Here is a 72,089-nt window from a genome sequence, read left to right as displayed (position 1 = left end):
TTCCACCAGGACTTCACAAAGCAGGTTTTGTCCGAGGCTGGTGGTCAGGGACTCTGACACAGAACACAGCCCTGGTGACCAGGGGCAATTTATGGGCGGGAATGAACACAAATCCCCATTCATGGAGCCGGCCCGGAGGAAGTGACTGAGGAGGTACATTCGCGCCCGGCCCTCCCTGTGTCCCTCCCGCGGTCTGAGGCTGTGGAGGGCCCGGTGCTGTGAGTCTTGGCCGAACTTCAAACCCCGAATGCGGCCCTACCTTCCCCGCATGGCTTTTTCCCCCAGGCGTGAGCACAGATCGCCTCCCTGCCGTGCAATGCGCAGAGAGGGGACAGAAACGGCGGTCCCTGGTCCCTCCGTGCCCAGCTGGGCTCCTGCCCCTCGGGTGGACTCAGGACTGTCTGCTGGCATTTGGGGCTGAGGATGAAAGGCTGGAGCGTGGGGGCGGGGTGGGGCGGGGGAGTGGGTCTGGAATACATTGTCAGCCGGGACAGCTTGTAAACTTTGTTGGGATGCATCTGGTAGAAAGGCGTTGTATAAATATTAGATCGTTATCGGAGTATTGTGTTTCCCGCCCCGGCAGAGGAGGGGCTGGAGGGCCCCAGATGCCTTTCGTCAAGGAGATGAGGATGGCTTCCAGGAGGCCTTGGAAGCTTGCCGCTGGCCCATGGGCAGTCCCCCGGGTCAGGGCTCAGAACCTGGAAAGGGCAGAGGTGACTGCCAGCTCAGCCTGCCCGGGGTTCCCCTCCACGAGGATTCTGTGACCAGGCGGAAGGGAGAACAGGAGCCTGGCTGGGTGGGTAGAACAGAGAGGGTCAGCTGGTGCAGGTGGGCGGGGGCCTCTTTGTCTCTCTGTGGGTCCTTTCTCCATCTGAATGGCCATCTCTATCTGATTGGTTGACACTTAATGAATAACCTGCTCAGCGCCACCTTGTGCTAGGCACAGAGGACACAGAGGTGGACACAGCCCTGTGGGGGAGAACTCAGCAACCTCAGGACCTCTCCAGGCTGGAATTCAAGGACAGGGGCCTTCTTGATTGTAAAGCTCCATCCCGCTTACCTAGGTCATTAAGTGGCATCGCTTCCCAGTTGCCTGTACATCCTGATCTGCGGGATTATTTGCAAACCAATTGCAAGCAGCACTCTGGGGGCAGGGGCTGAACAGTGCCACCTGAGATATCAAATCACTGTCACACCACCACCACCACCATCATCATCATCATCCAAACCTGCCCCTCCTGTCCTCAGGCCACAACTCTCCACGGCCACCTGGGTGAGGAGATGGTCCCCAGACCTTGATGGAACTCTGCTCTAAGATCCAATCACCCCAATCTGTCTAGGGGTCCCCCCATTGTCCCTCCCACCTCAGGGCTCTGGCATATGCTATGCTCTTGGCCTGGGGGGGGGGGCCCTTCTCCTACTTGCCACCTGGCCAAAGTCATCTCAACCTTCAAATCTTAGCTCAAATGTCTCTGGGAAGCCTTGACTCCTGCTGGCAGCCAGGACCCCACTGCAACTTGCTCCATATTCAGTTGGAATTGTGGGTTTGCAGGTTGGTGGCCTGGGTTCTGAGCTCCCCGGAGTCAGGGGCTGTGTGAGCCCTGCTTGTCTCTAGTGCCCAGCTAGAGCTCAGAGAAGGGGTGTATCCGGGGTTTTGAATGAATGAATGAATGAATGAATGAATGAATGTCATCATCATTATCATCACATGGCTACCATTTATTTTGGATATTCTTACTATTCAGCCAAACGCTTTCTTTTCACAGCATATCCATGAGGTTGATTCTGTCAGTGCCCATTTCACAGTTCAGAAAACTAAGGCCCAAGGTCATATAGCTAGTAAAATATTCAAACCCAGGTTTGTTTGTCTCCCCTACAAACTTAAGAAGCTTTTCCATCAGCCACCATCACAAAGTACAAGGGAGCCTGGGAGAAGAGGCCGGTTCTGCTCATGGCTCAGGGAGGAGGCCCCTTTGAACTAAGACTTGCAGGATGAGCAGGAATTTGACAAGGAGCCCTGCTGAAGACAGACATCACTCCCTCCCCATTCCAGAGGCTTTGGTGACTTCTCTCCACTCCCCACCCTGAGCATTTCTAGCCCGCCCGCCCTGTGCTGCCACCCACAGTCTCATGCCTTAAAGTCTGGACTCCTCCCATGTGACCATGTCCAATCCCCCCGGCAACTCCATAAAGTGACATTATAATGTCCCAATAGGAAAACTAAGGCACAGAAGCTGGGGCTGCAGAATGGGCATAGCCCAAGGCTGTGTGCCCCAAGCCACACAGCCAGTAAGTGGCAAACTCAAACTCAGGTCCATAGTGTGATGTCACCACTCCCCCAACCCCACCCCCGGTACTTGAGCATGTTCTGAGAATAGAACTGGACTCTGGGAAACCTGAATGCAGAACTGGCTCTAATCACTGTCTCATTGATAGCCTTGAACTGGTCTCCTTTCCCTAGACCTCAGCCTATCCTCCTAGAGTAGGAGAATCATTGAAAGGAAACTGGACTTGGTGGTTTCCAAGGAGCCTGTGACTTGATGTCATCTTATCCCTGCGCAGCTCTGCAAAGCAGGAGTGCCAGGCATTAGGATCTCAATTTTTAAGATGGGGAAACTTCGGCCCTAGGGATTACATGACCAGAACATTGGAGCATGCCCAGAAGAGCATGGTAGAAAGAAGAGGAGGTCTGGGTGAGGCAAGGACTGGACCCTGAGCACTGGATGGGCAGTCAGGTGCTGCGGCTGTTCAATCTACAGTGCAGAGGTGTGTGTGGGGGGGAGAATGCCTGCCTCAGATCTGGATAAGGCACCCCCATAGCAGAGGCAGCAGGTGGAGTGTAGCCCCTACAGACTGATGGCCAGCCTCTGAAGGTCAGAGGAAATTCAGCAACATCTAGTCTAAGCCATAGGTGATTTTCCTGCCAGGGAAGTTCCCTGGCTCAGTCTTGAATACCTCCAGTAACAAAAGGCTCCCTCCCTATGAATGCAGGTCATTCCATGGTAGGACTGTTCTGATTTTAACTCATTCAAAGGAAGCATTTTCTACTAAGAAGCAACAGGGACCTCTAGGATAAGAGGCTGGGAGGCATGGGGAGGCATTGGAAGCTGTGAACGTCATCAGAGAAAGCTTAGGCTTGTCCCAAACACCCAGAGACTATCCTGAAATGCGCCCTCCAAGGGTGCCCTCCCTTTCGCAGTGACAAAAGACACGTATGCAGCACGTGACAATTCACATTCACCCAAATGCCTCCTCCGAACCATCTTGCCAGATGGCCAGGGCAGGAGTTATCAGACAGCCGGGCAGAAGGAGCAGTAGGGGTCCAGAGGAGGTGGCCTGCTCTGCCCAGGTCACTCAGCCCGGGAGAGGCTGCAACAGGACCACACCCAGGTCCTCCCTGCCCTGGTGCTGCTCCCACACAGTGCCCGCCAGTCACTGAGAGCCACCCATGTGGGATGCTGGCTACAAAGAACACTCCAGGCCACTCCAAATTTGGAATGGGTCACCCTCGAGCCCCTCGGAATGCCAGGCTGTGCTATTTTTAGGCCGATCAACTGTTCCACCCCTGCTCCCTTACCCCAGGCCCCCCAAGCAGATTCCCAAGCAATCAAATCCATGTGTCGCCAGTCCCAGCCTGGTGCTTTGCAAGGTGAGCACTGGATGCACCAGCACCACCAAAGGATGAGTTGCCATCCAGACTGGAACAGTTATGCCTTTCCTGTGGCCCAGACCCAAGAATTGCCTGCCTAATTCCACCTGGGACCAGACTTAGATACCCCAAAGCCCTTCACACCTCCCAGGAACCCCCAGAAATGAGCCTATTAGATAGAGAAGCTGACTGAGGACCCGAGAGAGGGCCGAGCGTGCCCTGATGTCCTGACCCAAGTTCTCCCATGCCCCACAAAGCCCACCTAATTGCTTCCTATCAGCTGGGCTGGGCTGGGCTGGGCTGGGCTGGGCTGGTGGTGGCTTCTGCTTCTCCAGGATGTGGCCTAGCAGTGAGAGCAGCACAGTCCCACACAGCCCTGGGATCAAATCCCAGCCCTGCCACTTGTAGCCAGAGACCTTGAGCCAGACCCCCACCCCACTGAGTCCATTCCCTCATTTCGAAATGTGCACAGTGTGGTTGTGAGGCCTCTATGACAACATGCGTGTAAGAGGCTTCACACAGCCCTAGCTGGTTTGGCTCAGTGGCTAGAGCATCGGCCTGCGGACTAAAGGGTCCCAGGTTCAATTCCAGACAAGGGCACATGCCTGGGTTGCGGGCTCAATCCCCCCCAGTAGGGGGCGTGCAGGAGGCAGTCAATCAATGATTCTCATCATTGATGTTTCTATCTCTCTATTCCCTGCCCTTCCTCTCTGAAATCAATTTTTAAAAATCAATCTAAAAAAGAAAGAAAGGAAAAAAATTTACTTTTTTTTTTTTTTTTAAAGAGGCTTCACACAGGACACAGCAAGGAGCTGATGCCCTGGACATTTTTAGCTATTATTACTTCTTAGTGAGAGGAATGGAGGCCTGATTGAAATATCACAAAAGAGGAGGGAGGCAGCAAGCTTGTACCTGGACTTTTGCAAGGGGAGGGGGGCATCTACATGATCCCTGTCCCCCTCAGCACTGTCCCTGAGAGTCTTGTCTGGAGCCCTCCTCCCTGGCAGTGCAGCCTTGGACTCCAGCTGTGCCCATTCCTGCAGCCCCAGCTGCCCAGACCACTCCCGTCAACTCAGTGGCTCTTGATGCCCCACGAGGAAATGGAAACCAGCAGAGTGAAAGGCACCTCCAAGGTTATGCAGAGAATTCTTAGCCCAGGACCCACCAGATCCCAGGCCGGACCCTTTCCACACACAAGGAGCAGAATCTATAACAAATGCAAAAAAGAAAAATACTGGAGGCTTCGCCTTGGTCCAGAAAGACTACAAGGCCATCAGGGAGGAAGGCTTCCCGGGCAGGCCCTGCCCACCAAGTCCCCCAGGATAGATCCGAGTCAGGGCCGTCTTCCCCCGGCCAGTGCACACACGCAGTGCCAATGTGTTAGGACTTATGCACGGTCCCCGCCATGGGAACCAGCCACCTCCCTCTGCCAGCGGCCCTTAATTCTTCCAATGTGGCTGAGACTGAGCGAGACTCTGAGGGAGGGAGTGGGGAGGACCAGGAAGAGTGAGACCACCTCTGCTGACAGCTCGTTTACAGCCCGCCCATTAGTGCTCGTTCCCTGCAGGGACTGGCCCGTGGGAGCCGAGAAGCTGGGGGGCCAGCTCACAACTACCAATGACACATTGCAGGCACCAGAGGGACGCCTGACCCCTGTCACTCAGAGTGGCCCTGGGGACCACCACAGCTAGCCAAAACCAGGAAAGAATGGGCTAGCCCAGTCAGCCAGCAGAGGTCTGGCGACACTGGTAGTCCTGAGACAGAAAGTAAACTCCCCACCCTCCAATTCCCACCCAGCCCCAGTGTCTGGCCAGGACAGCCCACGGGCTCTGGTACATCAGGGCTAGCTGGCCTGGCTGGGCAGGTTGTAGAGGGAAAAGAGACAGATGCAGAGCTCACTGGCTATACTACAGGTCTCTGTGTGCAGAGTGTCTGGACTGCTTACTAATTCACAGTCTCTGCCGCAGTGTAACCTGGGGTTGGACTCAATCTCTCCAAATTGCTGAAGAGGGAGTGAGAAGGCCTTTCTCTAAGAAGAAAAAGATTCAGATTACAAAGAAAAGAGGCTCTCAGAGGCCACTGTTTGCCATGCAGACACCCAGGCTTCTTACTCTGGTTCAAACTATCCCAGAAAGCTGAGGATGAATTAAGATTTGGGTTGGGATGAGCTTAGCAGCTGTGAACTCAGAGAACATTCATTGGTGCTGAAGTCTGGACAATGCTGAGGACACTGACCTGGATGAGCTATAGGCCATGCCCTTCGGACCTCCCAGTCTGATTAAGAATTCCTTGTCACAAAAGGCAAACTGGTGAGTGTGATGCTGGAGGGACAGACGTTGTCCAGGAAGAATCAGGGATGGGCAGTCTGTCCCCACAAGGGAAGCTGGAAACTCACCTGGAAGAGATGACAGTTGTGCTAGGCATTAAATGGTATGGTCCTTCTCTTATTGGGAATGGCACAGAGCAGAGACACTGGGGAAGGATGGATGGAGAATGGATGGATCATCGGATGGACTGATAAATGGATGGAAGAATGGATGGATGGGGAAATGAGGGTTAGATGGTCATATGGGCAGGCAAACATTGGAACAAAGAAATGTTTTATTGAATAGATTTTTACAACAATTCTTCTAACTAAAAGGATGGAAGTGACCACTCCCTTCCCCAGGTTATTAATATGAACTAAAAGCCAAATATATTTATATTTCATATTATATACTAGAGGCCCATTGCACGAAGAGATTCGTGCAATAGGCCTTCCTTCCCTTGGCTTCCAGCACCGGTTTTCCTCTGGCACCTGGGACCCAGGCCTTCGCTCCGGCCAGAGTCTGCCTTCTTCGTCTTCGCTGTGGCACTCAGCTCCTGTAGATCCCTTCGCCCCCTGCCCTCCCTCTCATAGCAGGCGTCCTGGCCTGCCTGGCCACTCCGCACCTGGAGCAGCTGGGCGGCCACCATCTTTGGCCTTCTAATTTGCATACTCACTCTGATTGGCTGTGGGTGTAGCAGAGGTACTGTCAATTTACATGTTTGTCTATTATTAGGTAAGATAACCAAAAGTATTATCATAACCTGAGGTTGAGGGAGAGAAAATATCTTGTTTAAGGTGCAGAGTAAATTAATGACAAATCCAGGACCAAGGCTTCTGACTCCCGTTCAATACTTTTTCCACTCCATCGTGCCCACCTTTTCTATCGGCTCTCCTATTCCCCTCCTCCTCCACATACATATTTGTGGAGAGAAGGAAAAAGAAACAAGAGGGAGGGAAAAAGAAATGAAGTGAGGAAGGGAATTATCATGATTTTGTTCTAAGAGCCCTGAATTCTGGTTCCTGATCTTGAACAAGTCATTTCACTTGTCTTTGTCTTTTTCTTTATCAAGAGAATGGGCTGTGAAAACTCCTTAGAGCACAGACAGGAAAAATGCTTTCAAGGCAGGAAAAGCCCTACAAATGTGGGGTGTAGACGGGGATTATTTTTTCCATGACTCCAGGGGCCACGTCAGAAAATCAAGTCTACTAGCTCAGCATCCAGGCTCCACAGTTTGGGGCAGGGGGATGGTACAGGGAGACGGGACGCTGGCCGGGAATGAGAATGAACAGCCCTGTTGCTGGGCTCTGTGTTCCTGGGCCAGGGGAGAGGGCAGAGTTGAGCAGATACCACCAGCTCTCAGCTGACGTGTCAGCTGGTAGGACAGAAGCAGGAAAGCTCCACCTCCCATTTCTGGGTGACTTCTACACTCATTCCCTCCTATCCTGAGGGAAGGAAAGGGAGTGTCCAGGTACTGAGCTCATGCCGTGGGCAGGCCTGGCGTTAGATGTTTAATTGAGGTTTTCCCACCCAATCCTCACCACATGGCAGCGCACAAGGACCAGCAGCGCCAGGTACCTCCATTGCTATGCGGATGCTCTGGCCTCCATGTCCAGAGTCACAGCTTCGAGTGGCCATTTCTGAGGCTGCCTGGTCCTTTACCCTTTAGGTGGGTCTTAGCTCCTTCCCCTGTGACATACGCAGAAGAATGCCTCCTCTACCTGCCTCCAACAACCAGCAGTTGTCCCTGTCCCCGGGGCCAGTGCACGCCCAGCCATCGCTGCCCAGACAGGCCTCGTTACCGACACAGAGCAGGAGGTGCCCTGGGAGGTAAGGGGGCACACAGAGATGGCCTTCCCAACCCTAGGGTGGGGGAGTCGGAGTCACCATTCCTGCACATGTGGGCCCAGAAGGCACTGCCCTGTTCACTGGAAGATGAAGGGACCAGGCCATTCACCCTTTTATTACATACAATGAGGTTTGTGTGAGTGGGCCATGCTCTCCACTTCTATTCTTGTCCCTAGGTGGTTAGAGTGTGGACGCTAGAGCCGAGTGCCTGGGTTAGAATCCAGGCTTCACCCCTTCTTAGCTGCGTGACCCTCAGCAAGTCACCTAATCTCTCTGTACCTCCTAATGCGTAAAATGGGGATAACGACGGCAACTGCCTCACAGAGCTGTTGCAAGGATTAACCCACTTACCATGTGCAAAGGGCTCGGAGCAGCACCACCCACGCAGTGAGCACAAAGCACATGTTAGCTGTCAATCATAACATCAACTGAGGCTCCTCCTCAGTGTCAAGTCCTCGGGAAGCTTTCCTGACCCCGTAGGCTGCCGCCACTGCCTCTCCTAGCCCCACAGGTCACTGTGCCTCCCTCTGACAAAGCCTTTAGCTTCCTATAGTTGAGCTTCTTCTTGAGTCCGTTTTACAGAATAGGAAACTGAGGCCCATAGAGGTTAAGTCTCCTTGCCCTGACCTTCCATCTTCAATAACAGGAAACTCCCTGCCACCCAGCCTGGGTGGGGAGGGGAGTGCTACCATCTGAGCTGAACTTTGCAGGGTGAGTTCACCAGGAGGAAGTTGGAGGTAGGGGAAAAAGGCGCTCCAGGCCGAGGCCCAGCACAATGGCAATGCTGGAGCACAGTGAGGCAGGGGCTGGCAGGGGGTGAGGATGCAGAGGTGCCCTCTACCACATCACAAGGGTCTTGAATCCAGGATGCTACGATTCAAAGCAAATGTGATGCTACGGCAACAATCAGAGCACTTCCAGCAGACATGGAAATGGCCAGATTTCCATTTGGGGCCCTCCGTGAGCTATAAACACTGTGCAAAGCTAACTATTATGGCTAATCATGGCTTATCACCCTGCACCATAATTGCCCTTTACACATCCATCTCCCACCAGATCATGAAGCCCACTGGGACAGATCCGGTGTCTTGTTCATCCCTGTGTCCCTATGCTTGGCACAGAGCAGACACTCGGAAGCTGTTGTGTCAACAAATTAATGAATTAAAATGAAGTGCATGATGCCAACTGCTGTGAATTGTTTGGCAGAAGAGAAACTTTGGAATTAGGCAGTCCTCAACCCAAACCCTGATGCCAGCTCTTCCTGCAGAACAGCCTTGGCAAGATGTGTTACATCTCTGAGTGTCAGCATCCTCCTCCTCAAAATGAGTTTAATGACTCCTTCCTCCCGGTCATGGGGGAGCTCCCAGCACAGCTCCTGACACACGCAGAGGCCTCTATAAATGGCAGCTAAAAGAGCAACACAAAGGTCATTGGGCAAAAGCTGCAAAACTGCTGCCTGGCACAGATGTCAGCAAACAGGATGGAGACATTTATTTATTATATTTTTATTGATTTCAGAGAGGAAGGGAGAGAGAGAGAGATAGATAGATAGAAACATAAATGATGAGAGAGAATCATTGATCAGCTGCCTGGTTGCCTTGTGAATGATCTGGGATTGAGCTCACAACCCGGGCATATGCCCCAACTGGGAATCCAACCGTGACCTCCTGGTTTATAGGTCGATGCTCAACCACTGAGTCACCACGGCAGGCAGGAGGAAAACTTTTATCTATGTTTTTTTAAAATTAAATGTCCAGTTTTTCATTTTGTTTTATATCCTATATAATCCTACCTAATAATAGACAAATATGCAAAATGACCGTACCTTCGCTATGCCCACGATTGGCCAGGAGGCACGGGGGGGTGGGACTCGGGGTGGCCGGGGTGGCCGATTGGGCCGGCGGGATGCTGAGTTCACATCACCAGCGGCGGCGCAAGCTCAGCGTCTGCACCATGGCTGTGCTGCGGCACAGAAGGGGCCTCTGGGGCAGCGAGCTCACGTCCCGCCGCAGACCATCAAAAGCGGGGGAGCTGGGTGCCTGTCCGCTCCGGCACCAGTGGACAAACACCCAGCTCCCCCGCGATCGAAAGCGAAAGCGTGGGAGCTGGGTGCCTGTCTACTCAGGCACCAGGCCTTTCAGAAGCCTCCACTGCGCCGGAGGCTTCTGAAAGGCCTGGTGCACCAGCGGACAGGCACCCAGCTCCCCCGTGATTGAAAGCGAAAGCATGTAGGGGACCCTACACATGCATGATTTAATCATGCACTGGGCCTCTAGTAAAGATATAATATGCAAATGGTCATTAAGCCATGAAGTGTAACGACCAACCACGTAATGACCGGATCACAGATCAGCAGGAGGGTGGGACAGTGAGCTACAAGCAGGCAGAGAGCTACAGGAGGGGGCAGGGCAGCAAGCTATGCGGGGGGGGGGGGGGAGGGAGCTACAGCAGAGCGGGGCAGCGGGCAGAGAGCTACTGGAGGGCCACAACGAGCTACTGGCAAGCTACTGGTGCACGGATTCGTGCGCAGGGCTACTAGTATATATATAAACATTATATATATGTGATATATATATATATATATATATATATATATATATACACATTTTTATTGATTTCAGAGAGGAAGGGAGAGGGTGAGAGAGATAGAAGCATCAATGGTTAGAGAGAATCATTGATCAGCTGCCTCCTGTACACCCCCTACTGGGGATCGAGCCTGAAACCCAAGCATGTGCCCTTCACCAGAATTGAATCTGGGACCCTTCAGTCCGCAGGCCAACTCTCTATCCACTGGGCCACACCAGCTAGGGCAGGAGAGAGACTTTTAAATCTAAGGACCCGGTTTGAATCCAGGCCCCACCCTTTCCTGTGCAACCTTAAGGAAGTAAATGAACCTCTCTGTTCTCTTCTTCTATTTAATTTGAGTTTTAACAATGATACCAATCTGAAGGGCCAGTTGCATGGACTAAAGGAGATAACATGTGCAAGTGCTTAGTGTATACAAACATGGGTGATGATTATTATTATCATGACAGCTCATAAAACCTGGGTGGAGCTTCCTGTTATAAACAAGTTTTCCCTCGCCCCACCCACAGACCAGGGGCAGGCTCAGTGCTTTGTTCCCAGGAAGGGCATAGCTGGAGGGGCCGGCCAGGCTGGGGCAGAGGCCAGGGCGGGCTCCTCGCTCCCACCATCTGCACCGAGGGGTCAGCCCATCTGTCCAGCAGTGGGCACACATGTGGCCTCATCTGAGGGCATGGGGTCATTGGGGTCAAGCAGGAGAAAATTGGGGGCAGATGAGGAGAAGCTTCCAGCTTATTTTTAGAAAAGGGGGAAAGAGAGGAAGACAGGAAGGCCCTTGTTTCTCAGCATTTCCACCATGTGGATGGCAGGCAGGCGGGCGGGCAGCCAGGCGGGGCTGGAGGCAAAGATGCGTCCACTTCTGGGGCTGCTGCCCCGGCCATTGCAGGACCTCAGACGACTGCACAGCCAGCCTGTCCACACACATGCTCACTCACAGCCCTGGCTGCACCCAGGGGCAGGGGGGGCTCTTGTGACCTGGAGCCCAGGACCCTGAGGAAACTACATCGTCCAGAGGGCCACATTAGGGCTTTAGGAAGGACCCTCCGCTTTAGAGGAGAGGAGAGCTTGTGGAGTGAAATCTAGTGGCGGGAGGCCAGTGGCCACTCCCAGCACAGGTCCTGGCACACATGACGATGCCTTTGGAGCCAGATCGCTGGGATATAAATCCTGGCTCTTCCACTTCCTGGCTGTGTGACTTAGGGCCAATTGCTTTATCTCTCTGTGCCTCAGTTTCTTTGTCTGCAAGATATAGCCATAGTCTATGCCAGTGGTAGGCAAACTCATTAGTCAACAGAGCTGCAAACCGTAGCTCACGAGCCGCATGTGGCTCGCCAGCCGCGGTTTGCCGACCACTGGTCTATGCCTCACAGGTTTTGATGTAAAAGTAAATCAAAATGTGTAAATCACTTAGAACACTTGGTGCCTGGGATTCAGCAAGCACTCGGTGTCAGCTGTTGTCAACCTATAGTAGGGAGTGCACAGCTGGGGTGGCCTGGTCTGGGGAGGAGTCAGCTGAGCATGAGCAGTGCTCTCCAGCAGGACCCTTCACTGGGGGAGAGGTAACCGAAGTGCGGTGGTGAACAGGCCGGGCTGGGCTAAGAGGGGTGTGGGGGTGAGCTGGGAGGCCTGCTCTAGGGCAGTGGGACCAGCCTGAGGCTGGACGTCAACAGGCCTCACAGTGGCTCCCGTGGGCGTCTTTGGAAAGAACTCAAAAATGACAGGAATTTTCCAAATCGCCTGTTTTTCCATTCTCAGCCCCCCTCCCACCCACTCCCAGCCCCTCATCCTCAGATCTAACTCTGAACAGAACTTTGAAACGTGTCAGGAACAAGAAGGTGAAAGTGTAAAAACCCCAGAGAGGACTGTTAATCCCAAGTCTGGGCAGCAGCACGCCTGTCAGAGCTGCAGTGGAAAGTGTGCGTATACGGGTGTGCACGTGCGTGTGCACACGTGAGCATGTGTGTGTCCTCTCACAAGAGCATACCTGGGCATGGCAGCTGATGTGCTTGTCAACAAGCGCATCATGTCCGCGCATACATGTGATTGTGTGCTCTGTCAGCGTACGTGTGCCCGCATCTGTCACAGAGGGGCTCTCAGAAGCCACCCACAGCAGCCCAGGGGGAGAGACCTGCCTGTAGTCCCACATGTCCAGGGCTGGAGCTGGAACCAGGGGTCACTATGAAGAACGTAGACTTCGAAATCTGACGGGCCTGGCTTTGAGTCTTGGCTCTCCCATTGACTAGTTGAGTGACCTCAGGCAAGTCTCCTCACCACTCCCAGCCTGTGTCCCCATCTAGGGATGAGCTTTCTAAAACCCCTGGGTGTGGCGAGGCCCTGAGTCGGGGGTGGGCTCCTGACTCCAGTGCCCCTTGATGAGTCCAAAAGAATCCTGGCCTCAGGGCAGCTAAAGGCAAAGGGACAGGGTCTCAAAAGCCACCCAAGGTCTTTCTTCTCCAGATCACCCTGGGAGGGGTCCGGAGCCTGTTTAATGAGGCTGGAGACCAAGCTTCAAGCCCCAGTCTGTCAACGACAGCCTGGCCTTAAGCAAGCTTCTGATTCTCTCTGGGCCTCAGTTTCCCCACCCCTTTCAGGAGGGTAGTAGAGCACCTCTCAGGCACCCCTACTCCAAACACCCCTGGCCCCACCGGGGACAGTAATTGGGAGCAGCTGCACTAGAGTGAGTGTGGGTATTGGGGAGGGGGCCTCTGGGCTTCCCCAGCCGCCGGACACTGTCCCGTGGTTTATGTCAAATTGTCAGCCCCAATCCAGCTTCCCTCCTGGGCAGAGCCGCCTCCAGTGGGCCTCGGGAGAGGTGGCCTGTCCAGCCACTATGTTTACAGTGCTCAGACGCCACCGGGAACCTGATCTGGGCAGACCAGGGTGGGCCGCCCCACTGGGCCCAAGCTGTGTCCACACTCATTTCCCAGAGACTGAACACGGCCGGCCGCCAGCCTCGCTGAGTCCTGCTGTCCAGCCACCAGCCCATGGAGGGCCCAGCTTCCCCCAGCCAGGCACCTTGGATGGCTGCAGAATGTGCCAGGGCCCAGGGAGCCAGCACAGGGCCAGGGGGAGAGGGTGCAAAGGGAGAGAGAAAGGGACCTGCTTCCCCCAGACAGGTTCATGCTGTCCACCCCGCCCAGGCACGCTTACCCTATGGCTTGCTCGTGGGCTGGCTCCTCCACACACTCGGTCATCTGGATCAGAATCAGCAACTGCAGCCCACAGGCCGAATCCAACCAGCCATTGCCTGTGAGTGAAGATTGCCTTTTACATGTTTAAATGGTTGGGGGTCAAAAGAAGACTATTTTAAGACACATGACATTCATGTGTGCCCATAAATAAAGTTTTATTGGAACATGGCCACGCTCATTCACTTATGTACGCCTGTGGTGCTTTTGCCCTACCCTGGAGGAGTTAAATAGTGTGATGGAGACCGCAGGCCCACAAAACGGAGACTATCTACTATATGGCCCTTGATGGAAAACATTGGCCAATGATCTGAATCATTCATGAGTGCCAGCATAACCCTGGCAGTGTGAGAAATGCCACTTTCTTTTTTCCTGTAACTTAACTTCTTACCCCAGTGTCTGGAGTCATTCCGCTTATCGGAGATCTTACATGAAGTCAAGGTGTGGGGCTCGGGGCAGGGCACTTAGTCCTCAAGGACTGACCCACATTGGTTGACCCTGCACATCTGGCCACTCACTGCCACCTCCATGGCACTGTGTCCTGCGTGCACCCCACAACCCTTCCTCTTGGGGATCTTATCACCTCCAGAAAAACTGCTTAGGACACATGGGCCTGGCCACACCTCTCCTCTCCTTCCCTTTAAGTTTCTTCAAGACATTCTGTTTATCCCTCCTCTCTCCTTTACTTCCTCTGTAAACACTCAGTTCCAAAAGCTGGGAGAAGTGGAGAACAAAGGCCTCCTGCATTCAGCCTGTCACATACCTTCCCGGGGGCGATGAGCACAGAGCCAGGGGCCTGGGAGAAGGAGACCCCGGGAGGAAAAACAGACACAGCCAGATATCCAGTCCAGCTAGACATTCATTAGTTCACTACTCTATGCCGCTATCCATTCGCTCATTCCTCCAGTCACTCATCTAGTCAGTCAATCTTGTGCAGCAGCCAGTACCCTTGCCAGACATCTTAGGAAGACATAGGTAAGCAAGGCACACCCCAGCCCTCATATTGTTCACACTCCAGGGCAATGGCTGGCCTCAAGTTTTTAACAACTACCTCTGTGGGAGGTAACTAGTCCTTCTTTGCAGCATTTTCTGTTTTCTATGATGTAAATACTCCTACTGTGACCACTTCCAACTTGCCCACATGATGCCCCTGAATGAACATGGAGCTGGGAAGAGAGGCATGCCATCAGCTCTCAGGAGCAGGTAGGAGCCATCTCCAGCAAACCACTGCTCCCGGGGATTCAGACACTTAAACAGACATCACACACAGTGCAGTAGGTATGCAATGAGAAAGCAAAAGGCATAGGAGCATGGAGGAGGAGCACCAAACCTGGTTTAGAGGGTTCAATCCCAGAGGGCTTCTTAGAGGAGGTGACATGTTAAAATTGGACCCTGAAAGAAGAGTAAGTAGGAGTTTGCTGGGCAAAGGATAGGAGTATCTTCTCACCAGCTCATTCCCACCTGCCCCTCCTTTCTCCACACTCCTATGTAACTTCTACAGCCTCAGCCACACTTTTATGTCCGATTTAGGGATCTTTCTTCTCCAGAGGCACCACAGATTCTTAAAGTTAGAAAGTATGTACCTGAACCACACAAGATTAGTGGAGGAAGCTGATGTTAGTCTCCACCACAGTTCTGGCCTGTGACCAGTTGTGTTCTTGCTCCAGATTAGTCACTGCCCCTTCCCTATAAGAGGTGCCTACACCCTACCCACTGCCAGGTAGCTGCCAGGCCTCCCGGGAGGGTTACATTGACTCAGCCATGTGTCTTGCTTTGGGCAATGGAATGTGAGTGAAGTTGACATTAGGAGCTATTGTGTGGCTTGGCCATTTCTCGTTTTGCTCTCTGTCCTGAGTATGTCATGTCTCAAATCAGGGCAGCTGCTTTGCAAGGATCCTGGAATACAGAGGACACATGGAGTAGAGCCATAGTCAACCCACAGCCACCACAGACAAAATATAATGTGGGCGAAAAGTAAACTTGTTATTGTAAAGCCCCTGTTTGGGGCATGCTATGGTGTGTCTGTTACCACAACATAACCTAGAAAAAACTGACTAATGTTCAGCCCATCCCCATCCAAAACTGGCTCATGCCCCAATGTCCCTCCGTGAGCCCCCAGAGACACCCCAAGTCATTGTGCATTGCCCAGTTTTGAGCAAAGATTTACCCAATCCAGGCTGATGAGGCGATCATTGGGTCCTAAAAAGGTCCAAAATTCTCACGGTTCTAGGACCATCCATTTTCCTAGGGAAGCAAATGGAACCACTTGCTAGTGGTGTCTCCATTTCAGTTCTCCTATCTCACAGCATTTGGAAGTATCACTCTTGGCACAAAAAAGAAAAAAGCTCTCAATCTCAACCCAAAGTCACTCCAGATAGTGACAATTCTCCTTGAGGAACAGGCCCAATTTGAGAAACCTTCTGTGCAAAACAAGAACCAGGGTGAGGTGAACAGGAATCAGACTCTGTGCTGAGCAACATCAGGGACAGAGTCAGCCCCACTGTTGCCCATGTGATCGGGTGGTGTTGCTCACCTGCGTCACAAAGTGTTGGGGGATCACAGAGGAGGCAGTGACTAATGCTACCTAGACAGCCAGAAATCCTTCAGGAACAAGTTAAGGGTTGAATGGATGGGTGGTGGAGGGAGGATGGATGGATGAACAAAATAAAATAAAGTCTACCTGGAAGAGTCAAAGAACCATTCACAAAGGACATGTGAACCAGATCTGGAAAGGTGAGACTATCACCAGGTAAAGAATATGAACAGAAGAGGTGGTAGTCCAGACAGAGACCCGGGTGTGGAGATGGAGAGGGTTGTGGTTCGCTGCGTCTAGGAAATGAGGGACACAACAATGCAAAGAGAAGTGCTGATGCCAACGGCACCACTTTCTGACTGTGTAAGCTTGGGCAAGTTACTTAACTTCTCTGTGCTTGTGCCACTACTATCAAACCCAGCCACAATACAGTATGGGGGGATCATCTTCCCTCGCCAGGTTATTGAGGCGTTTCAGTGACAGAATGTGAGCAAAGCTCTGGATGCATAGTAATCGCTCAGTTAATGATGGCTCCCTTTTGCTTCCCTTCTACCAGGACTGGTTCTCCCAAGGGCTTGGCCCTGCGCTGAGGGTGGAGAAAAGGAGGGAATAGGACTTTCCTTCAGAGAGTTCTTGCCCCAAGGTCCTCTCTACCTTCCTGCCCCATCACACCCCACTCCAGCCTCTGCACCAGCCATCCCAGGATGCTCCACACCCCCTGTACTCCTGAGCAAGGCCCTGGCTCCAAACCTGCAAACACATCCACCAACCACAGAGACTAGGGGAGAGAGCAGCTCGGGCGGAGTGAGGCTGCTGGGCCTCCTGCCTTAGGGAGACATGGGCAGCCAAGGAGAGAGAGCAGAGGCCAACTGGCCGGGCCACGCCCTTGGCTCCGGCCCTTGTCATCTCACCTGTCCTGGACTGCAATGTCCCCGATGCTATTCCCAGGCCTGAGGCCAGTTTCCTGTCCCAACTTCCTTCAGTGCAGCTATCCCCATGGGGAGGCAGGAAAAGCCAAGCAGTAATTAACTATATTTAGAAACAAATTCTTATTATAAATGTTATAGGCACACAGGCGAGGGCCCAGGAAAGAAAATAATTTGGAATTGAGGATGTTGTGCAAGGCCTTTCAGAATTTAGCCTGGTGTTCAGCAAATAGTGAATAAATATTTTTGAGCGGACAAAAGCTTGGCTGCTTTCCCTGCCTCTCACACACACAGTCCTGCCTTCCAGTCCACAGAACTGCCTGCAGTTCCCTAGGGACCTGTGACTTGCTCTGTCTCCTATAGTTGGGCCTTTGCTGTCTACCTGGAGGGCATACCGCCGCCCTCTGCCCTCCTTGCTGAACTCTGCTCATCCTTCAGAATTGGGCTCAGACATCACTTTTTCCAGGAAGACTTAGCAAAAAGGCTCCCCGGCATTCCCGTGGGGCCTCCACTGCCCCAGCCATAGCACATGCTGCTTTGGGGCTGGCTGCCATGCATCTCTGCCCCTCACTGGACTACAAACCCCTCCAAGGGCAGAGATGGGGGTCCCTCTACCCAACTAAAGGCCTGGCCCGGAGGAGGGACTCGGAGAGTAGTTGGTGAGTGAGAACACGTGTTTCTGATCACATAATCCCCATCAGCTGAGTAGCCATCAGGCCACAGGAAGCAAGTCTGGAAGAGCAGTAACCCTCCAGGCCACCAGGGGGGTCAGAACAGAAGGCAAGCAGGAATCATGCGGAATGCGCCCTCTCCCCCTGGTGGTCCCAGCGAATCACTGCAGCTTCCCAGGGTTCCTGGCTCACCCCAAGAAACAGCAGTCTTGTAAGGATCTGGGCTGAATTCTGGGACTCGAAATCCTGGAATATCAGAGCCAGAAGAATTTTACATCTTCAGGAGCTTGAGCAACATGCCTGCCCTCATTTAACAGATGGAAAAATTTGAGGTCTAGAGAGGAGGTAGGCAGCCAGAGGGAAAGAGCTGGAATTAGAACCCAGATCTCCTGAGGAACATGGAAAATATTTCCAGGACAAGAACATTCAAAGTGATGGCCTTCCAGCCTGCACTGCTGGCCAGCTGGCCCCTAGATTCTGTTTTATCTCTTCATCCAGATGCCGTGCAGTTGGAGCTGGGCATGTGCTATGATGGTCAGATTCCCGCTCACTAAGCAGTCTGGGTCTTGAACCGCATGCGTGATCTGGAAGATGTGTTCCAGATCCTGCTCTGTCCACGGCTGGTTCTGTGACTCCAGGAAAGTTGCCTCTTTCCATATGCTGTCCGTTTTCTCCGTTGCAAACTGGAAGGTGGCCTAAATCAAGAGTAGCAAAGGGGCTGTCTTTCCATGACCACGTTGTGGGTTAGTCATGACTGCCTGAGAAGAACTGTAAGGGCAGGAGCACTGGTTAGCGTTGTTTGTCACGGGTCGGGAGGCAGCCAGGCAGACATCAGAGGTCAGTGAGCCCGACCAGGTTCCTCAGCCTCTGACCCCTGTCCAGTTTAGCCAATTAGATTTGCTGTTCCTATTAGTACTGTGACCACCAAGCTCTGTGCTGGGGACAGCGTATCCAGAGATAATCAAACAAGATCCTTGCCCCTGAGAAGCTCCCTGTTCGGTACAAGACATTTGCCTAAATTCACACACAGTCAAGTGGAGAAGGCTGAGACCGCCTTAGGGAGAAAGGGGTTTGAGGAGTCAGGGGTCTAAGCCTCAGCACCTGCAGGAACCCTCTGGGCTTGCAATTCGTCATCTTCCGCTCTCCGCCACTGATGGGCATTCCCATCACAGAGCATCGTGTTTCACGCTTCACCCAACGGTGTGGCGGTGAAGACCGCAGGCCCACAGTCCCTGCTGCACACGCAGGCTCTGCCACTTCCCAGTCACGTAATCTTAGACACGTTACCTACCCCTAGTTCTCTGTTTCTACCTGCACCGTGGCCTGCTGGGCTGGTTGTGAGCAGTAAACAGTCAATACATACAGGGAAGTCACCTGGCACATAGTAACCCCCAGTGAAGGCGAGCTGGCAGTATGACTCCGAATTAAAGCCCGCCTCCCTTGCAGTCCTCTGCCTTTGCCCTCTGGGGAGACACAGACTTGTCTGCTCCCCCTGCCCAAGGACAGCTCTACAGAGAAGTGGGGACGCCAACAGGACCCCACCAGGTCCTTCCTTCCTGGGACCACACACTGGCACCTCCACCTGCTGCTCCCATGAGCATTCACTGGCCACACGGCCCTACTCAGCAGCCAGCGCTCCTCCGGGAGGGTCCAGACCCCCAGAAATCAGAGGACGTGACAGCGCTTTGCGGTGCTCCCTGCCTCCCCGCTCGGGCTGCTCCCCACTCTCACAGAGGTCTGGCCTGGGGGCTCGTCCTTTTCCTCCCAGAGACCCCGCCCTTGTTCTGGTCTGAATGCTTGCTCTCCCCTCTCCTGGAGTCATTAAACATTCTGCAGTGGAATCGCAGCCGCTCACGTGGCAAGCGCAGCCCGCCAACCTTGGCACTTCTCCTCTGATCCCGTTTGTTTTTCTAATATAAAACTAATATGACATAATGTATAATCTAATTTGGAAATTACCATTTGCTTGGCTGGCCCACACTGCCAGCCAATACCAACAGCAAGAGAAATTATTTAAGAATGTTTCTTTTCCTTCGGAACACTGCTGATAATTTATTTTTCCGTCAGAAGATTACTTTTCTCTTTACGACATTTCCTGCCTGGGTGATTTGCGTTAGCATTCAATAAAATGGTCTGTGCCTAATGTGGGAGTGAGTCACGGGACTTTCCTTGAATGAAGAGAGGTGTCACTTGTGGCCAGTAGAGGTCTCGGACCTGCAGCCCAGGTCCAGGAGGCAGGCGCCAGGGGGCTTTTACGGGGAGGGTTGGGCGGACCTCAGCAGGTCACCTGCCCCCTGTCCTCTAAGCCTGCCTGTAGGTCCCAGTATCCCAGGACCCATTGGCCTCTGGGGGAATGATTCATAACCCAGGTCTTTCTGGGCAAAAAGGCTTAGCACCAGGCTGGACTCCAAGTTGAGAGGATGCTTTACTGAAATTGCGGCTTCCAACCCATCTACACCTGGGTCTCTGCCGGGAGGAAGCGCCTCTTCTCTCCCAGCCATCACAGATACAGACACATCGCGGGCTTGGCTTGCACCGTCACACCTCCAGCGTGTCACACGCCACATCTGCTGTGCACTGCAGTTCAAGGCAATGCATCGTTTCACCATTTCTTTCCGTGAGTGTTCTGAAGGCACGGATGGCTCCTGACGTTAGAGCTGGTTTGGTCCTGACCCGGCCACTTAATAGCTCTGTGACCAAGACACCTTGCTTTGCCTCTGTGAGCCCCCTAAACCTCATCAATAATTTGGGATAATCAAACAAGTGATAGTGCTGACCTCATTGCATTATGTAAAAGAAGATGTGATGGGTATGGGAAGGGCTTATTAGCCCAATGCCTGGCGCCCAGTAAAAGCTCAATAGTGTCCCTGTCTTTATTAAGCTCTGAATGAGTGATGATCCGAGCTACCAGGTGTGATGAGGAGTGTTCTCGTCCCAGTGAAGGACTCGGGCCCTGGAAACCAGCCTTGTGCTGTGCTGGGGGGCTAGTGCCTCGCTCTGAGAATTAACAAACCCATCCACAGGGTCATGGCTCACCACCGGGTCACTGAGGCGCTGAGCAGCCTCACCCCTCGGAGGTCTAGTCACTGGGGAAAAAATATCCCCATCCCAAATACTTCGCACGGGGCGGGGGCGCCTCTTCCCACCCCCTGCAGGCCAGGGAAGGGGCAGAAACAGCTTTCTCAACTCGTCTCCCCCTCTGCCTACGACTATTCTCTCCAGGAAACCCAATCTCCAAGTTAGAGAGTTTATTTACCCAATCGAGTGACAGATCTGATTTCTCTCTGGATGTTTTGAGACTGAACTGATGGGCGTTCTGGTTAAGTACAAAGAAGTGAACCCTTCACTCCGCTATGCCGACCACCTCTGCCGGCGCTGCTGGCCTGGGGAGGCTGGACACAGCAGAGGTGCTCCCTAAGTACTTGGCCTTGTCATTAATTCAACCGAGTTAAGTGGTTGTTTTGGTTTCACAGTATCGAGACAACTGGCTTTTTATAGAACTGACTGAATGTTTAGACACAGCCTCTCCTGCTTGAGAGGTTGTTTGACAGAATGGAGTGGGTGTTTTGTTACTGCTTAGTGACCAGTGTGACCTGTTGCTTTAGCTTCATTTGATTGGGTTGACTGCTTGTTTGGCCGTGGTGATTGGTGATTTCACCAAGTTGACCAGTTGTTCCGTCACGGTTAGGCCCATTTGACTGGCTGTTTAAGTTGGGTGGGTGTTTTGGCATTCATTAACCCAGTTGACTGGGTTTGATTGAACTGACTGGATGTTTGAGTGAATTAATCCAAATATTTGGACATTGTTTGAGGCAGTCGATCAGCTGTTTACAACAGACGGGGTGTGTTGCTATCCTCTGACCCAGCTGACCCATTGTTCCAGCATTGTCTGACCTAATGGCTAATTGTTGAGTTGGTTCCGTGTTTTGGCTTTGTTTAACTCTAAAGACAGGTTGTTTGAGAGTTGTTTGATCAAGCTGATTGCTTGTTTGACTAAGTTGAACAAGTGCTTTGGTATGATTTGACCCAGTTATTCAAATGGAGTCCATGTTTTGTCACAATTTGACCCAGTTGTTTGGAAGGTACCCATTGCTTGGGCCGCGCTGGTGGGTTGTTTTGGCACTGTTTGGACCAGCCGACTGATATTTAACAGAGTTGACCAGGAATTTATGCTCCACTTGCCCATTTCAGCCGTTGTTGGGCCAACCTGACTTAGCATCTGACGGAGATAGTCAGGCACTTGGGCAGGATTTCCCAAGCTGACCAGGTTTCCACCGAGTTGCCCAGCTGTTTGGTCTCAAACTGACAGGGGCAGTGGTGGCCAGCAGAGAGCTTCATATGCCGGGAAGCCACACTGGGAGGCTCCCTCGTGTGGGAGAGGGAAGGGAAGGAGCTTGGGAGATCCCAAGTCTCAAGCTCACATGCAGGCAGGTGAGAATAGAAAGGCTGGGAGCGATGCAGCTGCTCCATGCAAGAGAGCTCAGGAGCTGTGGTCTCCCGAGCCCGGAGAATGCGTTTGGCAGAACATTGCAAGAATGCAACCTCTGGGTTAAGTGGTTGAAATTAGGCCCAACGGGGCTGTTTCACTGAGAATTTACAGTCCCTCATAGAACTCAGTCCCAATCAAGTAAGAGTCCCTCCTGCCAAAATGGAGATTTGTTCCTGGGCCAAGGAGATTCGCCGACAAAAGCGCACTCCCCAGCCTTTGATTAACCCTAATCTGTGCACCCCTTGAGTGGTGACCCCGTGGATGCTAATGTCCATTCTCCCTGTGGGTGGGTGCCCTCCCTGAAATCCACGGGTGGGAGGGGGAGGACTTTTAAACCTGTCGACTTCCTGGCAGAGGCTTTGGCAGAATCAGGGCCGCCTACGCCATGTGCGATGTAAGTGGCGCCACCAAAACCTCGATGTTGCTGGCGGGTCATGGGAGCGGAAATGCCCACATCAGGCACTCAGCACATCAGCTATGGGGCTGGAGCGGGCTCTCGAGGGGAGCTGGACTGCCCTCCACACTGTACACATAGGGAAACTAAGTCCTAGAAAGAGAAAGGGATTTTCTCAGGCAGGGCATAAGGCACTCCAAGTAATTATCCCTTTTTTAGTTGAAGTTGGGAAGCTTTAATCGGGGCACAACGGCAAGGGAGAGAGGGAAACAAAAGGCTGTAGCCAGGATGGGGCTGAAACCAGAGCCCAGGTCTCTAACTCACCATGTGACACAATGCAAGTCCCTTGAGAAGAGAATGAATGAACTATTGCCGAAGAATCCAGGATCACAAGCTTTGGTCACTGGGGTTTAGGGGTTCACAGTACCTGGGCCTCCCACTTCTAATTGCATCAATAGGTGTATCATCATCAGAACAAGGGAGATGACAATCTCACCAGGCTCCACATGGCGTTCAAGATAAAGGTCAGATGATAAAATGGGTCACAACCAAGAAGGAAAGGTTCTCAAAGCCATGTCCTGGGGAAAACTAATGATGGAGGAAGGTCTGTTCTCCCTAGAGAAGAGAAGGCAAAGATGGGGTCACTGTCTGGGAAACACAGAAAACTTTCAGAGGGTAAAGTAGGTCCTTGAAAAATAGTATTGAGTAAAATTACAAGGATGGAGAAGATAGGAAGAACTTTCAAACAGAGCTACCTCAAGAGGGACAGAACTCCTTGTCCCTGAAGGTTTGCCAGCAGAATTTCTATGCTGGGTAAATAGGGAGTCAGATGAGTGAGAAATAAGACTTGTTACCTCCTTGCTCAGGAAACCATACCTTCATTAGTGCAACCTCAATGGTACTTCTTTGCTCTGGCATTGTCAGCTTGTACTGAGCTTGGGTACCACTATGACCTCCAGATTCTTTTCATACAAAAAACTATGAAACAATTACCCTACATTCAGGCAGTCATTTTTCAAACCCATGTTTTCAAACACTGTATCTTTGTAGATTTTGGGTCTGCCAGCCAGCATCTCCATTCTCTTCCTGCTCCATGAAATTAACAACTGAGTGTAGCCTAAGCTGCCCTGGCTGAAGGCAGAGCTTTGCAACACTTCACTGGAGACCTTCCTTAGTTATAGTCTTTCAGTCACTGAAAGGCAGTGAAGCAGTAATCTGACCACTGCACATGCTGGCTTTCAGACGCTGCTGTCCATTGGTGCTGAGTGGCCAGAGTCCCTGGACTGGCTCTCAGAAGGCATTGGAGACAGGCAGGAAAGGAAGTCAGAAAGACAGCCAGGGCATCAAGCCTCCCACCAGGGACCTCAAGAAAATACTGGTGGGACATATGATCAGCCTCCATGGTCCTCAGAAGCCCTGGCCAGACAAAGACATATTGTGCCTCTGCACAGTGGGTCCGCGGGCTGCAGGCCACCCAGGCCTTCGGTCCAGGCAGCCTGGGGAGGCTGCTCTGGAACTCACAGGATACCAGTGAGGCCCTACTCACTGCTCCTCACTGCAGGAAGATGCCTTTCCAAACAGCCACACCTCATCTCACACACACACACACACACACACACACACACACACACACGCACGCACATTGCCAAGGTCACCCAGGGGCTGAGAAGAGAGTATTAGATGAGAAAGGAGAAGGTTAGGTTCACTGTGGACTCTGCTAGGGGGCATTGAGGGCAAAGGAGCAACTGCCATGCTACAAGTGAAGGCTGAGCTCCCTGGACCCGCTTCTTGCTAACATGCTGGCAACCCAGGTTGGGCTACCTAACCTCTCTGGCCTCCTCCTCACTACCCCTCAAGTAGGGACAGTTGGGGCTAGGAGTGACCCCACAAATCTTGGGGTCTCACCCCCTCAATTCATAGGCAGGAAGGCTGAGCCCAACTGAGCAGCAGATCTGGACTGGAACTCGGTCCCCATCCCCAGTCCCCAAGCCCACTCTTTCCACCACACTGTGCTGCCTCACCAAGCCTGCACATAGTAGGTCATCGTCTCTAAAGCTCTAGAAGCCTGCAGCCCAGAAAGAGTTTAGCAGCTTCCTCAGGCTGCCATAACAAAATACCTCTAACTGGGTGGCTTGACCCACAGACATTTATTGTCTCGGTTCTGAAGGCTAGAGGACCAGAGTATCAGCAGAGTTGGTGCTTTCTGAGGGCTGGGAGCAAGAGTCTGACCATGCCTCTCCCGAGCTTCTGGTGGTTTGCTGGCAATCTCTGGCATTCCTTGGTTTGTAGAAACACCACCCAATCTCTGCCTTCACCTTCACATGGCATTTTCTCTGTGTGAGTCTCTGTCTCCAAATTTCCTCTTTTTGTAAGGATGCAGTTGTATTGGAGTGGGGCCTACCCTAATGACCTCATTTTAACTTGATTACCTCTGTGAAGACCCTATCTCCAAATAAGGTCACCTTCTGAGGTACTGGAAGTTAGGACTTCAGTATATGAATGTGGGAAGGACACAATTCAACCCATAACACAGGGGTTCTGAAAATCCTCTCAGGATACCTATACACACACACACACACACACACACACACACACACGCCTACACACACACACACCTAAATACATACACCTCCACACATAAACATACACACACACGCACCAAGGACCCCACCTCACCTCCTGGATTCCAAAAGGCCACTGTTCTGCCAAGGAAACAGAAACAACGGGGCTTCCGAGTGAGCCTTCAAAAAAGCCCACTCACTCCCTCACTCCTTCTTTCCTTCACTCACACATCACTCGTGTTACCTATTTACCCAATCCATTCATCCTTTAACTTAATTCAGATTATTTACTTGCCAATCCATGCATTCATTCACTTATGCTAATCACCGATTTAAACATTAATTCCATCTCATTTATAAATTCAATATATGTGGTAGGCACTGTCCAAGGCTCAGATGATACAGAAGTAAGCAAGACAAATAATTTCTGCTCTCATGGAGCTTCCAAAACCAATATTTCAAACACTGACAAGTACAAGGAAGAAAATATTTTAGGGTAAAGGGACTGAGACTTTACCTTTGGGGTTCCCTTTGGCTAGAGGTGAGGGGTTCCACTTGTCTAGAGGTGACTCCTCACTGGGAAAGCTTCTCTGAGAAAGTGCTGGTCAGGCTGAGACCTTAAAGTTGAAAAGTAGCTGCCCGTGTAAAGACTTGAGGGAAGAGCATAGGAGGCAGTGGGAACAGCAAGTACGGAGGCCTAAGGTAGAGGATGCGTCAGTCAGCATCCAAACAGGGAAGTAGGTAGCACATGCAAAACAGGAAATTTCAAGGAGGGTTTCTTTACAGAGGAGCTATTGTAAAGGACACGAGTGTAGGGAAACACAGGAACAGAGCAGTAGCTGGGGGCTGGGAACAGCAAAGCTGTTACCACTCTGAAAGGAAGAGGGAAGAGGGTGGCTGGAATTTAGAGTCGGCCTCCTTGAAAGAATTAATGGCCTTTGTCAAGGGACACAGTCAGCCCAAGACACCGATAGGGAGAGAGCCACGGGAATAAATATCCTTACCCCTCTGCTCCTTCCTTCTGGTCTCCTGAGGGTGCCTCCCATTGACCAAACCCAGCTGGAGGCCCGACTACAAGGGAAGCCTCTGATGGACCACACGGGTCAGCCCCCCACCGCCCCCAGCAGGCTGGAGAAGGGTGATAGTGCATTTGGAGGGGCCTGCAGAAGCCACACCCAGGCAGGAATGCACTTACTGTTCCCCCAGTCAGAGCGGCCAGTGTGTCTGGAGTGCAGGGGTGAGCAGGAAGAGGTAGGGCTGGAGGGCCTGCAGGGAGGGCCCCAATCATGTAGGGCTGAGCTGAGAGCCTGGGATTTTATTCTGCCTGCAATGGGAAGACATTGAAGGGATCTCAGCAGAATGACGTGGGCTGACTAAAAGCTCACCTGGCCTCTGTGTGGGAAGTTCACGTGTTCAATCAAGGGCTGCTCCCGTGTATTCACCCATCCGTTCCTCACTCAACCTTTCCTCCCTCTTACTCACCATCTCTCACCCCTTTGTGGTTTCAACACACCCATCCCCACTCAGTCCTCTGTGATGGCCCATGCCAGGTCCCATTCTGCACGGAGGTAGACACAGGGACGCACAGACCTGGCTTGGTCCTCCAGAAGCTGCCACCTGACCTGGTGACCCCTAACACAAAGAGGAAATTGGAAAGAGCCTTAAGGAAGCCCCCCTGCCGGGAGGGGTGGAATCAGGCTGAGGTGGCTGGGCTGTTTCCTGCTGGAAGGCATATGCTATAGGCCAAGACACAAGGTCTCTGCCAGCCACTCTCTATGTGACCTTGGGCAAGGTGGACAGCCGCTCTGAGCTTATAAAACCGGGGTGCTAATACAGCCTGCCCATCCCACAGGCCTGTGAAGGGAAAGGAGTGGCTCTGGAGGTTGTGGCAGGGACTGCCTAGCTGTTCAAAAAACCACATTTCCGAATCATCCTGAGCACACAGCTGGACCACATTCCCCAGCCTCCTGTGGAGTCAGATGTGCCACATGATGGTTTCAGTGATGGAATGTGAGTAGAGTGATGTGTGCTGCCCCCAAGGCCTGAGCCAGAAAACCCTCCATGCCTCTGCCCCATCTACCAGTGAGTGCAGAGGGTCCAGCATCCTAGGGGATGGCTGAGCCATCGAACAGAAGGCTCCTGGGTCCCTGAATCACCACAAGGACCAGGAGAATGAAAGCAAGAAATCAACCTTTGGGCTAAGCCACAGAAATCTGAGAGTTTGATCAGTTATAGCAGCCCCAGGGGCCTTCACTAATGCAGAAGCTGCAAGGGCTGCCTGATGTGAGGGGATGCTGAGTGCATTGGAGAGTAGGAGGAATTGAGGTCAGAGGGTCAGCAGGGGCCCAGCCATGTAGGGACAAGGTAAGGACTATGGATTATATTGTGATTGGAGGATTTAAAACAAGAGAATATTCTGCCCCAATTCCCAATCCTCCTCTTTACCATCAAGCCTGGCCCACCTACAGCAGCCCCAGAAGTTGATTCAAATGCCAAATTGTGAGTCTCCACGCCTACCTGTAGGATGCAGGGACCAGGTGAGCCTTAGTCCCTCCACACTGGACCCATGAGAAGCCCAAGGCAGGGACAGGTTTCGAGGCACCCACGCTGGAGGAGTCCCTACCCGAGGGGTGAGGCGAGAAGGACAATCCACATTATTTAGGGCAAAATAAAAGGCAGTCCCTGCCATTGCCGAAGCGTACTGCTGAGGGGACTCAAGAGAGCCAGGCAACACAGACTGTCTAAGTGAAGGGACCTTCAGGGACAACTGGCTTTCACCATACACATGGGGGAATGAAACCCAAGACCATAGACATGCCCAAGATCACAGGAGAGTGAGGCCACAGAGATGAGCTGGCGGGGGAGTGTCCAAGGACCTGGCACCAAAAGCAGTTCTTCCCTAGTCTACCCGTGACCTTGAGAATAAGACAAGTCACCTTGAATGGAATTGTGAGGGTTATGTGAGTTAAGGTGGGATATGCCTAACAAATGCCTGACATGTAGAGGGCACTCTGTAGAAGATGCTGCAATCGCTGCACTTCAGTGGGTAACCTTGAACCCACTGTTGCCCAGCTGCTTGATGGGAAACACTTGTGGGGCCTTTTTCTCCCCTCCTAGTGCCCGAAAGGCTACCTGGGGTCAACCTGACCAGAGCACTGCGTTTTGTGTCCCCAGGCCTGCTTTATCACACTTTTACTGATAGAAGGAGGGGGTGGAGAAAAAGAAGGAGGAGAGCCAGGCTGGCATGCCTCAATGGTTGAGTGTTGACCTATGAATCAGGAGGTCACAGTTTGATTCCAGTCAGGGCACATGCCTGGATTGTGGGCTCAATCCCCAGTGTGGGGCGTGCAGGAGGCAGCTGATAAATGATTCTCTCTCATCATTGATGTTTCTATCTCCCTCCCTCTCCCTTCCTCTCTGAAATCAATAAAAAATGTATTTTTTTTAAAGGGAGAAAAAAGAGGAAGAAGAAAGGCCCGCTGAGGTTGCTGACAGACAACTAACTGTTGAGGACAGTTTGCCCCTTTTTGAGAAATCACAGGAGACTTCTCTCTCAGGCCTCAGCACCATGGGGATTTGTGCTTCTTCTAAGCAAAGGGCCTGTGTTTATCTCCGGACACAATAAATCGCATCCCTGCTTGTGCCCTCTGCTGGGAAGCCTGCAATGAAATGCATGACCTGCCTTTACAAGCATGTGGGACCTGAGGGCAGGAACCACTGAATCCGTCCTATCCTTCTACACTTTTTTACCTTTGCCTTGATGGCTTACTTTTCTCATATGTTAGTGTGTATTTCTTTGTAGATCACTTTCAGTCCTTTCTGGGAAATGGCTGTGAAGGAAGGAGGCGAGGACTCCACTTCCTGCACTGCTGGACCAGCAAGACTCGCCTCCCTCAACAGGCCCCCTGCCTCTGTGAATGCAGCCACCAGCTGGCCAGCTCTCTTGCATGTATGTCCAACTGTCGGTTTGCTCTGGACCGAGTTCCCCAAAGGCCCCCAACTATCAGTTAGACTCACAGAAAATCATCCTGCAGGAGACCTTCTAGGAAACTTTGGAAGGATGGCAGGAAGCAGGTTTGTGAAAGATTCAGCCAAGAAACCAGAAACTCCCCATATCTCCATCCACCTCCACAACCTCCAAAGCCAGCCCTAGACCCTCACCTGATGCCAGGAACTTCCCATCCCCACCCAGGCCTTGGATATGGAATTTGGCTGGGCTCCTCTGCCCCCCATTCTTAGGTGGTGTATTAGTCCATTTGGGCTGCTATAACAAATTACCATAGATTGGGGACTTAAACAACAGAAATTTATTTCTCATGGTTCCGGAGGTTGAGAAGTCCAAGATCAGAGTGCCAGCACGGTTGGGTTCTTCGAGAGCTTTCTTTTCGGCTCACAGGCAGGGGTGGGGGAAGGGGAGGTAGCTAGCTCTCTGGTGTCTCTTCTTAGAAGGGCATTAATCCCATCACAAAAGCTCCACCCTCGTGACCTGATCACCTCCTAAAGGTCCCACCTTCTAGTGCCATCCTTTTGGGGGTTAGGGATTCAACACGTGAATTTTGGAGGGGCATAATCATGCAGGCCATGACAGGTATGGAGATGACAGATTGTAGGAAAGATTCCATTTGACCCTTCCCCAGGAAGCCCAAGCAGGCCCTGTTCCTCTCTAGAATTCCACTGGTACTAATGGGCAAAACTGGGCTGGTCCCTTCCACCTCTGAGCTAAATCTCCTACCTTTAAATGCAGGGCAGGTGATAGATAACCTCTAAAGGCCATGCCAGCTCTGCTCCTCCCCATCCAGCCTCCAGTATTCATTTCCTGAGCACCAACCCAGTGTCTGGCCTGGATGGTAGAGATATGGGAACACCACAAGGACATGAGAATGAGGTGCTGTTGGGGTAAAGAATACACACTGACAGATTGCTTAGGGAATCAGAGAAGGCTTCCCAGAGGAGAAACATTTGGGCAGAGCCTTGACAGATAAGTAGAAGTTTGCCAAAATCATAGAAAAAACGAGAATTTTTTTATAGCATTTTATTTATTCACTTCCAGGGTCTCTTCCTGATCCATGACTCAGCAAGCAGGGATTTAGAATCTATACGTATATAAGGCTAATATGCTGTGTCCATCTGACCGGTAGCTATGACGCGCACTGACCACCAAGGGGCAGACGCTCAACGCAGGAGCTGCCGTGATGCGCACTGGCCATTTACAGAGAAATGGCACCACGGACCTGGTGCCCTCAAAGCTACACTCAGCTTCCCCCAAGTGGGACACAGACCCCGCCACCACTTCGGAGCAACACCCCACCAAATCACAGCTGATGCTGCCAAGATCCCATAGCACAAAATGCAGCCCACAGCCCAGCCCAGCCCCCAAATGGTTGCTGTGGGCACCAGGTAATGATGTCATGTAGCAACTCCCAGCTTCCTCTCCCTAGCAACTAGCCTCCTTGTAGTTTCTTCAGCCCAAGAACACAACTTGCTTTATAGCCAGGTGCAAACATTTTACACTTTAACCAAATGTCTGTGAAGCATTTTCCCAGGCCTCATCTCATTTGATCCTCACAGAAGTCCTGGAGGAGATAGATAGGAGACTCGGTGGAATCCTATTTTATTTTCATTAGCCGGAAAACAGAGATTTAGAAAGCTTAGTAACTTAACCCAACTGAAAAGAAGTAAGAAATGGTAGACCTTGAAAATGACTTCAGGTTTTCTCACTGCGCAGAATATAGTCAAACACTGCTGCAGTTAAATATGTTACCCTTTGTTCTCCCTTCATGATCTACAATAATAATCTGCTTTGTGTTGATATTTACTGCTGTTTGCTGACAATTACCTGAAAGAGAAGTTGGGGTGCTTCACTGGGCTGGAAAAAGTTTAGCTAAATCAGAAAGCAGGTCTAATTAAGCAAGTTTATTCTATATATATAAAGGCTAAGTTGACTTGCACATGCACAATACATATGAAGCTCTCCCTGGTGCTAATCGTGCGCGTATGTTTTGATCTGTCATTGTCGATCGTGAATTTGGTTGACACTTCTATTATGGAGAAATGGCGAATAGCAATATTAAAATAGTTCTAATTAATTTCCTTTCAATGTGCACAAATTTGTGCACTGGGCCACTAGTATGTCAATGTTTAGCTCTGGAAATCTCTTTAGATATTATTCTCATTTTCTGATTGAGATCATTGGGAACCAGAGAGGGAAAGAGACTTTCCCAAGGTCACACAGGAGGGGATTACCGAGCAGATCCTGAAATCTGAGTCTCTAGACTTTCAATGGAATCTTGTTCCCTCTGCAATAGCCCACTCACTCCTTTTCCTTTTCCGACCAACCATCTGGCCTGACCAATTGCCCATCCCTCCCAGCTAGACTCAGGACAAGTTTTATAGAGAGGTAACTGATTGGGATGGGGAGTGGGGAGAAGAAGGGAGAGTTTAACCCCACAATGTTTTCATACTTGAGATCTGAAAACATGATTTCCCCAGCAAAGAAGCTTAGCGTTAAGCGGAAAATCGGCTTGGAAGGATGTGATATCATTTATAACAGTACATTAAATGCAAGCTGAGAACCTGATATATTTTAGGAACATTCAGCACACTCTAGACTAATAAACATTTTACAATATTATTGCACATGTTCATTTCACTTTGTACAAATAATCATTCCCTTCACATCTAATAAGTCTGTTTGACACATAAGTGGTCTTGGGCAAACACCTCAGAGGGCCTTGGTTTTCTGTGCATCCATCATTTATTTGTGTAGCCCGCCGGGACAGTGACTAATGATTTTGAGGGTTTAAACGTCCTCAAACATCGTCTTTGTCTCCCCGCCTGTGATTGTATAAATGTAAAATAATTTCATTTTGGCCCCAGAATGTATTGTTTCTCATGTATGAAAAATGCCTGCCCCTTCCCTGCCTGGCATGGCATCAATCAGTTTAGAACAATATTTGGAGGAGCCCTGTTCTGCAGGTCCTCCAGCAAGCTTGCAAGGTCCCTGGGTGACAGGCCCAAGAACACCACTTACTGGAGAATTTCCAAACAAACCTGCCGCCACCGCTGCATAGACCCAGAAGCCTTCTCTTCCTGACAGGTAAGCGCGAGTCCTGCCTCTCTGGGGCCCAGAGAGCTGAGGTTCACTGCTGATAGCTCTCTCTTGTCTGCTTCTCCTCCGTCTTTCTAGCCAAGAGCATTCACAGGGGTCTCTGGGGCCTGGTGCTGCTGTGCTAGGAGCTGGGGAACAGGGATGCATCCCACATGGTCCTGGCCCCCAAGCACAGAAAATCAGGGCAGGCTACCAGCAGCTCAGATAATTCCTGTGTGGGAAATAGAAAATGGTATCCCCTGTATGTGGGCTCAGCCACCTAAACTTGCCACTTCAAGAGCTGGTGCCCTGGTATGAATTATATAAAAAAGCACTCTTTCCTCAGGGCAGAGGCAGCCCCTATCTGGGCACATCCCTCAGCTGGATGTTCTTGGGCAGCGTGCAACCTAAACAACTGTACACCCAGGCCCCCTTAGTGGAGTGGGGGTGGAGATCAGTGGGCAATAGATAGACCCAGAAACAATGCTATGAAATATGGGTCCCATAGTGAGACGAGCCATTAGGAGTGGAAGCCCAGAGGGAGGACAGTTGACAAGGCAGGAGGCCTCATTTCTAGAGAAGACTAGGAAGTGATGGGCAAAGAAGAGGAGCAACAGCCTCCCCCCACCCATTGAACAGAAGGAAGAGCGAAGTCATGAGGCCAAGGAAGGCCATTTAAAAATGCTGAGCATAAGGAGAAAGGAAAGTAGGGGAGGGTGAGACGAGAAATGGGTGTTTGTTGAGTGAATAAGTGGCTGGACGGTGGGATAAACAAACGGATGCATGGATGAAAGGATGGGTGGAAAACAGATTATATTAAGAAGTCTGGGGTTCCTTGAGTGCCTTACTAAGAAATCTGTGCTTTATTCCATAAGCAGGGGGGGTGAGGAATTATTCCTAAGGCTCTTGACAAGGGGATGACACATTCAGAACTGTATTTTAGGCAAGCACTCTGACCCAAATGAACCGGAAAAAGAAAGTCTGGGTACTGAGGGGTCACTCAACTAGAATGACCATTTGAAGTCATCCTGTAAGAAAAAGAGAAGGAAGAAAAGTAATGTTTATTGAGCATCAGCAGCACTTTAGGGTGAATGATACATTCCCAATGAGCCATGAGAAAATGAGACTGGGAAAGTGACTTGTCCGAGGTTACTTGTGTGGGCAGAGTCAAGAGTGGGCCCCATTTGCCTGACTCCACAGTTTGTGCCTCAGGTTACCCGTGTGTCTGACTGGTGGGAGGCCTGAAGCTGGGCCTCCTTATCCCTCTTGCCCAAGGAAGCCCAAGCCTTAGTCAGCACTCACATCTGGTTCCAGCTGCCAAATACAGGCCACACTGGCTCTGTAGGGCCTCCATCTGCACTCCCTCCCTGTCTCCTGCCCACTATCTCCAGAAGAACCTGGAGCAGATTCACAGGTCCATAAATCTGGGCTAGGCTCTAGTTCTGACCTCTCTCCCCCAACACTGCACACACACCCCCCAACCACACGCAGTTTGCAAAACAATGTGACATGCTATATTATCCCCTCTAGGCCTTTGCACATACTATTCCTTCTACATGACTCTTCCACTCTTTCTGTCTAGCTAATGCCTTCTTGTTTTTCAAGGTCAGCTCAAGTGTCCCCTCTTCCAGGAAGCTTTCTCTGACTCCCATGGTTAGGTTAGGGCCATCTCTGTGCTCCCACAGCTCCAGGTTAGGAGACTTTTCTCAAGGTAGCACTTACATGTTTATATTTTTATGGTCTATTTGCATAATATCTGTCTAACCTACTGTGGGCTTCTAGAGAGCAGGGAATATATTTGATTCTCTCTGGGTCCTCAGTTCCCAGTGCAAGGCCTGGACCAGAGTAGAATCAGTATTGGAAAGATGGATAAGTGGTTGGATATGTGGATGGATGGGTGGATGGATGGATAAGTGGTTATATGAATAGATGGATAAAATGGATAGTTGGAGGGAGAAAGAGAGGAAGGGAGGGAGGGAGGGAGGGAGGGAGGGAGGGAGGGAGGGAGGGAGGAAAGGAGAGAGGGACAGCTTCTCTCCCTTAAGGGAAATAAACTTTAGCCTTGAATCCCCCACCTCCAGTAAGAATCTCCAAACATGGGGGGAAAAATGTCAGTCATAAAAACTGAGGCTCATGAGGGCACAGAGTAACTGAAGATAACAATTTATTAGTATAGGCACATAGACCTGCAAATCCAATTCATTCAACTTCACTGAGATGAAGGCCAAATGATATGGGTCATTATTATGCAGGTTAGTGTTCAAAGGGTCTCCTTGACCTTTATCATGAGGCTGATGAGGAGCTGTTGGAGGGTTCGCTGGTCATCATAAGAAGTCATCAACATCTTTTGAGTTCTCTAAATGAGGATGAGATCAAAGAATCAGAGGCATCGCCCAGCTGGTGTTGCTCAGTGGTTGAACGTCGACCTATGAACCATGAGGTCAAGGTTAGATTCCCAGTCAGGGCACATGCCCAGGTTGTGGTCTCCATCCCCAGGAGAGGGCCTGCAAGAGGCAGCCAATCAATGATTCTCTCTCATCATTGGATGTTTCTATCTTTCCCTCTCTAAAATCAATAAAAATATATTTTAAAAAGAGTCAGAGGCATTAACCTTAGGTATTCCTCCCTGTCCGTTCTGTAAAAGCTAATCAGAAAATCAGAAGGTTCCCCAGACCTCAGATCCCCATTCTGGGGCAGAGATGGACATAGAGTGACTTGAATCTAGGACATGAATCCAGGCCAGCCCCAAAATTTCTCCACAGCCCCATTGTATATTCTCCCCCAGTTCCCTATAGTTCTCCAGCCCCTCCTCATCCCACTTGGACACAGATGGACATGCTATGTTCATGAGGGCTGGGAAACATACTGTCTTAGAAACTGAGCCCAAGTCCTGCTCCAGTCTCCAAGCAGGTGGAGATAGGTGTCCACCAGCAGGTACCACATACAAGAGGACCACTTATATACTAGTCAATCATTTCTTAATTCATTTAATAATTACTTATTGACTACCTATGCATCCATCAGGAGTTGATCAGAGAAGCAGAACCACCAGATGATACATAGAATGAAGGATTTATTATAAGGACTTGATCTTACCCAATTGTGAGATCTGGTAAATGGTCTGCATGGCTCTGTGTCTGGTCTAGAACCCGAGGTCCACAGGGTGGACGGTGAGGAAAGGAAGATAATGGAACTAGAAGGAAGGGCAAGCTGGAAGCACAAGGATTCTTCCCATCCAGACCTCTACCTGCCATGACTGAATGTCCTCTAAGACAGTGGTCGCCAACCTTCCGCGGACCACCGGTTGGCGACCGCTGCTCTAGGAAAAACGTGCCCTTTCTCACAGAGCTGCACACACACCAGCCCCGGGATTCCAGGCAGCAAAGGGAGGAGATGGGGTCAGAGCTGGTGGAGCTGCTGGGCCCAGTCGCTGCCCCTCACCAACAAGTCCAGCAGCAGAGAAGCGACAAACAGCATGAGCTGGGGCCTTGCACTGACCTTCCCTGCACAAAAAGGAATACAGCTGCTGCTTCACTGCCACCTTCCAAATATCAAAATACCTCCGGCCACCCTGGCTAACCTAGAACTACCAGGGACGGGATCTGTGGGAAACAGGGTTCTGGCTGAGCTGAGCTGATGATGGAAAAACCACGAGACCTGCTGAGTCCTGGCAGGGACTTGTCAATGGAGCCGCAGCAGACAGAAATCAGAGGCCCTGCCATTACAGAGCTTGATCTCAGGACAAACAGTCTTTAAAATGCCACCATCCAATTCATGTAACTAACTGTAAGGCACATTTAGTTATTGACCGTCCACCACTGAGAAGTAGTGCATTCCTTAAGATCATGTTCATACACAATGCAATAGCGTCTTGAACAGATTCAAGTTTCTCTCTGACTTCAAGGACGGACTGATGTGATGGATCCTACATGGTCAGGGACCCAGGTCCTTCTGTCTGGTTGCTACAGCACATATGGCTTCCTTCTCCTGCAGTCACTTCATGATCCCAGATGTCTGCTGGCTGGTGCTGCGGCTCTTAGGTCACAATCCCAACCACCAGGGAGGAGGAAGGGGAGGGGAGAGGAGGCACATGCCCACTCCCTTTCAGGACACCTCCTGGCGGTTCCACATCTAACTGCAGTTCATGGGCCAGAACCTGATTACACAGCCATGTGGCTCAGCTGAAAATACTCTGAAATAGGGAGAAAGTGGATGCTGCTGGCTCAACCTCAGGTAGAGATTACTACATAATAGTGGTTAATACCCAGATTCTGGAGCCAAACAACCATGAGTTACATTCCTAGCTCTGCTACTTTCTAGCTGCATGACATTGAACAAAGCCATTACCTTCTCTAAGTCTCTGCTTCTCTAGGCACATGAGATCATTGTCATCACAGCCAGGCACTATTCAAAGCACTTCTCATGGATAGTTATTCTTAAGCCTCACAAGGAACCTATGAGTCAAGTAGTATTGCCCCCATTTTACAGATGAGGAAACTGAGTTCAGAGAACTGAAATAACTTGTCCGAGGTTATGTTCATTCATAAACACATACTAAGTGGGCGCCTGCTCAGTGCCAAGCTCTGTGGTGGGCTCTGCAGATACAGGAAGAAGTCAGAATGGCCCCAATCCCTCCAAGGCCCCCAGCTGGGGAGAGGTGGTTCCTGGCCTGCTCTTTCCACTCTCGCAGACTGCCCCATGGCCCGTGTGCTGCCCGTAGGGGAAGGACAGCAAAACATTACTTTGTTTTGCCACTTCCCAGGGCTTCCATCTTGTGCCCACATTGTTCCAGAGCATCTTCCCGGCCCAAACTTGGCACAAACTGCTCCCAGATAGGCTGGCTGCGGTGAGAAGGAGAAGCCAGTCCATCGACTGTCACTCAAAAGCAGCTCCTGGAACAGCCAGCTGAAAATAGCATTAGTGACATCAACCCGACATATACCAGCTTAGACTCTCGGTCACAAAGCACTCTCACATCCACTATTGCATAAGGTCCCCGCTTTGTAGATAAGGCAACTGAAGTCACTTGCCCAAGATGACACAGGAAGTATTCCAGAAGGTAGAGCCGGATGTGTGAGAACGCCTAGTCTGTGTGAGAAATGACATACCACTTCAGTGGCTGTGGCACTGGCTAGGGCAACGAGATGGGCACAAAGTCCATAAAGAGTTTGATTTCTTCCAGTTGGCAGCAGAGAGCCAGCCTCGGGGGTAGATAATGCCCAGTGGGAGCCATGCAGTGGGGGCTGCACAGTAGAGGGAACTTGGAAAAAACAATCAAAATGTTTGCGCCCCACTTCTTAGACAGCAACTCGGGGGACTGACTTGAGCTCTCCCAGTCACAGCTCTCAATTTGCCCATCTGTGACCCACGATGGTTGAGGCCAGGGAGAAAGGACTTTGGCAAGCTCTTAGAGACCCAGCCAGGCCTAGCACTTTGGTCCTCTGACACCCACTGAGGGACCCCAGCCCAGACCATGATGCTTTGGGGGTTGGGAGGGGGTGTTAACCACTTGGTGCTGCAACCTGCAAAGTAGAGGACAGGGTCCGTGATGAACAGTCAAGAAAGCCGCCCAGCCACATCCCCATCGCATCTCCGCTGCCTTCTGCTTTGAGGAACAACTGTGTTATTGGTGATTTCTGACATTCGCCCCCGCCCCAAACCCCTACCCCCTTCCTGTTTGGCCTGTGAACTAGGAAGGGCTGTAAACAGGCAGGCAGGCTCCTCGCCCCTGGGGCAGGCCTGTCAGCCAGCCAAGGGAAAGGTAGGGCCCAGGGGACCCCCACCCCCACCCGCCCCACGCAGCCCAGCTGAGGAGCTTGTAAAGATAGGATTTGTTTGTTTTTTTGGATCTGGCTCAGAATCTGGCTGAGGCCGGGCCCTTTGGGGAAAAGCAACTTTTAAATAAATGCTTCAAGATTGTGCAAACATTTCAGTAGTATTGGAGGCCTGGCGTTCTGGGTCAGGGAGGGAAAAAAATACCTGTCAATCATTCTAGAGATGAAAACCTGATAGCAGAGCAGTTGGTGAGGACAGGGGCTTGGGTTGCAAATCTCAGCTGTGGCTGGCTGGGACCAGCTACACTTAAAACCCTCTCTCAAAAAATCATTTGCATGTTAATCAATAGAGCAGCCCTGTTTGACAGGCACAGAGAACACAAGCAGCTAGCAACATGATCCGTGTGAGGCGTGCAGAAAGGACCCAACGCTGAGGCACACAGGACTGGATTTTAGCCCTGGCTCTGCCACTGATTAGCTCCATAGTCTTGGGTAAGTTATTTGGCTTTACTTAGCCTCAGTTTTCTCATTGGTAAAATGGGGTTGTAACATCAATCTCATAAAGATGTTGTGTGAATTAAATGCAGATTGCAGCAAAACCTGGTACAAAGCAAGAGCCAGTGATAAATCATGGCATTATGAGCTGCCACTTACTGAACATCTTCTGTGAGTGGGGACTTGCATACATTTTCAATGATCCTCAAAGCATGCCCTGCTTGGCCAGCCATGCACAAGCATGTCCTATGCCCCTATGCCCAGCTATCTCTTGGCCAAGAGTAGGGCTCAGCCCCCTGACCACAGGGGCTCATGGTCAAGAAACAAGGGAGCTTGAAGGTGACATACTGCAAGCTGGGCCAGAGCGTGGAACAGGGAAGAGAGAGAGGGGGTTCTGAGCAGAGTCCAGCCAGCTGCAGTGAAGAGGGGCTTTGCCCTAGGTCTTAAAGGATGAGTAAAATGTCCACAGGCTGGCGTTGGGGCAAAGCATTCCAGATGGAGACCTGCGTAAGCAAAGGCTCTGAAGTTAAGCCCTGTGTGCAGAAAGTTAGGATGTCAGGAAGAGGGGCATTAAGGAACAAAACTGGCAAAATTAGGTCAAAGTGCAAAGAATCCTGTACTAAGAGGGTCCAACTCGGTTCCTTGGGCCAGGGGAGTGTCTCCTGCTCCCTGGCTTCTCCTTGTAAGTAAGGAAGTGGCCCCATCTCTCTGTCTATCCCTTCCCATCTACCTCAAAGGGCTTCTGGAGGCGACCGTTTTGAAAAGGTTAAAGGGCTCCACCGAAACTGGATACCATGGTTTTACATGTGCACACACACAGACACATATGCACATGTGCATACACATGCACGCCAACACACACATGCACAGGCTCAAGAATCAGAAAGATGTGGCTTCAATCCCAGCTTCTGCACTTACTTCCACAGGGCCCGAGCAATGCAGGTACACGGTGTATATAAAGAGCCAGTAGGGCCTTTATAGCTGGTTTGGCTCAGTGGATAGAGTGTCAGCCTGTGGATTGAAGGGTCCTGGGTTTGATTCTGGTCAAGGGCACGTGCCACTGCCATCTGATTTCAGGCTCAATCCCCAGTAGGGGGCATGCAGGCGGAGACAATCAATGATTCTTTCTCACCATTGATGTTTCTATCTCTCTTTCCCTCTACCTTCCTCTCTGAAATAAAAGTGTTTTTTTTTTTTCCAAAAGAGCCAGTAGGAGGCCAGGCACTTAGTAGGAGGCATTCATAATATGGCTACCATCCAACACATTGACAAACGGAAACTATCTGTTTCTACTTCAAGAATAAACTGCCACCCACCCTAGTCAATTCGTGAGACTGTGTGGCCCAGAGACCAGCTCCCAACCCCCTCATCGGACAAATAAATGGGGAAACTGAGCCTCAGAAAAGGGAGAGAGCATCCAGCTTAGAAGCAGGGGCAGAAGAGTGCCTGGAGTGAAGCCTTCCTGGACTGCCCTGTGCTGAGCCTTGGAGAGCCAGTGGGCTCCAAAGGCATGGCCATGTGGAAAGGGCACTTCAAGCGGAGGGAATAGCATGAGCAAGTGCCCAGAGCTATCCCTGATGAAGCTGGGGAAAGACCAGTCACCTCGTCTGTCAGCATCTGTGCTGGAGTGTGACAGAGACCGGGCTGGGGAGGTGGGGTCAGGTCCTTGAGTCCAGGCAGAGAAGGCCCAGGTGGGACATATCTGAGAGCAGCAGGGCACCCTGCAGGGCAGCAGCACTGGGCCAGCGCTTGTAGAAGAGTCCTACAGGCTTAGAAGCAAGACTGGAGGCTTGACCCAGGGCCACGCCCAGAGGGAAGGTAGCAAGTGGGTGCATTTGGAAGACACTGGGGAGATCCAAGACTCCTCAATGAGCATTTGTTTTCTGGAGGAGAAAAGGGGAGATGGAGAGAGAGTGGACATAGAAGAAGTAGACACAGTTGATGATTATAAGTCTGGCTGATTAAAGTGCAAAGAGCCACCTTTAACTCATCAACTGTGGCTACATATGGGATTGTGAACAGAGGAGAGTACTCAGAACAGGGACTTCCTGAGGCCCACCCTCACAACCAGCTGCTGCCCCACCTACATCCCACCCCATCCCCATAAGCCTGCCCACCCTCCACTCCCTCTGCCCAATCCCAGGGAGGAAGGTGGAGGCCTGCAGGACAGGATAGAGGAGAAACCCAGCTCCCTGGAGGACTGTGCAGGGGTGGGGGACAGATGTAGACAAATCAGATGGCAGTGGCCCAACTTTTCCTCCAACTTTACCTCCTTCCCCCTTTCTTCCGGTCTCCATCTGACTCCATGCCCAGGGCTGCCCTCAGCCTCTTGCTATGTGTCTTGGAGCCATTCCCTCACCTCTCTGACCCTCAGTCTCTTCCTCTGTAGAGAGGAGAGAATAGCACTGAGCAAGCAGGCGGCTGACATTGTTGGCAGGTGCCATCCCCAGAGGAACAACTCAAAGGGCATCCGTTCCTTTCTCACAATAAATGAACCCATATTTTCCCGGTGTGTTGCTGCCCTTGCCGGTCTACAAACCTTTTCATTTGCTTCAGCACAACAGCACTACGAGATGAGTATTATCGGGCTCTCTCTCTAACTGACAATCTAGTCTGGGGCGAATCAGGATTTGAACTCGGGTCCCCGTGACTCAATCCACACTCTCCCAACTAGTCCCCTTCTTCTGCACCCCGCTGTAGCCGCCTTCTCCCTCCCTTCTCCACCCCGCTTCCTCCCGCCCCCAACCCCACCACTCCCTCGGTCTCCACCCCCTCCTCCCTCCCTCCTTCCCCACGCGCCCTTCCCTCCCCTTCCTCCTCGGCGCCGCCCCTCCTCCTCGGCGTCCTCCGAGCCCAAATACGCGACACCTGGAGCAATAGCAGCCGCCCCGCGGCCTGGGCCTCATTACTGCCGGCCCTTATCGCGGCGTGCATCACATTATTTCATTTCAAAGAATCCGCAGAGAAACCCGTCCCCGGCCGACAACAGAAAGTAAAAACACAGCTGACTCCCATTAGGGCCCTCTCACAGGCTCCGCGTGAGGTAATGAAATATGGAAGCGGTGAGATATGTAACGCTTTATTAAGCGGTCTCAGCTACAACGGCGTGCATGCCAATTACGCCTGCAGGCTACCGCCCGCCCCCGGCCGCGGACCACCCAGCGCGCGCCCGGCCCGCGCCCCCGCCGGCTGCGGGAGGGGGTGCCAGGGGGAAGGAGAGGAGGGAGGGGCGAGGGAAGAATGGGAAGAGGCAAAGAAAGGGGAAGGACAATTGGGGAAAGGAGAGGGGTGGGTGGGGAGGAAAGGGGATGATGGGGAGGGAGGGGGAAAAGGAGGGAGGAGGAAGAGGAATACCGAGGAAGAAGAGGGGCAGTGGCTGGTGCCCAGCGCCATCTCTGGATTCAGGAAAGGAGCAAAGGCATCATTAGCGTGCGCGCGCGCGCGCGCACACACACACACACACACACACACACACACACACACACACACGAGAGCCAGGCCTCTTCTCTCCACCCGATCAATGGGACCCTTGGGAATCTGAGTGCCCGGAACAAAATTTAGAGGACTCAGGTTCCTTAGAAGACCCAAAAGAAAATGGCCAAAACTAAGGCTCAGAGAGGGAAAGACACTTATTGAAGGTCACACAGGTGAATCCTGGGCAACATTGAAGGGAAGCCAGGCCTCCTATTTCCTAAACTAGATCGTTTTGATTCTACCAGCTGCCTATTATCCCGCCACCACCACCACCACCACCACCACCACCACCACCCCCCCCCCCCCCCCACACACACACACACACACTCCCTCACCCTCCAATGATGACTTAATGGCAAAGTTCTGGCATTATTGTGTGGAAGAGAAACATGTTCTTTTTTTACATCTGACTCACATCCCTGAAATCCTCTACCCCCTCGAAGGAGCCTTACATGTTTGCCAGCCTTTGCACAGTTTTCTGACCCTGCCACTGCCTTACTGTCCCTGAGAATCAGTTTCCTCATCTGTACAATGAGGATAAAATTCCCATCTCCTGAGGTTATGATACAGAGTAAATGAGACCGTGCACAATGTGTAAGCACCCTGCAGTGACAGCTGTGGCTGTTCAGTACTACTTATCGTGACAGTCATTCAACAGATGGTTCCAGCGTACCCACCTGGTGCCCGGGAATGTACTGGCTAATGTCCTTGCAAGGAAAAGGCAAGCAAGGTAATCAGACCCCCTTCCGGAAGCTCTGGTAAGGGTTCAGCTGCAGAGAGGGAAGTGAAAATTACTGGCTAATAGGGAATTGGGGATTATCTGGAGATTTGCATTATCCAGACCAGGAGTTCTCAGCCATTTGTTCTCAGTACAAACAAGGGATGGTTCGCTGCCTTAGGAGAGGAGGGTGGAGGGTGCATTGCAGTAGATGAACGGGGCTGCAGGGCCCCACGCCTGTTCCTGATGCCTAAGCAAGCATTGCAAAAGGCAAGGGAGTTGGAGAGCATTTTTTAGAGAGGTAACCAGGAATTCCCCCGAGTTTCTTAAAAGAAAAAATAAAATCATTTGCAAATTTGGGTTCTTTCGTTGGTTTTAGCAGCAAATTCCTTGTGAATCCGGCATGCAGAGATTCCCAAGCTAAGCTCTAACGGGAAGGAGTTTGCCATCATGCCCTCACCTCTCATTTGGCCTCACCCTCTGCCAGCCCCTCCCCCACTTCCCAGATGTCTGGTGCTTTCCTACTACATACCTATAGTATGTCTACCAGGAAGGAGATAATACACTGACAAGTACTTATGCAGTAGTTAACCTCATGTAGGCACTAAGTGTTACATATATAGGGTGTCCCCCCAAAATATAGCACATACTTTGAATAATTATAAAGGCAGTGTTTATTAAAATACATTGCATTTTCAAAATTGAACTATCAGCTGTTAAAGTGTGTATACATTTTGCTGGATACCCTGTATATAAATATAATATGTAATCTATGTAATGATATATATTCTATGCTATATTATCTGTAACATATTATAAAACATAGTATAGAATATATTTCAGAAATATCTTACCTTATAATAGAGAAACATGCAAATTGACCGCACCTCCGCTATGCCCACGATTGGGCCAGCAGGAGGCTGGGGGCGGGACTCCGGGTGGCATATCCACCGTTGAGAAGATCAAGATGGCAGTGCCCGGTGGCCGGGCCCATGCCGCCGCTCCCGGGGGTGCCTGGGGCGATCGGCACCCCGGGGGGCGTGGCCGGGCCCATGCCGCCGCTCCCGGGGGTGCCTGGGGCTATCGGCACCCCGGGGGGCGTGGCTGGGCCCATGCCACCGCTCCCCGGGGTGCCTGGGGCAATCGGCACCCCGGGGGGCGTGGCCGGGCCCATCGGCACCCCGGGGGGGCGTGGCCGGGCCCATCGGCACCCCGGGGGGCATGGCCGGCCCATCGGCACCCCGGGGGGGCGTGGCCGGGCCCATCGGCACCGGGGGGGCGTGTTCGGCCCCTCCCACCCCTCCCGGGGGTCCCGGAGGCGATCGGCCACCAGGGGGGGCGTGGCCCGGCCCCTCCCGCCGCTCCCGGGGGTCCCAGGGGCCGAGGCTTTCAGGGCCTTGGGCACCAGCGGGGAGCCTGCACCAATCGCAGGAAACCACTGGGGGTCGGCTCCTGCGATCCCTAGCAAGGATGTTGGGTGCTGCAGAGCCCAAGGCCACCGCCCGGGGCCAAGCCCCGACCCTGAAAAAGGCAGAAGGTAGTGGCCACAGCCAAGGCCTGGGTCCCTGGTGCCGGCAGAAAACTGGTGCAGGCAGCCAGGTGAATGAAGGTCTATTGCACGAATCTTCGTGCAAACGGGCTACTAGTAATAAATAAAATAGTATATATTTATGTATTTTGCTTATTTAATCTATATAGAAATCCTTTAAAGTCAGTGCTCATCATGTTGCAGATGAGGAAACTGGACCACAGAGAGGTGAACTGACTTGTCCAAGGTCAACAGCTTGTACTCTGAGTGGCAGGTAACCCAGACAGTGTGGTTCAAAACACCACTCTTGATAACCATCCGATCAGGAATTCACAGAAAGAATGCAGGGACAGGGAGCACCTTAAGGGATATAATTAACAGCACTAATATTTCTCCAAAAACCTCTGAGCTGCTAGGACACTTATTTAATTCTCCCAAGACATTGAGAGAGATGTTTCGTTGCCTCCTTTACAGCTGAAGAAACTGAACCCCAAGAGGCAAAGCCTTTGCCCAAGTGTATTCAGCAGGTCAGTGCAGAGCTGTGATTAGAAGCCAGGTCTGACTACCAAGCTGGTGTTCTCTCGCTCTCCCAGACCACCTCTCAGGCTTTCCACCACCAGAAAATAGCATTGTAAGAAGGCCAAAAGAAGGAATATGGCTATCTAAATGGCAAAGTTCAAGCATTATTGTGTGGATGAGAAAGATTTTTTTCGTTACATCTGACTTTCTAGCATCCCCAAAATCTACCACCACTGACCCTGCATGTTTGCCCAAGAATACCTCATTCATTCAACAAATGCAAACTGGGCTCCTGCTCTGGCCAGTGCTGGGGAAACAAAAATGAAATACTCATGCTCCTGCTCTAGAACAGCTCACAGTCTGGCAGGGGAAAAGGACACCTGCACCAATAAGAAGGAGTTTAAAACCCTGATGGAGATCCCTGTTAAACATGGAGAGCCAGGGAGATCTGCCCAGAAGGTCAGGGAAGGTTCGCCCAACATGATGTCTGTACAGAGTCTTATGGGATGAAGTTACCTTGGAGGAGAAAGAACTGAGAAACCTGCCTATTAAAAGTATGAAGCACTTGTTGGGAAATTAGAAAAATACATACAAAAAATGAAAACAGCCCAGCCCAGTATGGCTCAGTGGTTGAGTATCAATATATGAACCAGGAGGTCATGGTTCAGTTCAAGCTCAGGGCACATGCCCAGGTGGTAGGTTCAATCCCCAGTAGGGGGTGTGCAGGAGGCAGCTGATCAATGATTCTCTTTCATCATTGATGTTTCTATTTCTCTTTTGCTCTCCCTACCTCTCTGAAATCAATAAAATATATTTATTTTAAAAATGAAACTAGACCACCATATACAAGAAGAAACACAAAATGGACTGAAGACTTAAATGTACGACTTGAAACCATAAACCTCCTAGACAAAAAACATAGGCAGTAAAATCTCTGACCTTTCTCTTAGCGATATTTTTCCTGACATATCTCCTCAGGCAAGGAAAACAAAAGAAAAAATAAACAAATGGGACTACATCAAACTAAAAAGTTTTTGTACAGTAAAGGAAATTATTAACAAAATGAAAAGACAGCTCACTGTATATGAGAACATATTCGCCAATGATACATCTGATAAGGGTTTAATATCCAAAATTTATAGACTCATAGATTGATATGGTTCAGTGGTTGAGTGTCGACCTATGAACCAGTAGGTCATGGTTTGATTCCTGGTCAGGGCACATGCCCAGGTTGCAGACTCGATCCCCAGTAGGGGGTGTGCAGGAGGCAGCAGATCAATGATTCTCTTTCATCATTGATGTTTCTATCTCTCTCTCCCTCTCCTTTCCTCTCTAAAATCAATAAAAATGGATTTTAAAAAAATAACTCATACAACTCAACACCAAATAAAACAAACAATCCAATTAAAAAATGGGCAAAGGACCTGAATAGATACTTCTCCAAAGAGGACTTACAGATGGCCAATAGACATATGAAAAGATGCTCAAGGTCACTAATCATCAGAGAAATGCAAATTAAAACCACAATGAGATATCAGCTTACACCTGTCAGAATGGCTGCCATCAGTAAATCAACAAACAACAAATATTGGTGAGGATGTGGAGAAAAGGGAACCCTTGTGCACTGTTGCTGGGAATGCAGATTGGTGCAGCCACTATAACAGTATTGAAGTTCCTCAAAAAATTAAAAATGGAACTGCCTTAAGACCCAGCAATTCCACTTCTGGGTATATATCTGAAGAAAGCCAAGACACTCAAAAATATTTGCACCGCTATGTTCATTGCAGCTTTACTTATAATAGCCAAGATATGAAAGCTACCCAAGTGCCCAAGCAGTGGTACATATGTACAATGAAATACTACTCAGCCATAAAAAGAGAATGCAATCTTAACATTTGTGACAGCATGGATGGAGGGTATTATGCTAAGTAAAGGGTATTTTGCTAAGGGTATTATGCGAAGTAAAATAAGTCAGTCAGAGAAAGAAAATACCATATGATTTCACTTATATGTGGAATCTAAAGAACAACATAAAAGAACAACCAAAATTGAAACAGACTCACAGATACAGAGAACAGACTTATTATTGCCAGAAGGAAAGGGGGTTAGGGGGTTAGGTGAAAAGGGTGAAGAGATTAAGAAGTACAAATTGGTAGTTACAAAATAGTCATGGGGATGTATAGTACAGCATAGGAAATATAGTCAATAATATTGTAATAACTATGTATGGTGCTAGGTGGATGCTGGAAATATCAGAGGGGGGGCACTTTGTAAAGTATATGATTGTCTAACCACTGTGCTGTACACCTGAAACTAACACAAAATAATACTGAATGTAATTGTAATTAAAAAATAAAATGTTAAAAATATTTCTCAAAAGAGAGAAGTATGGAATATTGAATATCCACAACTCTTTTCAAGAAGTACTAATATTTTAGGGGGCCCACCAAGCACGACAGGTGTTAGCTAGAGCTGAGTGATAGGAAAGACCAGAGGTTTTAAGTTAGTTTATTTAAATCAGTGGGAAGGCAGGGTATTCATTCATTCCCAGTCATTGTTTTTCTTTTAAATCTTGCTTCCAATAGAATTTCTCCAGGTATTCATACTTTTTTGCACAGAAAGACCTTTGCTCATATATGTGACATTATCCTCATTTTATAGAGGAGACTCTGAGAAGTCATTTATATCATACAGGAAAAAAAATATGACTTCCATGTATTGAGCACTTAGTATGTGTCAGGTACTGTACTCACTTGATCTCATTTGATCCTCAAAAATATCCAATGACAAAGTTTCCTAAAAGTTTCTAACTTCTTTCACCTGTGACATCTTTTATTGCTTCTGCCCCATAAGTATGCCTCTGTTCTTACCTGGTGTACTATTTAGGCTTCAGACTAAATAATAGGCTTCAGATAAGAGAGCCAACAATGCAGTGGTTCCACTAGGATAGAAGTTTATGTTCCTCTCATCTAACGGTCTGGAGGTAGACATATGGTCCAAGGTCAGTAGGACAGCTGTGTCCCCCAAGGTCATCAGGGGCCCAGGTCCCTTCTGTTTTGTTGCTCTGCCACCAAAACTAGTTTACCCACACTGCAGCCATAGTCCAAACATGGAAAGTGTTGGCAAGCAGTTTCAACTCCACTAACAATTAATAAGCGTAGTGCCATCACTGTGTTGTTCTGCATAATTGCTGATAACCTAAAGGGGTTCAACAGAACATCAATGTTCCAGGGTACACCCAAACATTGATTGTGATCCTGAAAAAAAAAGTGAGCAATTATACAGACAATTGTATGTTATCAGTTACTATTCATAATTATGTACCTGTAATGTGGCAATTCTCCCCCACCCCAAAGTGTAATTAAATCAATAGGACATCTTATATGTAGTAGTGTCTTCATATCAAGAAACTCCAGTTTGCACTTGACCCTAAGCTGTTCATTAGAGAAGAGGTGTTAAATGTGTCCTTAGCACCAGTCCTGACACTCTTTTCTAGCATTAAGTTCTTCCACCATGACATAGTAATTATAACACATCAATAATATTAATGGATATTGGTATAGTACTTTATTGTTTCCAAAGTACTCACACATATTTTCTCATGTCATCCTCAACTGCTTCACAAGACAGTTCTATTTTATTGATGTGGAAATGGGGCTCCAATAGATCACCTGACCTAGCCACAGTCACACAGTATGACTAATTCCCCCCTCCAACCCTCGGCCCCTCTCCTCCTTCTCCTTACAACCCTGCCAACTTCCTTTCTCTCTTGCTTCTTCCTTTCTCTCTTGCTTCATCCTTTCTCTGCCTATTTCCCTTATCTCTCCAAGCATCTGTCTCCCTATCTCTGTTTCCCTCTACCCCATGTCTTAGGGCTTACTTTTCTGTCTGTCCCTCTCTTTTCTCCTTATCCCCATCTCTCACTGTCTTAAGCCTCAATGTCTCTTTAATTTTCTATCTTTTTATTGTTTTCCCTCTAATGTTACCTTCTTAGGCCTCCCTCTTCTTCCTTCTTCCTCAACCTTTCTTCTACTTCTCCCTCCCCCGCCTGCACCGCCCCCCCCCCCCCCCCCCGCCTCCCTGTTGTTCTTCCTTCTTCTCCTTTCTCTCCTTCTCTCTTTCCCTCCTCATCTCCTCCTCCCCTCCCCTGGTTTCTTAGTGCCTAAAGATGACAGTTTTCTCTCCTAATGGCCAGACTCTCCTCTCTTCTCTAAGGACAGACGTAGGCAAGGAAGGAGGGAATGGAGCACGGGCGATGAGAGGGCGCCTAGGCCTTTGTCTCCCCCTAGAGTCTGTTCATGTTGCCCAAACCTCCTGCCCCAGACTCATTCCCTAGAGCCCAACCAGCAGTTCCAGAGCAGGATTCCTGGGAGAACCCAGCCAGGGACCAATCTCCACATACCCTGCCTGTGTGTGTCTGAAAAGACCAAGTGAAATGGAAAGTTCTGGGCATCTTGACAGGGAACGTAAAACTAATACCAAACTTGGAATTCCTGGGTCTGGGCTGGATCCTGGCTCTGCCAGTTACCAGCTTTATGACTTTAGGCCACCACCTCGTCCTTCTGAGCCTCTGTCCTCATCCGTGAGGTGGGTTACCATGCAAGGGCTATTGTTAGGGATTAGTGAAGGCCATGATGGTGAAAACACCTGCCACATAACCTGAAATCAAGAGGTGTAGGTTTAACAAAAGGGAGGCTGCTCAAGTGTGCAGAAGTAGAGAAGGGAAGGGGGTTGAGGACACTGGGTGATTGTACATGAACCTCACATAATTGCAAAAAGCGGCCACAAGTTCTCCCCTAACCATCAAGAGATCCAGTCTGTTTCCTCACACCTGGAATCCAGTTTGGCCATGTGATACTTTGGCCAACGGGCCATTAGCAAATGTGATGCAAGCAGAGGCTTTAAAAGCACTGACACATTGGGCTTGGCTTCCCTGGCTGTTTTGGGAAGCCTGTGACTGCCACCATGTGAAGAACCTCAGGCTGGCTGGCCTGCTGAGTGATGAGACACATGGCCAGGTCCCCTGCCACACCCGCCTTCAGCCAGCCACCCACCAGACATGTGATTGAGGCCATCACTGTCACCTAATCATAGATGCATGAGTGTTTTAGTTATTTATTGCTGCATAACAAATTACCCCCAAAGAAGCTTAAAATAGCATTTGTTATCTCACTCAGATTCTGAGGGTCAGGAGTCTGGGAGCACCTTAACTGAAATGAGAGTCTGAGTGCCAGCACGAGCAGGAGAAACCCTTGTCAACACCGGGCACACCCTGCCTTTAAACAGAGCCCCATGGTGCAGCCTGGCTTAACTCCTGTGCAAGCCTCCCACCAAGTTCCCCCTCCCCCTGCCCCAGGCAGTCAGGGCTATAAGAGATTTGGATCTCCTATGGTTTCTCCCCAGACATAGAGTCAGAATTCACCCATCACCTGGGGAGGCAGGAAGGCGCTGGGCAGCAGGGCAGCAGAGGGTGAGGGGAGCTCTCAAGTGGATGGGCTGGGCCTAGGATATTCAAGGATGGAGTGGGGTGGGAAGAGCGGAGAGAGAAAGAGAGAGAGAAGGAAAAGAAGAAGGAGGTGGAGGTGGAGGAGGAGGAGGAGGAGGAGGAGGAGGAGGAGGAGAAGTATATATATAGGGGGTGACAGAGAGGTTTTAGCAAGAAGTCAGTTCATGGCCCAGGTATTGGTGAGAGGAATCAAGAAATACCTCAACTCTCATGTGAAAATTAAATGAAAACCACTCACAGCATGTTCTTTCCCCAACATCCAAGTTACCCTGTATCTCTGGGAGGGTGGAGGATGGGTTGGCAGAAGTTAGCAATGCTGCTGTTGTGAAACCAGAGTCTCAGGCCATGTGGATGGAGAACTCAACACAGAGGGGCAGGGAACACCTCTCAGCACGCAAAGCATCTGCCACAAAGCAAAATAAATTTGCAAGCAAATCACTGAGTGTGAGAAGTTGTTAGGGAGCAAGGGACAGGAAGTGGAAATTCCTTATACCTTCCCATTGTCATTCTCCTACAATATGCATCCGCCACAAGATCCTTTGAATTTAGTCGCCACCTTTGCTGCCTCCATGGTTTATTGTGGTGCAATTAAACAGCTCTGGGGTGTTCCGCAGGCTCGCTTTGGAGCTCACTCTCTTTCACGGCCTCTCCACAACCACCGTCCATGCTTGTCCAGTGCCCCTGCAGGCTGCTCCCAGCCTTCACCTCAGGTCTAGGAGAGGGAGTAGCTTCCTGAGTCCCCAGCCCCAGGCCACTGCCCCATACCTCGATGCTTCTCCTAAACCCTCCCCACACCTTTGTAAATAGTTCCTTTTAAAACTTACATCCATACCTACCTAGAATAGGCAAATTCATAGAGACAGAGAGTAGAACAGAGGTCACCAGGGGCCGGGGGAGGGGTGGGCATTAGTGTTCGTTGGGTACAGAGACTCAGTTGGGAAGATGAAAACGTTCTGGAGATGGATGGTGTGACAGCTGCACAACAATGTAAATGTACCTAATGTCACTGAAATGTACACTTAAAGTGGTTAAAATGGTAAATTTTACGTTCTATATTTTAGCACAATATAAGAAAACAAAAACCTCACCTCCACTGACCAGCCCGAGGGCGCCCTCTGGTTCCTGCTGGGATGCCTCCTGACAGATACTTCTCCCAGCACCCGTTTCCTGGTGGGTTCAAGCCCTGGATTTCTCCTCCCAGGAGCGTTTCAGGGAGCTGACCCCAGAGGTTGGGCGAGGCAGGTGGACCCCACCCCCGCCCCCCAGGACGCTCCTGTTGAATGCAGTGGAGACCATTTTAACCGAGCTGAAGAAATGCAGAAAACTGAGGTTCCTGGGAGGGTGCATGTTTCTGAGGGGTCCCACACACACCCCTGCACAGGATGCTCACAGGGAGGCAGTCACAACCTGGGACACCATCTGCACACCTGAGAACTGAGACCAGTGTTTCTTATTCTCCGATGGTTTCACATACTGGTTCTGGCTCTTCACACAACTAGGGTCCAAGAGATGGGTCCTTACTGTGCTAACATCTGTGTGAACTTGGGCAAGTCTGTCCTCTCTCTGGGCCTCAGTTTCCCCTTTTGTACAGTTAACCAGTGGTATTCAAACTTCTCTGTTAACTAGCACAATCCTTGCTTCCAATAGAACCTTACAAAGAAGCCCAAAGGAAAAATACATTAAAATCAGGCTGCTTGGGCTAAGGATGGTATGGCAGACCCAGGGACCCCCTTCTTCTCTACATTCTGAGGAACCCTTAGGGTTCCATGAGGCACAGTTTGACGACCATTGTTCTAGATGGTCTTGAAAGTCCTCCAGGCTCTGGTAGTGTCTGTTATGGGGACAATGCCGAACACATGTACTCAGTGTAAATGTCTGTTAAATGAATGAAAGGGTAACCTAGAAGGGTACCCCTCCTTCCCTCTTGCCCTGTGCATCATTTCTCTCCCCTAGCACCCAGGCCTGAAGCCCACTAAAACCAGACTGCCCCTCCTCACCCTGCCAGTGACGTCTATGGACGAGAAATTGCTGAGCCCTCATGCCTACTGCCCGCTTGATGGGAAGCTTGCAGTTTCTTGGCTGGGCCAGCCTGTTGCCTCTGAACGCGAGCCGAGGGTCTGAGCCGGGGCCAAGAACAATATTGTGTCAATGAGTCTATTACGAAAATAATGGAATAAAAGAAGCCACCCTCAATGAGGCATGGGCAAGCATCCCTGCGATCCACCTCGGCCTAACCAGGGCTGAGCTAGCCCTGGATGGACGGCCAGCCAAGAGCTTTAAATAATCATTTAAAGCATGTCTGTGATTTATCACTGGGATCAGCCGGCAGGGAGCTGCTCACAGCCTGGCCTCTCCCCGCTTCAGCTCTAACACATGGGGACATGGGCATGGCCACCTTTCCCAGTCCCATATACCCCTGAGCTGTGGCTTCCCCAGGAGAGGAAGAATCTGGCTGTATAAGGTCTAGCTCCCTCTCTCCCAGCCAAGATAAAGCAAGCATGATGTTTCCTGGGTGTTTAAGTGCATTGCCTCATCTGTCCCTCTTGGGCAATGCAGTGAGTTGGGTTCTAACGTGATTTGGCCCATTTTAAGACTGAGAAACTGAGGTGCAGTTGCTCACAGTAGTGGGTGGAGGAGTGGGAATCGGAACCTCTTGTGCTTGGCTCCAGAGTGCCTGAACTGGGATGCTTTGTTACCTCCCAGAGGAGGGCAGGCAGGTCTTTGCACCAGGATCACCACCAATCACCACCGTCTTTGGTACCCTATGGCCTCTTTGCAAAGAGAAGCCCTGTAAGCCTCCCTCAGCCCCCAGTCCCACTGATCACTTACATCCCGTGTGTGTGAGACATTGAAGTCCATTCTAAGCCCAGCTCTCCCTCCACAAAACCTCAACTTCAGACCCCTTCCTGAGCCTCTGCCAAGACAAGGCGCAGAGAAAATCCTCAAAGTGGAGGCTGGCCAACCAAAGAGTGGAGATTAACCCAAAGGCCACTGAAGCCAATGCACCTGACACCTTGGGGCTCTCCAGGAAGCTCAAGCTCATGACCTTGGGCAAATCACTCCCTCTCCCTCCCTGGGCCTTGGTTTCCTCTTCTGCCAAATGATTGCAAAAATTCTACTTTACTTCCCAAGGCTTGTAAGGCAGCTTAAGTGGGGAATTAGTTAAGTGGTGTCACCGGTGGGTGACTCTGTTTGTGCTATGGCTCCTTGCACAGCTGGACAGACATTCCTGTCTCCCCCAGACACTGACCTGTCCCCTGGGAGGATGGAGGGGCGCTGTGAGGCTTGAGCAGGTGATGCCTGGTCTGCCATAGTCAGCAGCGCCAGCCCCATTCCACGAGCTCATCCTACTTCTTTGCCCAAAAGCTGCAATCATTGTTCAAGGTGCTTTGCTTCTATTATCTCATTAAATCCTCAAAGCCACCTGTGTGGTCTGTATGGCTAATACCCCGTTCTACAGCTGAAGAAACTAAGGTTAAAAAGGATTAACAAACTTGGGCAGAGTTGAGGCTGTTCCTCCTCCTCCCAGGAGTCCATCATCCATTCATGCATCCTCCCTCTTACCCTTCCAGCCACTATCTCCATCATTCATTCATAATCTCATATATTCATTCAGTCAGTCATCCAACATTCTCAGGTGCAGGATCCTCTGCTCAGCCCACAGAGTTGGATCGGACAAGGCCCCGGCCCTCAGGAAACTCATAGTCCATTGAAACACACAATGAACTTTTGAGATCACAACTCTGAGCAGCACAAGGGTGTGGTCAAAGACCTGGGCCCTGGTTTTGACTCTTCCCTTTCATACCCCATTTTGGGTACCACCTCCCCTTATAATCATTTCCTCTTTACAGGCCACTTCTTCCACGAGATGCAGGGACCCTAAAGGACAGCCATTAAGCTGAGACTCCATGGGAAGAGTCACATAGAACTGTGCTGAGCTCAGCTCACCACCTAATGTGGTGTTATGGACTGAATTGTATCCCCCAAAATCCATATGTTGAAGCCCCCAGTGTGACTATATTTGGACAAAGATCTTTAGGAGGTAATTAGTTAAATGAGGTCACAAGGGTGGGGCCCTGACTTGATGAGACTGATGCACAAAGAAAGGCAATGTGAGGACACAGCAAGAAGGCAGCCGTCTACAAGCCAAGGAGAGAGGTCCCTGCTGGCACCTTGATCTCGGACTTCCAGCCTCTAGAACTGTGAGAAAGCACATTTCTGTTGTTTAGACCACCAGTACTTTGTTATGGTGGCTCTAGCAGACTTATACATGGATTATCCCCATTCATTTTCCGTGATCCTAAGACATAGGGCCCATTATTTTCCCCTTTTTATGGATGTGAAATCTAAAGCTCAGAGAGGGTAGATCAGTTGCCAAGGTTACACAGTTATAAAGTGTCAGAATCAGGACTCATACTTTGGTCAGGCAAACACCAAAGTTGCTGCTCTTAAGCCTCCCTGTACTGTCTCCCCTCAGCTGGTCCAGCACCAGCCAAGGGCCTGGTCAGAGTAGGAGCTTAGTGAATGTTTGCTGAATGAGTGAGTAACTGAGTAAGTGAGTGAGTGAAGGCATGAATAGTTGCCCTCCACAGAAACCACTTGAAGATGTTTCTTCTATCCCAGACCCTTTAAAGACATACCAACCCTTGCCGAAACCGGTTTGGCTCAGTGGATAGAGCGTCGGCCTGCGGACTGGAAGGTCCCAGGTTCGATTCTGGTCAAGGGCATATACCTTGGTTGCGGACACATCCCCAGTAGGGGGTGTGCAGGAGGCAGCTGGTCGATGTTTCTCTCTCATCGACGTTTCTAGCTCTCTATCCCTCTCCCTTCCTCCCTGTAAAAATCAATAAAATATATTTAAAAATAATAAATAAATAAAATAAAGACATACCAACCCAGTCCTGGGGAAGAGCCATAGCACCCAGAAGGTGACATCCAAACCAAAAGAAGAAGTTAGAGGGAGCTGGATGGAGAGTGGAGGGGAGGCTGCTCCAAGCAGAGGTATGAATGTGAGCAAAGACTGGGAGGCAGGATACCAAGGAGAGTCCCACTAAGGGGACAGAGATGAGGGGAGGTGGGAAAGAGAATGTTGACAGAGAGGCTTTCCAGAGAGGAAAGTGGAGGGCCTGTGAACCTTGGAATCAGGAAACAAGAGAATTAAACAACTTTGAGAGTTGGCTCGTGCTCCTATTCCCAAATCCAGGAGCCACTGACCAGGAATCAGCTGACAGCTAGTCTGCAGCTCCAGAAAGATCTAAAGGCAGATGGAGTTGTCCACACATGAACTGTGTTTGGAATCATAGAAGGACCTATGATCCCCAGGTGGAGAAACAAGATGTATAAGGATGGGATGAGGATGAGGGATGGCCATCATTTTCCAAGCACTCCTGTGGGCCAATTGCTTTACAACCCTGAGAAACAGCAGGTTTTATGCCCATTTTACACATAAGGAAACTGCCAACCGAGGTTAAGATTAAGCCATTTGTGGAAAGGCACCTGGCTGGTAGGTGGTGAGGCTGAGAGCTGGCCCCCAGCCTGTCTGATCCCAAAGCTTGGGCCCTGATGTATACATTGTGCACAATTGAATGAACTTGGAAACGGTGACCCAGTGATCCACCATGAGTCAGAAGATAGGGCTACTTGAGACACTGTGCCTGGCACTGTGCTCATTGCACACGGTGCCCAGCCAAACGGCTCTGAGGAATTCAATGGCCTCCCGATGGCTTCCCTGACCCCTCTCAAACCTACATCTAGCCCTCCATCATCTCCAAGTGCTCCACCCCAGGACGTCTTCCAGGAAACATTACAGGATCATTCTCCAGTGACATGTGAGCGCCTTGTCACTGAAAGCAGAGGTAAGTGCCTTGGGAGAGGCGGGGAGAGCTGTGTAGTGAAGCTCCTTTTTGGGCTGCCTGAGTGCTCTCCCTCACTTTGCCACCCAGGAACCCACCACGGAGCCCCATTGCCTCTTTCATTGAGTGCGTGTCCAGAAGTGGCTTATGGCTCCCAATTTTCAGCATCAAGGGGCTCCACTCCAGCTGTCTGTGGCTCCCGTGGCCTCTCTGCAACCCAGTGCTGCCTCTAACTGTCCTCTCACCCCATTCTTCAAGGGTGAGCTCAGCTTCCATCATCCAGGAAGCTGTTCCAACAGGTTAGGGATAGCAGACACCAGAAACAGCCTGGACACCACCATCTGGATGCTTCACTGGGGTCCTTAAGATAATCTACCTTAAGTGCTAAGTATCCAACTTTCGCCAAGTACTTTCTTTGGGAGACAGCTCAGTGGGGGAAGGCAGGAACCCTGTCCTTGAACAGGGAAGCGGTGGGGGAGGGGAAAAGGGGGATAGGGGCAGATGTGTAGATAAAAAAACAAAATGGCAGCATGAGCAAGACACATGTCCTTGAAGATGAGAAGATAAGAGGATATATTATGACAAATTTTTGCATATAAATATAAAAATGTAGGTGAAATGAACAAGTTACAATTTGCCAAAATGGACTCAAGAAAAAAAATAAAACATCCAGGTAGCGAAATAGTAATGAAATATTTTTAATCTCTAGTTTAAAATCTTCCCTCAAAAAAAGAATCCAGACCGAGAGTTTTTAGCTGAAGGAACAAGTAATTCCAGCCTTACACAGCTGTTTCAAAATATACTGTAAAGAAAGAGAGAATATGCCCACGTGTCATATGAAGCCATCATAAGCCCAATAGCGAGGCCTGATGAGAACAGTATGAAAAAGGATAACTTCAGGCCAGTTTAACAAAGAGGCAAAAATTCTATGCAATACTGTGAAGCTGAATGAAGAATTTATAAAAAGGATAATGCATTATGACCAAGTTGGATTTATCTTACTCATGAGAAAAATGGTTTGCTCATCTCATGAGATGCAGAAAAGGTGTTTGATAAAATTTAACATCCATTCATGATTTCAAAATGAAAAACTTCTTAGCAAATTAGGAATAAAAGAGAAATTGCTTAACCTAAAAAAGATGATGTGTCATTCCATTAAGGCTGAGGACAGCTCTGTTCACAAGTGCTGACTGGCTGACTTGTCTCAGTTAAGGGATCTATTTCACAGGACCTCCTGGGAGCAGTGACTGCATCCAGAGGAGTGAGTCTAATGACAGGAATTTCTAGGACCACTGTAAGCAGGCGGAGGAAGTGATTTTGGCAAGCCTTGTGATATTCTTCAAATCTTATTAATATGCATAGACTATTATTTATGCATTTTAATTCATCTAATAAATACTTATTAAATACAAAAGAACAAAATGTCAAACATATTGTACATTAATGCCTGATCTATGCTTCTCAAAATGGTGATAGAAAGTCTATCCCTGCATTAGAAAAATATCTAAAGGATGAATTCCCAGAATCTCTATGTGGTAGGATTACAGGTAAATGTTATTTTCTCATTAGAGCTGTTCCTTCATTTATTAAGCAAATATTTATTGAACATACCTATGCTAGGTCCTAGAATGAAAAGGAAATATATAAAATAATTAAAAGTGGGGACTTTGGTGCCTGATTGAGTTTGCAGCTAGACTCTGCTATTCACTAGCTGTGCAAGCTTGGGTAAATTACTTAACTTCTCTGTTCCTCAGTTTGTCCATCTGTAAAATAAGGACATAAAAAATGCATGTAAATTGCCTGGCCTATAGTATATGAACAAAAATAGAATCATTATTATTACCTGGAAGGAAAAAGTGATGTGTAGCCATAGAGAGGGGCAGATGAAATGCTCTCAGTGCTCAGAGAAGGGAGTGAGAAGACATCAGAGACAAGGGAAGGATGAAGGAAGGCTTCCTAGAGGAGGCAGAATCAGAGCTTTGCCTTGAAATTAAGTATTCCAATAGGCAAAGAAGAAGTGCAAGGGCATTCCAGCTTGAGTGCACAGCATGAACAAAGGCCCAGAGGTGAGAAAGTGTTTGGGTTAAAAGCACTGGTCTGGTGTAGCTGAAGCACAGGGGTTCATTTATATTGAGGCTGATTCTGGAGGCTTTGTTACGCTCCATGCTAAATGTTGCATGGCAACCACCCTCTTCCCCTTAGTTTCACCATCTGTAGATTGAGGCAGCTGGAGTCAGTCACCCCTGGGCCCCCAGCCCCTCCAGGACATTTTATTCACAGTGCCCAAGCCCTCAGACTCTTAAATGCTTCCACATGTCAACCCTGACCGGGCTCCTTATCTTTGCCAGCAGAACGCAGCTAGTCAGCCCTGCTTCCGGGCCTTGGACAGCCTCCCCACGGTCCTGGAGCGCACAGCTATTCTAGGGCCACCAGTCATGTGGCCCCTGCTCCAACAGAAACACTACATTCAGGCCCTATGGAAACATCAGCCTCCCTTCTCCCCAGGAGCCTCGGCAGTGCCTGAGGACAGTGTGGTTTATTTGGGGTCTGTGGGATGCAGAGAATGTTATCATTCTCAGGGAACTCTGAGTCCCGTCCTCACTGCTTATTCTGGCCCCTCTCGGCAGATGCTGCAGGCTTTATCCAGCAAGGAGGTCTCCCTCCAGCTCTCATACCACCAAGGGTTCCCAGTTCCAAGAAAGGTTTCAGGTTTCAGAGAAATGAAGTAAGTGCCTGAAGGGGCAGCAGTGTCTAACTGCTGGAGTGGAGGGCGGAGGGTTTAAGCTGTGTCATTCCCCCTTGTGTCCTCTGACCCCCAATCCCACAGATGGCTGGCATTTGCTTTTTCAACTGGAGTCTGAGAATTGTAAGATCTTCAAGCTAATGGAATCTTAGGCTCCCAGGACCTTAAGAGCTGTGGAATACTTTCTAGAACCATGAAATTCTAGGATCTCAGAATCAGAATCATTCTGTCCAGGGAAGAGCTGGGTTCCAGCACTTCCTAGCTATGTGACTTTGAAAATGTTATTTAACATCTCTGTGCCGTTTGTAAAATGGGGTAATAATAGTACCTATTTCCTCAGGTCATTGTGTTGAGTTAAAACATTATTTTATAATAACTAGAGGCCCGGCGCACAAAATTCGTGTGTGGGTACGGTCCCTAGGCCTGGCCTGCGATCAGGGCCATCTTCCCCAGCTGCCCGAAGAGTGGGTGCTACAGTCCAGGCCCCGCCCCCCCCCCCCCGCCGCCACCCACTCCTGGCTCCCCATTTGCCATTGGACAATCGGAGCCTGAGAGGTTGGCCCAAGAGGTCGGCCATTCCCACCCACTTGCCAGCCCCACCCCTGCTGCGGGTTGCCTTCTGTGTGTGGAGTAACTAGTGGGGTGGGGGCCTTGGCCTGGCACCACCCGCATCCCCCGCCACCCACCCCCAGTTCCCCGTTTGCCATTGGGCAATTGGAGCCTGATGGCCAGGGAAAGGGACCGAGAGGTGGTCAGTGCACGTCATAGTGACTGGTCAAGTAGTCATCTGGTCGTTCCACCATTAGGGTCAATTTTCATATTGCCCTTTTATTATATAGAGGCCCAGTGCATGGGTGGGGCCCAGCCAGCCTGCCATGTTCGGGGCCCCAAATCGGGGTGGTGGTCCCTGCTGGAGGGCAGGGCCGGCTGGGGCAAGGGGCCATGGGCGGTTTGCAGGCCAGCCAAGCCCCCGATCAGGGTGGGGGTCTCCATTGGGGGGGGGGGGCGCCAGCCAGGGTGAGGGGCTGTGGTGGTTCTGGTCTCTGGTCATTCTGGTCATTCTGCCATTTCGTTCACTGGCTTTTATTATATAGGATATTTGTGAAGCACAGTAATACCCAGCACATGGAGAAAGCACCAGAGAAGTGATGGCTATGGCCCTAAGATCAAACTACAGGGAACAGCAGAGTGGGTGCTACAGTCCAGGTCCTGGCCTCCCTGTCTAGAATATTTTCCATTCAGCCACAGCAACTCTCAAAGCAGTTAGGAGGGAACCAGCTTTGGGACCAGATAGACCCTTCAATGATGGCACCAGCTCCCACAATAAAGATTCCACTGTGGAGAATTCCATGCAAGAGAAATTTTCCATCACCCAGAAATATACTTGGAGGAGCTGTGTTTCCTCCCGGAACAAGGAGCATTTGGCAGGTGGAACCAGTAAAAGGCTCTAGGATCATTTCCTGCTCACAGTGGGTTGACTGGGCTCAGCTGGATGGTTCTTCTGTCCCATACAATGTCAGCTGTGGCTGCAGCCTTCAGGGGGCTCAATTGGGCTGGAACATCCAAGATGGCTCACTTGCATGTCTGGCACTTTGATGGGTATGGTTGGAAGGCTGGACACTAGGGATCCTGGGCCTCTCAGCCCATGGAGTTTCAGGGCCTCTCCTCCCCCAAGTGGTTTCTCCACAAGGTTTCTTTATCAGGGTAGGCAGACTTGTCACATCACAGGTAGGGATCTCAAAATGACATGAGTGGAAATTGTTGGGCCTTCTTAAAGCTTAGGCCAGTGTGATAGACAGAATATTAAGCCCCCAAGGTTCCCACCAATGATGTACATGTCCTATATAATCTTTTTCCCTTAAGTGTGAGCAGGACCTGAAAACATGACAGGGAAGTCACTCCCTTGATTAGGTTACATTATATGGCAATGGTGATGGCATAGATTAGATTACATCACACTATGTAAAACTCCATCATAGTCAACTGGGGAGAGATTCTCCTGCTGACTTGGAAGAACTAAGCTACATGTTGAGAGAGGGCCATGCCCCTAGGTGCTGAGGGAAGCCTCTAGGAACTGACACAGACCCCTGGCCAAGAACCAGGAAGAAAATGGGGACCTCAGTCCTAAAGCCACAAAAAACTGAATGCTGCCAACAGAAGTCAGGAAGAGGACCCGGGCCTCAGATGAGATCACAGCCCCAGCCAACACCTTGATTTCAGCCTGCTGAGACCCTGAACAGAGAACCCAGCTATGCCATGCCTAGTCTTACAGAACCGTGACCTAATAAATTGGTGTTGCTAGAGGCCTCCAAGTTTTGTGGTAATTTGTTACGTAGCATCACTTCCATTACCATCTACTGATTAAAGGAGTCCTATGGCCAGCCCAGGTTCCATGTGAGTGTGGGCCACATCAGCTGTGAATACCAGGGGTGCTTTATCTGGGGCCATCTTTGGATACAAGTGGTCACAAATCTAATCAATTTCCTAAGGCCTAGATCCTACCTGACCCCAACAGACCCCTGTGTCTGGCTACCAAGTTTCTAAAAAGCAAAGTGTGCTCCATGGGAGGTAAAATGTTTCATGAAAGTTGCATTTGAAATCTTACCTTCTCCCATCTTGCTGAAATTCCATCCTATCTATATATATAAAAGCCTAAGTGACCGTTATGACCGAATGAACAGTCTAATGGTTGCTATGACATGCACTGACCACCAGGGGGCAGATGCTCAATGCAGGAGCTGCCCCCTGGTAGTCAGTGCACTTCCACAGCCAACCTCCCGCAGTCCCTCCCCCAGGCTGGCTAACCTCCCGCGCTCCCTTCCCCCTGGCCAACACGCTCCTCCACCCCCACCCCCATCTGCCTGATAGCCAGACAGGCTGAGGGACCCCACCTGTGCATAAATTCATGCACCAGGCCTCTAGTTTTATATTAATTCCAATCGAGCATGTTCTAACTAGAAGGATTCACAAGAGTAATCTGGTTTAAACTTCTCAATTTAGAGGATCTCAAGAGGAGAAGGGACTTTCCTAGGTCCCACAACAAACCAGAGACCAGGTTTAGAGCCTGGGTGTGTGGATTCTCAGCCTCCATTTTGTTCATTTTTCCTTGGCCCTCCACCTGTCCTGGCCCCTTGGGGGTTCTAAGTCTCATCTATTTCACTCCTCTGTGTCTGTGAGACTAAAAAAATCAGGAGTCTCCAGGAACTGAGCCCCACAATGCCTTCACTTCCAGAAGAGAACTGACAGGGTGGGGAACCTCCCCCACACAGCCCACCCACAGCCTGGAGCTTCGGAGGATATGCACCAGGAGCTGACTTCCATACTGTGTCCTAGTATGAATCCTCCCCTGACCCACCCTAGGATCTTGGGCAAATCACACTCTGTGCCCATCCTGTTTCCTTACTCTAATTGAGGACAGTGTCTGACCCGTGAGAAAAACAAAGTGGATGCCCTCTGAAGACTACAAAGGGTTGATTTCCTGGGCAGAGTTTTTCCCAAGGGAAACCTCCGCTCCTGCTTCATGATGAACTATCTCTCTCTCTCTCCAAGGGGCCCAAGCTTCCTATCATTCCAGTCTCTTTGCCCATCTCCTTCCCTTTCTCCAGGGAATTAGGAAGCCAAGGGCTAGGGCCTCCATCCCCAGGAATTCCCAGGAATTACTATCCTTGCCCAAATGTCACCTTCTCAGAGAATCTTCCCAATGTTCCTATCTAAACTAGCATCTTTTTTCCTGCTTTGTCCTCTTCTCCTACTCTCTTTTTTAATTACATTGATCACTATCTAAAATTATATTAGGCATGTTAATTCATTCTATTCTTTAGATTCCACATATGAATGAAATCATATGGTACTTTAGAGACACTCATAGATAGAGAGCAAGCTGACAGCTGTCAGGGAGTGGTTGGGGGGCTGGGTAAGGGGTGTAGATGGGGGAGAGAGAGAGAGAGAGAGAAAGAAAAAAAACCTCCTGGACACAGACAACAGTGTGGTGATTGCCAGAGGGAGCGGGCTGGGGTAGGTGGAGGAAGGTATAGGGGGGATAACTGGTGATGGAAGGAGACTTGATTTGGGACGGTGAACACACAATACAGTGTACAGATGATTGTGGCATTGTGCACATGAAACATATAACTTTGTTAACCAGTGTCATCCCAATAAATTCAATAAAAAGGTAAAAATAAAAAAAATAACTTATATTATTTATTTATTTATCCTATTTCCTATACTAATGATAAACAAGGATCTCTCTGTTATTCACCACCATAGAGTTTGAACCAAAGAATGAATTAATAGAATCAAGACTGATCACAGTGCAAAACTTCACTATTGCTCTAGGGGGGATCATGTCTGAGATACCAGTTTGTAAAGTAAAGACAATAACGTGCAAGAAGCCCAACCTGAGCAGCCCACCCCACACTGCCCCTCTCCCCTCTGGGTCCTGGTTGTACTTACCGTAGTGCCTGAACCTCTCACTCAACACTGATTTACAAATTGCTGATCCACTCCCTAGATTGTTGATGTTTTGGAAAGAGTATGTCTGTAGGTGTGAGTCTGGTCCTTCTTTCAAATGTATTGAGGGGCATATGCATCGTTGTGTCCCTCCTAGAGGGCCTAACGAGTGCCATTTGCATTATTGTCCCTCAATGAATTAATGAATTAGTGAATGAGTGAGTGAGTGAGTGAGTGAGTGAATGAAATGATGGATGGCATGATTGGACTATTAAATGGATAGATGGATGGATGGATGGATGGATGGATGGATGGATGGATGGATGGATGGATGGATAAGTTGACAGATTTGATTTACTGTGTTTCAAAATCTCCAAAGTCATGGAGCAGAAGAAGCAGATTTGCTCTGTGGCCCTACAGGACAAAGTTAGGATCCCTAGGTCAAAACTACAGGAAAGCTGTTTTCAGGTCATTATAAGATAGAAGCTACCTGTCCCACACATGTGCACATAGAAAGCACCCTCATTAGGGGACTGGGGCAGGCAAGAATTTAGATTCTGGTTAGGGTTTGGGCTAAGAAACCATAGGATTCTAGCAGAATCAGAAGTGAACTCCCCCCATCATCCGTGTTTGGTGAAGGCTGAGCCCTCATTCTCTACCCTGAATCCTGGATTTCTTTACATTGATACCTCTCCTCAGACTAAGGACAGATTCAATGACAATTAAGCTAAAAATGTGACCACTTATTAGGTACACTTCTAAAAACAACCTGGGAGGTTGGGGTTGCTTCTCACTCTGCATCTGTGTGCTTCTTCCACTTTGTCTTGGCTGCCTTATAGACAAGAATGCTAAAATCCCAGGATCTTAAATAAACAGAGATCAAATGTATAGCCTTGCATAAGTTATTACCCTCTCTGATCTTCAATGGCATCATATGGAAAATGGAGATAACAATGCCTTCTTATAGGAGAATTAAATGAAAGAATTACATAGTGCCTAGTGCAGTGCTGAGCACATTGAAAGCCCTCAATAAATGAGAGTATTGGAATGGGTGTTGGTTTTAGCATTGATGTCATTATTAAAATCCACATGTATATTTGTGTTCATATTACCATGGTATTAGATTTTTTTAGTATTATATTATTACCATAGACTCATAAATCTAGGACCACGGATTCATAGATTGAAATAACAGATTATTAGAAACTGACCATCTCAGAAGTTTAGAACTTTAGAATTACCAAGCCTTGGAGCCATGGATGATTCATTTCTGCAACTCCCAGAAAAGGCAGGACCTCTAAGGTCATGAGTGCAGCCACTCCAAGCTGCCTCTCCCAGGGCAGATGCCTCCCTCCAATGTCCTTCATCCCACATCTTCAGGCCAAAACACCATCTGAGCCACCTTGGGGTGCCTGGAGTGGACCCCTTGGCCTCATGCTCCTGTTCTCAGACACAGAATCCCAGGAATTTGCAGCCACAGCGAGTGGGGGCTTGGGATTGGGCCCGGGGGATGATGAAATATGGAAGCTCCCGGAGTCGGGCCTGGTGGGGAAGGCCACATTTTCTGTGTCATGTTCTATTGCACGCCAATCAATTACAGTGTGCCCTATATAAACACATCATGAGGGCTTTGACAGGGGGCCGGGGTGAAGTTGGGTGTCAGGGTAAAACAGGGGATAATAAAATCACTGGAGATTTATTTCTCTAAATTGGAAACTTCATGCTTACACCTGACTAAATCATCAGGCTGAAATTGGAGCCGACTCCCACGGAAAACACATGTAACCTTATCCCATCTTTGTTTAACGGCGACCCATCAAGCCGCCTGATGGATTCTGCAGATGCGGCCAGCGTCCTCCTTTGGCTCCTTGAGTTCTGGGGTTCTCAATCAGATCTGTCTTCACTGTGCCCACCCTGCTCTCTGGTCGCTCTTCCAGGGCTGGCCAAAGCAGCCGCTCCTCCAGGCGGGTGTCCATGCGGATCTCCTGCCCTCTGGATGGCTTCCTTTGCGCCAACGCCCAAAAGCACCCATTTGTGTACCCAAGATCCCTCTACCTAAGGTCCTCCTTTTCCATGAAGCCATTCTCCCTGAGGAGAGGAGCAATGTTGAATAACAGGTGAGACAGCTGTGATATCAAGGAAAGAGCTCAAGCCGTGGCCAGTGTTCTCAGTTAGAGCCTTGGCCTCTGCACTGAAGGGTTGCAGGTTCAATTCCTGGTCAAGGGCATGTACCTGGGTTGGGGGTTCGCTCCCCACTCCCGGTCAGGGTGCATGCAGGAGGTAACCAGTCAATGTGTCTATTTCTCTCTCTCTTCCCCTCCCCTCTTTCCACTCTCTCTGAAAAGCAATGGAAAAAAATATCCTCCAGTGAGGATTAACTAATAATCTATAATAATAAAAGCATAATATGCTAATTAGACTGGACATCCTTCCGGATGTCCTTCCGGTGGGGGCCGAGCCCCTTGCACGAATTTTGTGTATCAGGCCTCTAGTAATAATAATAATAAGAGCTCAAAGCTAAATGTTGTCTGCCCTGGGTTCAAATCATGGTTCTGTGATAAAATCCCTTTATCTGTCTGGGTAAATTGATTATGCTACTTCCTTTGATCCTGTCTCTTCTCTAATAGAAATTTTATGAGTATTTGATGAGCTAATGGTTTAAAAGTGCTTTCCAACTTAGAAGTTGATGGTGTATAGTCATATAGAATTTCCCTTGTGACTCATGAAGCACTGTATGTAGCACTGGGAGGCAACATGAGTCACCCACCCCTGTGTTAGAAGTTTCCCCTTTACCAGGAGTGACCAGTGAGGGTTCCAAACAAGAATCAGAAAATAATCTAATCTTAAACCCCTTCTGTGTGCTGGGCACTGGGTGGGTACAGCTCATACAATATTTCATGTGATCCCCACCTCCTGGATAAGAATTATACCCACTCCAAAGATGATGAATCAGGGATCGGAGAGGTTATCTAACTTTCTCAAATCACACAGCTGGAATAGTAACCAGTATGTCAATCTAGATTTGTCTGACTCCAAAGTTCATTAAAATACATGACAAGTGCTCCGTGAGCCCTGAGGGAGAAAAGGTGGGCAGTATGTTTCAGGGCTCAATATGGGCCCTCCTCCCCTCCCAGTCCCTCCCTTCAAGTCCATAAATTCTTACCCAGAGACACACTCACTCCAGTGCACACTGCAGGTGGTCAGTGGCTGGGAGGCTGCGGGCTAAGGCTCCCTGCTCAGAACAGGACTCCAAGCTCACACCTCCTCGTGGCCCTTTGGGTGGAGTGAGGTGGGGAGAGCAGGAGGAGCCCCTGTGTGTCATTTTCGGCAGCAGTCAGCAGAGCCTTGCAAAGTGCAAGATGGCTTTTTTAGCCCAGCATAAGGATCTAGTTAAAAACCAATAAATCAGCAGTGAAATGTGCATAGCAGCCTTCTCCGTAAAATCAACATGGCTTGCTCCTCTGCAGGGAGCCCTCTTCCCACCAGTCTGAAGCCTGGAGCTCAGGCAGAGCCCTCCTCTGTCCCTAGGGGGTCTTTTGGGACAGGGGTGTCTCCACATCCCCTGAGAAGATGGGGGCCAAGCAACCTGGGCCCTGCCTAGGAGGTGCCTACACTGGAGAAATCCTCTTTCTAGAAGCAGAGATCCAGAAACCGGTGAGCAGGGCTCGACAGCCCTCACCTCCTCCACACCACTCGGCTCTGACTCAGAAAATCGAATTATGAGATGAATGAGCTGGGGCGTGGATGAGCCTGGAGAGTCCCAGGGCGGCTCCCCAGCACCAAGTACAGAAAACCGACTGCAGACAGGGGCTCGCGACCCCCTTTCCAAGTCCTGCCTGAGGAAGACACCCCACTGACCTCTGACAGAGTGGGTGACCCAGCGCCTCCCTGTGCCCAGGCCGCCCGCCCCCGCGGGGGTGGGGATTTAGGGAGCCCCAGATCACCCTGAGGACGGTATTTAATATCTGTAAAACTGCCACTCAGGCAGCCAAGGTAAACAGCGTCCCTGGCAGTTCAAAGGTGAGCGGGTTTTTAATGTTTCCCCTTCGCCTGAAAGGAATCCGTGCTGGGCCTGTGGCAGCGGCGGCCCCCCGGGGAGGCCGGCCCCCCGCGCACCGGCCCACGGCATCTGTGCACACAGAGGCTGCGTCTCCCACACAAATACTCAAAATTTCTCATTAAAACTTATGACTGTGTCAACAGCGCAGCCTGGGCCCCTAATCTGGAAAAGCCATTTCACCGCCCGCCCAGCCTGTCGCACGCGGGCCAGGCCCGGGCTGGCAACAGCTCCCCGCCTCCTGGGCTCCAGGCCGCCGGCTCCGCTGTGGGCTCCCGCGCGCCAGAGGCCGGCAACGCGGCGACACGGGCCCGACGCGGGGTCCGCGGCTTTAGGTGCTGGCCGCAGGCGCCGCCTCTGGCCTGGGAAAGAGCTGGGAGGGGTGGCTTCGGAGTCGTTAAATAGCCCCGCCCCCAGCTGCACCCTCCAAACCCGTCCCCAGGGTTTCATTTTGCTCCTCTGGGAAGGGTTAGCTCAGCCCCCACCCGATGCCACAGCGGAGCTGGCGGGCTGGGGAGGAGCCGCCGCCAGGGAGGTGTGGACGCACCTGAGCAAGGGGTGCAGGGGAGAGGCAGGCTGCTCCGCCAAGACGGAGATGAACTCCGCTCTCAGTAGGTGTCAACATGCTGACTCAAGTGGAAGAGGAAAAATCAGAGAAAGATTCCACCCTGGAATCCCAGCTCTGACGTTTATGGCACTCCTCTCTCTTCCTCTATAAAATGGGACAACAATAGGAAGTTACTACCTGGCCCCACCTGCTCCAGTCCCTGGCGAACAGTAAGCACCCCTACACAGTAGTTACTGGTGATCCTGTCTTTGTCAAGGTCCTCCTGCCTAGAGCCATCAACAAAACAGCTGGCAGCTGAGGGGGAGACAGGCAAGCAATTAGAAGGAGAGAGGCTGCGTGTTATGAAAGGAGACAGAGGGTGCTGAGTGAGTGCTGGAGGCAGAGGTGGAAGACATTCCGGGCGAAGGAAGAGCCTGTGTAAAAGGCCTGAGGCAAAAGAGAGCCTGTGATCACTGGTAAAAGCACAGAAACAGAAATGAGCCTGAGGGAGAGGCGTTGGGAGAGTGTAAGTGCTTACAGGAGCCAATGAGCACTTTCAGATTTGGTTTTGTGTGTGTGTGTGTGTGTGTGTGTGTGCGCTGCTACACGTGAGTTCACACTTAATGTACTAGTATGTGTATTTGAATATGCCCACAGATGTGCACCCACACATATGCCTGTTGGAAATGTGAATGTCGCCCTGGTCAGTGTTGCTAAGTGGTTAGAGCGTCGGCCTGTGCACCAAAGGATCCAGGCTTTGATTCCCGGTCAAGGGCACAACCTTGGTTTTAGGTTCCCTCCCTGCCCCTGGTGGGGTGTGTGTGTGAAGCAACCAGTCAATGTGTCTCTCTCACAATGATGTTTCTCTATCTCTCTCCCTCCCTCTCTTCCACTCTCTGAAAAGCAACAAAAAAATATCCTCAGGTGAGGATTAACAACAACAAAATGTGAATGTCTTATTATATGTTAAGTATAATTTTAAAAATAAATTTTAAAATAAATAAAGCAAAGATACAAAAAGTTAAAAATGTATATGTCCTTTAGGATGTGTGTCCCTGTGCCTGGTTGAACATTCAGATATGAATACGAGTGTATTTGTGTGTGTCCCTCTATATGTGACTGTGCATCCAGGCTTGTGAGTCTGAAGAAGGACACGCAGTGGTGTTTGCATAAGCACTTGTACCTATTGATGCGAGTTTTTGTGTATGCACTTGTGCTTACCTTCTCCGGTATCTATACGTGGGAGCTGGTGTGGTCTGGGTCCTGAACACACCCTAACCGCCCACTGGTACTCATCAGCCTGATGGGCCTCCTTCCTTTTGAGTCCACACAGACATTCTATTTGCTCCCCTCCAGGGAAACAAGAAAAGCATATTGAGACTTCCCTCCAGAAAGCTGAAATTCAGGCACCCACCATTCCACCCACCCCCTACCTAAGTCAAGGTCTACGGGGACACTGCCATGTGGAAAGCAAGAATAACTTAGCACTGGGCATGGGAGCTGCTGCCCCAACCCAGCCCAGCTGTGTTGATGAGCTGTGTGACCTGGGACAAGTCACTTTGCCTCCCTGAGCTGGAGAAGATAAAGACCAGGCTCCCTGGCCCTGGCCGGGTAGCTCAATTGGTTAGAGCAGCATTCTGATATGCCAAGGTTGTGAGTTTGATCCCCAGTCAGGGCACATACAAAAGGCAATCAATGAATGTATGAATGACTGGAACAACAAATCTCTCTCTCTCTCTCTCCTTTCCTTTCTCTAAAATAAATAAATAAATTTTTAAAAAATATAAATAAAGACCATTCTCCTTGACTCCTGTATCTTTGGCTGAAATTGAACACAAACAGGAATGTGGCGAGATGATGACCATCCCTCCATGTTTTTCACTGGGTCAGCACCTTAAAAGAAAAGAAAGAATCCTCAGAAAAGCCTCATGAAGTTCAAAGGTTCCAACACACATGTTGCTTCCAAAAGGGCAAGAATTTTGCCTTTATCACCTCTGTCTTCCCTACCCAGAACAGTACCCAGTGCATAGTGGGTGCTCAATAAATACTTGTTGAATTGATAAATCTGTTCATTGAGCTATTTGCTCATTTATTCACTCAACAAAGAATCCCCGGCCCTTGTTCTGTGACAGGCCTTACTTGTCCCCACCATAAAAGAAGAAACTCTTGCATAACTTCACTAAAATCCTGGGGAAATCAGCACTACCTTAAATCCATGGCTGTCCTCCTCCATCAAGATTCAAAATGCTCAGAAAAGCAACTGTTTTCCTATTCGGTCTCCTCCCCACAGTGGCTGTTCAAATCTTCCCCTGTTTCCTCAGAACCTCCAACCTCTCTCTTCCTTCCCCTGCCCTCTCCACAGGTGACCTGCATGGAGAAAACAAAAGCCAGCAATTCACTGTCACAAAACCTATGTATTTACCTGTGCTTCTTCCAAAGCTCACCTCCTTCCTTCCTATTGGAATGACAACTGGGATCACTCCCGCATGGGAAACAAGCACCTCCCCTCACCACTGCAGATGGCTCACCGGCTGACTCCCTCCTCTCTGCCCATACATTCCTTCTACCTCCAGGTCTCTCAAACTGACCCTGGTGAGCCATTCAAGAAGGTCACAAATTCTATTTGAGGAGTTATGACCAGCAGTTTTAAAAAATAAAATAGTCTCTTGGCCTTCTGTATGTCCTCTTTCGAAAAGTGTCTATTTAGGTCCTTTGCCCATTTTTTTTATTGAATTGTTTATCTTCTTTTTGTTAAGTTGTATGAATTCTCTGTAAATTTTGGAGATTAAACCTTTATCTGAAATATCATTGGCAAATATGTTCTCCCATGCAGTGGGCTTTCTTGTTGTTTTGTTGATGGTTTCTTTTGCTGTGCAGAAGCTTTTTATTTTGATGTAGTCCCATTTGTTTATTTTCTCCTTAGTCTCCATTGCCCTAGGAGCTGTGTCAGTAAAGATATTGCTACGACATATGTCTGATATTTTGCTGCCTATGGAAAACATGCTCAAAGTCACTAATCATCCAAGAGATGCAAATCAAAACAACAATGAGGTACCATCTCACACTTGTCAGAATGACTATCATCAACAAAGTGCTGTTGAGGATGTGGAGAAAAGGGAACCCTCCTGCACTGCTGGTGGGAATGCAGACTGGTGCAACCACTGTGGAGGACAGTATGGAGTTTCCTCAAAAAGTTAAAAATGGAACTCCCATTTGACCCAGTGATGCCACTTCTAGGACTATATCCCAAGAAACCAGAAACACCAATCAGAAAGGATATATGCACCCCTATGTTCATAGCAGCACAATTTATAATAGCTAAGATTTGGAAACAGCCTAAATGCCCATCAGCAGATGAGTGGATTAGAAAACTGTGGTACATCTACACAATGGAATACTATGCCGCTATAATAAACAAGGAACTTTTAGTATTTGCAACAGTATGGATGGAACTGGAGAGCATTATGCTAAGTGAAATAAGCCAGTTGGAGAAAGATAAATATCACATGATCTCACTCATATGTGGGATATAATGATCAACATAAACTGATGAGCAAAAACAGTTCCAAAGACAAATGGCAGGGGAGGTGGAGGGTTAGAGATCAACCAAAGGACTTGTATGCATGCATATTAGCATAACCAATGGACATAGACACTGGGGCGGTGGGGGCTTGCCTTCGGGGGTGGGAATGGCTGGGGGGGTCAATCGGGGGGAAAAGGAGACATATGTAAAACTTAAGACAATTTTTAAAAAAAATAAAATAGGTCCTATCTGGTTTGCTCAGTGGTTAGAGTGTCGGACCGCAGACTGAAGGTCTTGGGTTTGATTCCAATCGAGGTCACATACCTCAATTGTAAACTCAATCCCCGGCCCCAGTTAGAGCATATGCAGGAGGCAACCAATCAATGTGTCTCACATGGATGTTTCTCTCTCTGTGTCTCCCTTTCCCTTCCACTCTCTCTAAAAATCAATCAGAAAAAAATATCCTTAGGTGAAGATTAACAAAAAAGTAAAATAGGAGAGGAAATATCAGAGTGTGTCAGACCCTTTAGTAAAGGTATTTGTCTGAAGTTTTTGTTTCATGTGTGTCTGTGTTTGTCCCAGGTCTGGAGGGAAATGGAGGTCTGACTGTACCTCAGTGGGAAAGGCGCCCTCTACCTCTCTTTTCCTACCGCCTCCCTCCTTCTATTC

This window comes from Cnephaeus nilssonii, assembly GCF_951640355.1.
Source record: "Cnephaeus nilssonii genome assembly, chromosome: 7".
NCBI lineage: Eukaryota > Metazoa > Chordata > Mammalia > Chiroptera > Vespertilionidae > Cnephaeus > Cnephaeus nilssonii.
The sequence above is the reverse complement of the archived record's forward strand: the minus strand, read 5'-3'. Positions refer to the sequence as shown.